This window comes from Aulonocara stuartgranti, assembly GCF_965226115.1.
Source record: "Aulonocara stuartgranti genome assembly, chromosome: 3".
Lineage (NCBI taxonomy): Eukaryota > Metazoa > Chordata > Actinopteri > Cichliformes > Cichlidae > Aulonocara > Aulonocara stuartgranti.
This window is the reverse complement of record NC_138941.1, coordinates 78,511,176-78,583,264: the sequence shown is the minus strand read 5'-3', so window position 1 is coordinate 78,583,264 and position 72,089 is coordinate 78,511,176. Positions and strand designations below refer to the sequence as shown.

General features: G+C 43.3%; 2 protein-coding genes across 4 annotated transcripts; both read right to left on the bottom strand.

Moving 5' to 3' along the window:
* Window positions 1-14,171: 14,171 nt before the first annotated feature.
* Window positions 14,172-33,898, bottom strand: LOC309703592 (uncharacterized protein). Of its 2 annotated transcripts, none has more exons than XM_082528509.1 (10): window positions 33,722-33,898; window positions 30,611-30,652; window positions 30,240-30,506; window positions 29,929-30,165; window positions 29,611-29,835; window positions 28,607-28,684; window positions 28,395-28,451; window positions 18,063-18,162; window positions 14,494-14,538; window positions 14,172-14,407 (listed from the first exon to the last, which is right to left on the bottom strand). In XM_082528509.1, coding segments are annotated over exons 1-9 (1,062 nt in total). In that variant the 5' UTR covers window positions 33,777-33,898; the 3' UTR covers window positions 14,172-14,407; window positions 14,494-14,537. The 2 variants fall into 2 exon arrangements, with proteins under 2 accessions (XP_082384635.1, XP_082384634.1); XM_082528508.1 differs by having other exon boundaries at window positions 18,097-18,162.
* Window positions 33,899-40,990: 7,092 nt separating this feature from the next.
* LOC309703580 (uncharacterized protein) lies at window positions 40,991-71,091 on the bottom strand. 2 transcript variants are annotated; one of them, XM_082528494.1, is made up of 9 exons: window positions 70,948-70,999; window positions 58,606-58,647; window positions 58,177-58,452; window positions 57,869-58,102; window positions 57,533-57,775; window positions 54,514-54,654; window positions 50,190-50,219; window positions 50,062-50,103; window positions 40,991-41,225 (listed from the first exon to the last, which is right to left on the bottom strand). In XM_082528494.1, the coding sequence occupies exons 1-9, from the start codon at window positions 70,982-70,984 to the stop codon at window positions 40,996-40,998; spliced, it is 1,275 nt and encodes a 424-aa protein (XP_082384620.1). In that variant the 5' UTR covers window positions 70,985-70,999; the 3' UTR covers window positions 40,991-40,995. The 2 variants fall into 2 exon arrangements, with proteins under 2 accessions (XP_082384620.1, XP_082384621.1); XM_082528495.1 differs by having other exon boundaries at window positions 41,064-41,225; window positions 50,051-50,103; window positions 70,948-71,091.
* Window positions 71,092-72,089: the final 998 nt, after the last annotated feature.

Below are 72,089 nucleotides of genomic sequence, written 5' to 3'. Positions count from 1 at the left end.
CACAGGAATGACATTATGGACATACGAGCGACCGTACATGCGTCAACAAAGCTAAACCGGGGGCAAGCTAACAACATAAGTTAGCATATGAAATGAGGGTGAACTCAGGCGTTGCATGCGTGTCCTACCACTCCAACTATGGACTACATTAGCTCCAAAATGGTAACATACTACAGTACTGACACAACAAAGGCAAAATACGACACAGGTCACTACTTACTTGTCATTTACGCACACCTAACATGCCCCAGGAATCAGTGCACCCCCTCCGGACCAACACTGCCCAGCCGCCATTAAACTGCCCACCTTACTAACCGGATGATGTCACTAGAAGGTGGGCTGGCCCAAACTGACAGAAGATGGAACATTACATGAACTTATATAAACTTATAAACACCAGTAAAACTATTATATGAACTTTGGGGCCTTTTATACATCGTGTGTGCATCGTTTAGTATACATTGGGTAACGAAAAGCAGTTAACACCTCACGACCAGCTCCCAATCATCAATCGTATGGTTGCATGATAATCAAATCTGTTTGAAATCCTGTCGCCCCTCAACGCAGCCTCTCACACTGCGCACGCACAAACACAGAAATGAAAGAGAAAAGGTGGAGCAGCACGGCAGTGCAGCGTGTGATCTGGACACAAGAGATGGAGGCACAACTTGTAGGATGAGGCAAGCTCATCCGAGTACGTAAGCGTAGAGCTGCCACTAGGGCTGCCACGATTAGTCGACTAGTCACGATTACGTCGACTATTAAAATCACCGACGACTGATTTAATAGTTGACGCGTCGTTTGAAGCTTTCTAAGATCCAAAAGACGCAGGAATAAGTAGCAGGATTTAAGAGTGTAATAACGGACTGAAACAGAAGATGGCAGCACTGCATGTACAAGGATGCCAGCTGCCGTTAAACCCCGAAGAAGAAGCAGCAGCTCTCTTCTGCTCTCCCAGAATTCATAGCGCGGCCCTGCTCAGTTTCCAACAATGGCGGCAGCTGGTTAGTTTTAATATTACTCTTATTATTCTTTCTGGGTCACAAAATAAACGTTTAACATATTTTCAGGCGAGAATGTAGCTGTGTAAACCTCAAATATCTGCTCAGTTTATCAGGACACCACATATTTTCAAAAGCGCTCCGACGTTTTCGGAGACGTCTGTTACCCACTAGCTCGATAGCTAGGCGGGGGCTAGGCTCACTAGAGCCGTGAGAACACCGGACTCCCCGCAAATCGTTTTCAAACCCACCGCCGTCTTTCGCTACTCAGGTTAAACATGATATATAAGTCACTTAGATAACTTAAAATGTTATTGTTTGGCTTTTTTCAGTATTTTATTTGTTCCTGAGTAAATCGGTTTGGCTGAGATTAAAGTTATAGTTTTTGCACAGCTGAATAAATGTCAAGCTGATTATCAGAAGTGTGAGATGCTGAGAATTTACTCCGGTGTCCTGTTATATTTTAGATAGCAAGGAGTTTATTAAACTTCACCGAAACAATCTGCAAATGTCATTAAAATTTAATAAACTATCATCTTGTCTTTATTTGTAGTTAGCACCTTAAACACTTACAGCTGTAAGCTAATGATAGTTATATAAGAGCAGATACTGCTTGTGCAATAAGCTGTAGTTTTACGTCCAATGGATGATGATCTGATTAGTCGACTAATCGCAAAAATAATCGGTGACTAGTCGACTATCAAAATAATCGTTTGTGGCAGCCCTAGCTGCCACCCAGGCAAAAGAAAAATAGAGCTATATCACGTTATAACGTTATAAAGTTTATTGTTCTAACAATAAACTTTTCATTTTCGTGCAATATACCTTTCAATATACCTTTCGTTATTACAATATACATAATTATCACGTTCGTACAAACGTGATAATTATGTATATTGTAATAACGTGATATTATATTGTTCAAACATGAAAAGTATATTGTTAGAACAATATATATTGTTAGAACAATATACTTTTCACTTTTCTATTTTTCTTTTGCCTGGGTGGCAGCGCTACGCTTCCGTATCCGAGGCTTTTCTATGTGGCCTCACAAAATTATCACGACTACAACAACCATGAAAAGAGTTGGATGGACATTGCTGCTCAATCACAGCTGCCTGGTCAATGTTTTTCATTAGTAATTTAGCAAAGTTGATGGTGTGTGTGTGTGTTTGTGTGAGTAAAAGACAGAGAGGGAGAGCCAGAGACAGATTTTGTATGATAAGCTTCATGTTACGGACGCACAGTTTGAGCACTCAGGTCGCATCAGAGCATCAGGCCGTATAGTGTGAGACCTGCATCGTGACCTATGAACTTCTAACCTCTGCGATTTAATTGTACAGTTTGAGCAGGAGCTGAATAACGTGACTGAAAAAAATCGCACAGTGTTTGCCCAGCTTAATGTAGACTGTTTAAACTAAACAAGCTGCTGTTTCACATAATAAACCCTGTCAGCCGCAGTATTGCTTCTGTTTTAACAGTTAAAGCAGTAGAGACGAGCTGTTTGCATGTGCGTGGAACTCTAGCGTCATTAACCAGGCTAGCTGTTAGCTTATAGCTCACGCTAGCTAACCAGTTAAAAGGACAGGTGCACAAAACACCCACAAACGTATCTCACTACAACGTAGCGCCGAAAATATGACTCGTAGCTCGAGCTCGACACAGCTGCCGTAACATCAGACTGACATCCAGCAAACCACAGCTAAAAGATATTTAGAGAAAACTTACCGTTTCCTCAGGTTACACAGCTGAGTTGTTTCACGCTGAAAAGTTGTTGTTATGGCTCTCACTGAAGACACCGACGCTGAAGACATAGCTGTTCTTTTGTACTGCTTTTAAGAGAAACATTCTTAGTATCTGAGGAAAATGCTGTTAATCCTCTTCAGCTCTAGCGTAGACTCTGCCATGTTTTACTGGTGTCAAGCCAGCCTCCAATTCGAGACTTGCAGTCAAGCCAGCCTCCAGTTTGTTTTACGTTCCCTGTGTATTCAAAGTATTACGGGAATGGATGTGGAAACCGGATTTCAAAATAAAAGCCAACTTCGAGTGAATTAACAGATATGTTAAGAACATAATAACATATAATTTAGGCTTTTTTTTTTTTTACAAACTCTAATGTTAGATCTATATGACACAGCCTTGTACCCTAATTGTGCCCTGTCACTATCAAGGCCATCTTATTTTGGATTTCAAAGTAAAAGCCCTGTGAATCTTCATTTTTGAACTACTCTTTCAATGACTTCATAATGCTCTTAAAAGCAAAAGTCGTATTTCCAAATACTATTTGAACTTTATATCAACACTTTCCAACCGCAGTCTTTTTCACAGTGATACCATATCAATATCAAGTCAGTCTGATTTTGCTTTTCATAGTAATGGCCCTTTGAAATTGCCGATATTTGACTTAATCTCCTAACGATTCAAAATGCTCTAAAATGGAAAATTCCTGTTTCCACAGGGTAATTCCACCTTAGATCAACAGTATACAACCCCAGTGATACCATATCAATATCAAGTCATTCTGATTATGCCTTCCAAAATAAAAGACTTTTCAAATTGTCCATAGTTGACCTACCTTTCAGTGATTTCAAAATGCTCTAAAATGGAAAATTCCTGTTTCCACAGGGTAATTCCACTTTAGATCAACAGTATACAGACCCACAGTGATACCATATCAATATCAAGTCATTCTGATTTTGCTTTCAAAAATAAAAGCCCTTTCAAATTGTCCATAATTGACCTAACTTTCAGTGATTTCAAAATGCTCTAAAATGAAAAATTCTTGTTTCCACAGGGTAATTCCACCTTAGATCAACAGTATACAGCCCCACAGTGACACCATATCAATATCAAGTCATTCTGATTTTATTTTCAAAAATAAAAGCCCTTTCAAATTGTCCACAATTGACCTAACTTTCAGTGATTTCAAAATGCTCTAAAATGGAAAATTCCTGTTTCCACAGGGTAATTCCACTTCATTCTAGGCGTAACTGAAAATTCTCTAATTTTAAATTTAAAAAATTCCCATCTACACGTGTAATTGCCAATTGTTTCATCATTATAAATTTTGTGGAAGAGCTCTTTAACTATTTTATTTACTTATTTCACAATTTTAACATACCCATCATCCATTAACAGATCTGCATTGAATTTCCAATAATGTTTTCTAAATTGCACTTTATTTTCAGGGTTAAGTTGAAGAGTAATAATACTGTGATCTGTCAACGGGGCTGCTGAGATGGAAACGTGTGAAACATATCTATATTTAAAAAGTCGAGCCCAGCCATAGATTTAGTCCATGGTTACCATTTGGTTTTATCCAAGAGAATTGCGTAACTGCAGGGTTTTTCTCTTTCCAAATATCACTTAAATTGTTTGAATCAATGAACTCTGTCAGAATTGGATTCCACTGATTAAAACTGTATCTGGGAGGATTTCTATCCTGCCATTCATTTGGAACAAGATTAAAGTCGCCACCTAGTAATACATGGTCTGTGTGATATAAATGTTTATACTCAGAAAGAACATCTGTTATTTTTTCCAGCATGAGCTTATTTTGAGTTACAGAAGCATACCCATAAACAATTACTAAAATCACGAATGATTCATCAATATCTAATACAACTGCCAGCCAGTGTCCTGAATTATCAGCCTGAAAAGTCATGACCTTCCCTGGACATCGGTAGAAACAGAGAGCTACTCCAGCATTGTGGTTGTATTCGTAGCTAAAGAGGATTCCCCTCCCCCCCACTGGTTTGGCCAGAAGGTGGCATCAGCGTCACCTGAGTGAGTTTCTTGTAATAAAGTGCAATTAGCTTTTAGTCCTTTGATGAACAGAAACATTGCTTTTCTTTTAACATTATCCCTGACACCTCTAACATTCAACGATATAAAGAATAAGCATGAGCATAACATTCATAATAAACAAAAATTTCCGTCTCACAAATCTGAGCATTTTTGGACTTATTCCATATTCCGTCTCAGTGTAGGCGCTTTGTGAACTGAATTATGACCAATTTCTGCCCTTCCGATCCGATGCTCAGTGTCCACAATGTCCTCCATGTTATCCGACCATTCTGGGCCAATCTTGGCAAGAATTTTAATCACCTCTTTTCTAATATCTTTGCCCATGCCTTCTTTCATTCCTTTGATCCTTAGGTTCCACCTTCGTGAATTCCGGTTTGCTCTCTTGCTTTTTCTTTGAATTCATCAACTTTTTTCCATAAGGTTGAGACTTCCTTCTCCAAACTGGCAATTTTACTTTTGCAGTCACAAATTTCAGCTGCATTGAATTCAATGGAATTAACAAGATTGGCAATCAACAAGGCATTCTCCGATAATTTGTTGTTAATGTCCGCCATTTTGTCATCTTGTTTATCAAATAACACATGGAGAGCTTGAATAGCTGGCAATATGTCACTCACTGTGGGACTGGGTTTAGCAAGTTTTTTCAGGTGGTCACCTTTAGACGGAGTTGAGAAAGGCGAGTCATTCATTTCCTCAAGATTTCTTTTTTCCCCCTGGCCACTTCCATGCTCCATGTCTGAGAGGTAGTAGTCATGGTCATCCGCAGGTGAAGGTTGTGTTTTTTCGTTGTGGGAAGACTTGTGTAAATGACCACGGCAGACCCGGGTGCACGTTCATGCTTTACAGCATACTTTATTAATATGCTGTAACAGTCGGAGGTTCTGAAATGGGACTTTACTGGATTATTAAATACTGTGAACTCTCTGAATGCAGCTGTATTCATCAGTGGACCTGTACCGCCGGTCAGAGGAGGAGACGAGAGATTCAGTTTTATTCCATACGTCATCCATCTGTGCTTGGTGCCAAGGCTGAGATAAACGAGGAGTTATCTCATAAAGAGGAACAAACAGTACTCCAAGAACAGACAAAGCCCAGCAGAAACCTTGAGGAGGAGCTCCATCTGCCCCCACCTGGGAAGAGCCTCAGAAAGGAGAGACATCTGAGGCAAGAAGAGGGGTCCCTATTTGCCTCCAACTCTCTCAACAACACCAACGACCAGGACCAGGGACCACGACCTTCCCCAGTCCCCAAAACCCCTGACAGGCCATCACCCTCCTCCCCCTCCCTTTCTCCCTCCTCCCCACACACCTGAAATTCACTGAGGAGATGATGGAGCGGGTCAATGCTGGGCTCAGATCTACCCCCCAGCCCAATCCCTTTTTGTCCCCCATAAACCCCCCCACCAGAGCAGCCAAAGGTTCGCCATCGAGCCCCACCCTCAACAGAGCAATCGAAGTCACACTGCCCAGCCTCGCCCCCCTTAGTTCCTCCTTACCACCTTCATGCCCTGTCTCCGCAGTCTGATGTGTGATGTGTGGAGGGTCCGAGCTGCGAGGATTATGGCAGTGGTGACTTTTCCCAGGAGAAGCTGGGACCCTGTTTACTAGAAGGTTTTAAAATCTCTGTACTTTTAGGTGACAGAAGGAGACATGTGGCCTGGTCAAAACACAGAGAGCTGCACTCTAAAAGATCTTTAAACATAGTAAACATACCTTGTGTGCCACAGACTGCTCCCAAACACGAGGGGACAAGTAATGCCTCTAAAACACTTAAGTTGGCTTTATTAAACGTTAGATCTCTAGCTGGGAAAACATTTTTAATTAATGATTTAATCACCGAGCACAGCCTTGATTTTATGTTTCTAACTGAAACTTGGTTGGACCAAAGTAACAGTGGAGCTGTTCTCATCGAGACGACCCCTCCTAACTACAGTTTTATCAGTGAGGTCAGGGCGAGCAGGAGAGGAGGAGGGGTTGCTGTCTTATTTAATGAATCATTTCAATGTAAGCAGCTATCTCCTGGAAGTTTTCAGTCTTTTGAATATGTGGCTTTACAGCTGAAGGCCCCATCCAAAGTTGTGTTTCTTAATGTAAAAAAGAGAGTGTAGGAAAGCTGAGCGCAGATGGAGAAAAACAAACCTCCAGGTTCATTATGACATCTATAAAGAGAAACTTCACAATTATAATTTACAACTGAGGAGTGCAAGGAGGTCCTACTTCTCTGACATCATCACTAAAAACAGCCATAATGCTCGGGTCTTATTTTCTACAGTTGACAGGCTAACAAACCCTCCTGTGCCAGTGGCAGCTGAACTTCATTCGACCATGGCCTGCAATGACTTTGCCAAATTCTTCACTGAAAAAATCCAAAAGATTAGACAAGCAATTGGTACATCAACAGCAGATCCAGGATATGTACTATGTCCACCAAAAAACCGTTTAAACACCATGAAACAGTTTCACCCTATTAACAGCAAAGACCTGGAGGACATCTTAGGTCAACTGAACTCCTCCTCCTGCTGTTTAGATGTCCTGCCAACAAGTTTTTTCAAAAAGGTCTCAAAGACTTTAGAGTCAGACCTGTTACAGATCGTCAACTTTTCTTTATTATCAGGTGTGTTTCCAGAATCACTAAAAGCTGCTGTAATCAAACCTATACTGAAAAAGGACAATCTTGACAAGACACAAATGAACAACTACAGGCCGATCTCAAATCTCCCATTTTTAAGTAAGATCATTGAAAAAGCAGTTTCTCAACAGCTCAGTTACTTCTTAAAACAGAATAATTGCTACGATGCCTTCCAGTCAGGTTTTAGACAGAACCACAGCACTGAAACCGCTCTGACCAAAGTGTTTAATGACATATGTCTGAATACAGACAGTGGAAAAATGTCAGTCTTAGTTTTACTGGATCTCAGTGCAGCATTTGATACAGTTGACCACAACATATTACTCAAACGACTGGAGAACTGGGCAGGTCTTTCAGGAACTGTACTAAACTGGTTCAAAACATACGTAGAAAACAGGAAATACTTTGTATCAATAGGTAACTTCACATCTGAGCAGACAAGTATCACATGTGGAGTTCCCCAAGGTTCCATCTTGGGACCCCCTCTGTTTAACATTTACATGCTCCCACTGGCACAGATTATAAAGAACAACAAAATAAACTATCATAGCTATGCAGATGACACACAAATATATATCACAATGTCACCAGGAGACCGAGGCCCTGTACAGGCTCTTGGTAAATGCATTGAGGAAATTAATGACTGGTTGTGCCACAATTTTCTCCAGCTAAACAAAAACAAAACTGAGGTAATAGTCTTTGGTGCCAAAGAAAAACGATTACAGGTCACCAGAGAACTTCAATCTATACATCTAAAAACCACAAACCAGGCGAGAAATTTGGGTGTAGTGATGGATGCAGACCTAAACTTAGAAAAACACATTAAGACAATAACAAAGTCAGCTTACTATCACCTCAAGAATATATCAAGGATAAAAGATCTGATGTCTCAACAGGACCTGGAAAAACTAGTCCATGCATTCATCTTTAGTAGGCTTGATTACTGTAACAGCATCTTTACAGGTCTACCTAAAAAATCAGTCAGACAACTACAGCTCATTCAGAACTCTGCTGCTCGAGTCCTCACTAAGACCAAAAAAGTGGACCACATCAGTCCAGCTCTGAGGTCTTTACACTGGCTGCCTGTCCGTCAGAGGATAGACTTTAAAGTTCTGATGCTGGTCTATAAAGCTCTGAATGGTTAAGGATCAAAATACATCAATGACCTCCTGACCCAGTATGAACCTTCCAGATCCCTCAGGTCATCTGGATCCGGTCTTTTATCAGTTCCCAGAGTCAGAACCAGGCCAAAATCTACTCCCCCCTCCTGTGCTCTCTGCATGCTGACCTCCCGCTCGGGCTGAGCAGGTGGGTGAGCTGGTGGTGGTGGACCCAGTGGTTGCTCTGTGGCCCTCCTCCGGGGAGCAGGAACAGGCACATGCCCCGGACCTGTACAAGCCGCCCCCACCCGCGGACTGGGGATGGGTGCGGTGGCAGGCTGGGTCCCGGCTGGTCGCAACCTGGGGGCCGGCACGGGCACCTGAACAGACCGGATCTCCTCCACCCCAGCGCCATTGGGGAGCGCCGGTGGGGGTGGCGGCGGTGTCGGGCAGGACTGGATCAGCGCCACCAGATACTGACACCATCCTCTGCAGGTGGCGTTCAATCTGGTCCTGCAGCTCTTCCCGCCGGCGGCGCCACACCGCCGCCTGCTCCTGCTGCGTGGCCGCCAGCTCGGCCACTATTTGCACCAGCTCCTCCCTCTGGTGGCCCACTCCTGGGTCTGCGTGCCTCTCGTACTGGGTTTCGGCACCACTGTGAAAGACCACGGCAGACCCGGGTGCACGTTCATGCTTTGCAGCATACTTTATTAATACTGTTACGGTTGCTGTACATCCGCACCCAGAACTGCAGCTCTCCCGCTGCCAGCTCAACATAACAACAACCCCAACCACAGGACCCAGTATAATATTTAAGTCGATGTGGCGTGATTGCAGATGCCGTGCACGTGCGTCCGCCCTCCTTGCACGGCACCGCAGGCCATGCCCCGCCACAACTTGCTTTCCCTCTATCCTTTTTCTGTTATTTTGGCATCTTTATGAACTCAGCTTAAACTTTACGAGGGAAAAAACCAACAGAAAAAGAGGAATAAAAGGTACCTCGTGACAGAGCTACGTTCAAGACAACCGCTTAGTCTGCCATCTTTTCTAGATCAACAAACAATAATGTTTTTTCTTTCTAGCCTTTGTTCTACTTCCGCTTTTTCCCGCTCGCTAGCTACCCAGAAATGTCGCTGTTTTTTTGGACATTTTTGATTCTCGCAGATCTAGAAAAAGTTTATCGTCGTCGCTGGCATATTTTGTAACTTAGGCTCATCAGAGACAATCATTTCCAGGTAAAATCATTTTATGTAATCTACATGCATTTAGGAATTACTTAGTTACTTAGCCAGTTTCATGGATACTTTCAGTGACTGAGTGATTCCTACAAATTTACTGTATTATATAAAATATGCAGTGCAATATGCAATTACTTAAACTAAGTTTAAGAATATAATCCACCAATTGTTATCATCTTCAACGCCCTGTACCAACATAGAGCATAGCAGCTACCTGATCGCTACGCCAACAGAGTTCAGTTATCTTGTTCTTGATGCATGCTCAATCATCCAGTTAAGTAAATCTCCAGAAGTTGATTCTGTTCATGTGGATATAGCTACACTACGCTATGTCCAGATGAACAGAATCAACAGATGAACAGAATCCACTTTTGGAGGTCAATTATCTTGTTAATAATTTTACCTTCTCACTATGCATGATTCTGGATACTGTAGCTCCTGTGAAAAATAGAGCCTCAAATTAGAAGTACTTGACTCCGTGGTGTAATTCTCAAACACATATCCTAAAGGAGATAACTCGTAAGCTGGAGAGAAAATGGTGTGTCACAAATTTAGAACCAGCAGTCTTAGCTAATTATAGGCTAACCTTCCTCCAACCTTTCTTTCATTAAAAATCCTTGAAAGAGAAGTGGCTTATTTGAAGAGTTTCAGTCAGGTTTCAGAGCTCATCACAGCACAGAAACAGCTTTAGTGAAGGTTACAAATGATCTTCTTATGGCCTCTGACAGTGGACTCATCTCTGTGCTTGTCCTGCTAGACCTCAGTGCAGCGTTCGATACTGTCGACCATAATATCCTATTAGAGCGATTAGAACATGCTGTAGGTATTACAGGTACTGCACTGCAGTGGTTTGTATCATATCTATCTAATAGACTCCAGTTTGTGCATGTAAATGGAGAGTCCTCTTCACACACTGAGGTTAATTATGGAGTTCCACAGGGTTCAGTGCTAGGACCAATTCTGTTTACATTATACATGCTTCCCTTAGGCAGCATCATTAGAAGACATAGCATACAAAACCAGAAAGACTGTCATGAGAAAATATGTTCACTCCTCACTGACAAAAAATACTTATGAGCCCCTGAAACAAGACCTAGGAAGTGGTTACAGTAAGAGGGTGATAGTCTGTCTGAAGCAGTTAGAACAAGACAATGCTATTGACCGGACCTCATACTTAACTTCTCAGCACTGTGCTCTCTCGCACTTTTCTTGTTTTTACTTATTTTCTGCGCTTTTGGTCACTCAGACTACATCACTTTCTCCAGAGATCAATTGCTAAACGTCAGGCAGTCATCTCAAAATAGTTCATATCCATTTTTCATAAACTCAGAAAGTTTTTCAGAGACTTTAGTCGGCTCTCTGTGGCTCCCAGAGGAGACGCAGACGGGGGACTCACGCTGGTGCGCTGGTGAAACTACGTCTGCGAGGATTCCACACAACACTCCCCTCTATTCACCTAGCCAATCTCTGGTCTCTTCCAAACAAAGTTGAGGAATTACTGCTTTTAAAGTGGACTAACAAGGTCTTTGCACGCTCTGCTGCCCTCTGCTTCACTGAAACCTGTCTCAGTCAGACGCTGTGTTTAATCTGCAGGGCTTCCAACTTCACTGGGGGGACCGCGAAACGGAGCTTTCAGGGAAAACAAAGGGTGGTGGAGTCTGCTTCTACATTAACGAAGGTTGGTGTACTGATGTCACAGTGTTACAGAAGTACTGCAGCCCAAACCTGGAAACTTTTTGTCATGGTCCTGAGTCTGAGGATTCGGTGTTTTGTGTTTCTTTATATTATTCTATGTTCTTGTTTATTCTGTTTTGTCTTTTGTTTAGGTTTGCTATGTGTTAGTGTTTTTGTTTCATGCCTGCCTGTGTTACTCCGTGTCAGTCTTCACTACTCTGTGTAACCCGGTGTTCATTCTGCGTCTCTCTGCCATCCTTCTCTGTGCATTTTTCTCCTCCTCCCGTGAGTGTTTGGTTTCTGGTTAGGTCTTTAGTTTTCCCCAGTTTAGGTTTGTTAACTCCCCGCTCTGCTCGTCCGGTTTTTGTCACTTCTGTAAATAAACACTCACTCGCACCCTAGCCAGTGCCTGCATTTTGGATCCTTTTCTCAATACACCACACGACTGCTCCTCAGCTGTGACACTTTTTTCATCAACTGCAAACCATTTTATTCACGGCGGGAGTTTTCTTCCTTCATGCTGGTCGGTGTTTACATCCCTCCTCAGGCCAATGCAAACAACGCACTGTGCGAGCTGGCTGACCAGATTACCACCCTCGAAAGGGGCTCTCCAACTGGTGGGGGAGGCTGTTACATCTTCAGGAACTCACTCTGCAGAAGGGGGAGATACAGGAGAGGTGGAGGAAGATCTCAGCCTGGGTGTTTATTGTCTTGTGTAGTCTGGAAGATGAGTGGATGATGGGGTGGGTGCAGTTTTCTCTGTGGTGGGGTTGGGTGGACTGTCCCGGGCTCTGTGGGGCTGGGTGGTGCTTCTGAACTGGGCCCCGGTCCGGATGGGCCTGGGCCCCCTTTCCCTGGTGGGTTGCAGAGTGTGGGGGTGCCTACTGGGGTCAGCGGGGGAGCTGGCCCCAGGGAGGGGTCACTTGCCCCTCCCTTCCTTCCCTCCCCATCTCCAGCTGCCTCCCTCTTCCTGCTCCACCACAATCACCCACACATGCAGAGCCTTGGGGTAAAGGTGTGTCACCAGGGTGCAGAGGAGGCTACCCCCCCCCTCTGTCCCCTTCTGTCCCCTTCTGGCTGCCTCTGCCTCAATTTTATCCCACAACTTAGACATTCACATTACTCACACTCTCCTTACACATACATATAGGATCTTGGGGGTGGGCACGCTACACGGAATCCAGGTTACCATCAGGGTGTACACCTCACCCCTGGCGTCGTTGCCCACCTCTCAATTTTAAATACACGTAGACATTGAGGGCTAGCAGGAGGGACTATGCGCTTACCTGCTGCTCTCTGGCAGGTAGCTCCATGCCCTCCTGGGTTTTAAATGCACCTTAGAACACACATGCATCAACACTACAGGGAGTGCAGAATTATTAGGCAAATGAGTATTTTGTATTTTGTCCACATCATCCTCTTCATGCAGTCCAGGATGAGACAAGAAACATCCACGAATACATCACGAAGATGGCCCCAACTGACCGAGTGCTCAGTGAATACCTCAGGCAGCAGAAACCCAAGAAAGTGGAGTAAGGCGAGGAACCATCATGGAAGGACAGGCCCCTGCACGGTATGTACCACCGGCAGATAGCGGAGGTGGCTGATACCCAGAAATCCTACCAGTGGCTGGACAAAGCTGGACTGAAAGACAGCACGGAGGCACTAATCATGGCAAAACAGGAACACAGCTGGGGTCTATCACACCAGGCAAGACCCCAGGTGCAGGCTGTGTAAAGATGCCCCAGAGACAATCCAGCACATAACAGCAGGGTGCAAGATGCTAGCAGGCAAGGCATACATGGAACGCCATAACCAAGTGGCCGGCATAGTGTACAGGAACATCTGTGCCGAGTATAACCTGGAAGTCCCGAGGTCAAAATGGGAGATGCCCCCAAGGGTGGTGGAGAATGACCGAGCTAAGATCCTGTGGGACTTCCAGATACAGACGGACAAGATGGTGGTGGCTAACCAACCGGACATAGTGGTGGTAGACAAACAGAAGAAGACGGGCGTAGTGATCGATGTAGCGGTTCCGAATGACAGCAATATCAGGAAGAAGGAACACAAGAAGCTGGAGAAATACCAAGGGCTCAGAGAAGAGCTCGAGAGGATGTGGAGGGTGAAGGTAACGGTGGTCCCCGTGGTAATCGGAGCACTAGGTGCGGTAACTCCCAAGCTAGGCGAGTGGCTCCAGTAGATCCCGGGAATAACATCGGAGATCTCTGTCCAGAAGAGCGCAGTCCTGGGAACAGCTAAGATACTGCGCAGGACCCTCAAGCTCCCAGGCCTCTGGTAGAGGACCCGAGCTTGAAGGATAAACCGCCCGCAGGGGCGTGCTGGATGTTTTTATATATATATGTGTGTGTGTGTGTATATATATATATATATATATATATATATATATATATATGAGAGAGAGAGAGATATGGAGCTGTCAGTCTGAAATTATTCACAGTATGAAGGTAAAGCCATGCATACCTCCATTAAACATAATAAAGTTACACTGGGAAAAGCATCAGCTACCGATTGTGAGTGGGTCAGGAAGTCACTAACTGTCCATTTACTAACTCTGATGTGTTTAGGACAGCAAAGTACCAAACAGCGTGCTCGATTATCAAATTACTCAGGACTACAGGACTCAGCTCTGTCTGAGACACATCAGGACCTCACAGGGACTGACTGACACTGGCTGTTAGATGTAACAAATACAAACACCAGTCTGGGATGTTGGAATCAAACTTTTATTAAACACAGGTCCTTTCTTTATTACATGTATATGGATCCTTTAAAGTCATTCACATGTTTGTAGAAGAATGAAAACAGCAAAACTAATGATCCATGATCAACACTGACTAATTTAGATTCAGGAATAACTGATGATGTCTCAGTAGGCTCTGAAAAAGGAGCAGAGTGAAGGATGAAGGTCGTCCATCAGACTGAGTGTGTCCTCAGCTTCCTGTTCAGAGACAAACACCACTGATGTCAGCTCTCAGCTGTTCACCTCTGACCTTTATTTAAATAAAACCTGCGTGTAAATGTTACCTGCTCTGACTGATGAGTACACAGCACATGGATCAGCTGACTGCTCTGTAACACACACACACACACACACACACACACACACACACACACACACACACACACACACACACACACACACACACACACAGGGTTAGAGTATCACACACCTGTACAGTGGGGCAAAAAAGTATTTAGTCAGCCACCGATTGTGCAAGTTCCCCCACCTAAAATGATGACAGAGGTCAGTAATTTGCACCAGAGGTACACTTCAACTGTGAGAGACAGAATGTGAAAAAAAAAAATCCATGAATCCACATGGTAGGATTTGTAAAGAATTTATTCGTAAATCAGGGTGGAAAATAAGTATTTGGTCACCTCAAACAAGGAAAATCTCTGGCTCTCACAGACCTGTAACGTCTTCTGTAAGAAGCTTTTCTGTCCCCCACTCGTTACCTGTATGAATGGCACCTGTTTGAACTCATCATCTGTATAAAAGACACCTGTCCACAGCCTCAAACAGTCAGACTCCAAACTCCGCCATGGCCAAGACCAAAGAGCTTTCGAAGGACACCAGGAAAAGTATTGTAGACCTGCACCAGACTGGGAAGAGTGAATCTACAATAGGCAAGCAGCTTGGTGTGAAAAAATCAACTGTGGGAGCAATCATCAGAAAATGGAAGACATACAACACCACTGATAATCTCCCTCGATCTGGGGCTCCACGCAAGATCTCATCCCGTGGGGTCAAAATGATCATGAGAACGGTGAGCAAAGATCCCAGAACCACACGGGGGGACCTGGTGAATGACCTGCAGAGAGCTGGGACCAAAGTAACAAAGGTCACCATCAGTAACACACTACAACGGCAGGGAATCAAATCCCGCAGTGCCAGACGTGTTCCGCTGCTGAAGCCAGTGCATGTCCAGGCCCGTCTGAAGTTTGGCAGAGAGCACATGGATGATACAGCAGAGGATTGGGAGAATGTCATGTGGTCAGATGAAACCAAAGTAGAACTTTTTGGTATAAACTCAACTCGTCGTGTTTGGAGGACGAAGAATACTGAGTTGCATCCCAAGAACACCATACCTACTGTGAAGCATGGGGGTGGAAACATCATGCTATGGGGCTGTTTTTCTGCCAAGGGGACAGGACGACTGATCCGTGTTAAGGACAGAATGAATGGGGCCATGTATCGTGAGATTTTGAGCCAAAACCTCCTTCCATCAGTGAGAACTTTGAAGATGAAACGAGGCTGGGTCTTCCAACATGACAATGATCCAAAACACACCGCCCGGGCAACAAAGGAGTGGCTCCGTAAGAAGCATTTGAAAGTCCTGGAGTGGCCTAGCCAGTCTCCAGACCTCGACCCCATAGAAAATCTGTGGCGGGAGTTGGAAGTTCGTGTTGCTCGGCGACAGCCCCAAAACATCACTGCTCTCGAGAAGATCTGCATGGAGGAATGGGCCAAAATACCAGCTACTGTGTGTGCAAACCTGGTAAAGACCTATAGTAAACGTTTGACCTCTGTTATTGCCAACAAAGGTTATGTTACAAAGTATTGAGTTGTATTTTTGTTATTGACCAAATACTTATTTTCCACCCTGATTTACGAATAAATTCTTTACAAATCCTACCATGTGGATTCATGGATTTTTTTTCACATTCTGTCTCTCACAGTTGAAGTGTACCTCTGGTGCAAATTACTGACCTCTGTCATCATTTTAGGTGGGGGAACTTGCACAATCGGTGGCTGACTAAATACTTTTTTGCCCCACTGTATGTGTGTTTCACATGTTTCCCACATAGCAAGCAGGTCTGGCCCAGATCTGGTATCAAGCCGGCACTGCTGGCTGACTTCTGGCATGATAAGACGTATGTCATCCATATATGGGCCAGGCCTGGCATACATGGCACTGTCTAGGTGATGGCATGCCATATCTGGTTCGATTGTGGTTTGGTTTATGTCGCCCAGGCTCATAGAAAACAGGCCTGGCCGGGATCCGGCATCAAGCTGGCACTTCTCACTGACTGGTGTCATGGCAGAGTGTATGTCAACCACATGCGGGCCAGGTCTGGCAATGATGCACTATTTATGTTCCTATTTTCCTATTTTAGTTAGAAGACCCAAATGCCATGTTGCAATACTATACTGCTATGGTAGCCAATGTTTCAAATGCAGGTTTGTGAGTGTATACTTTATCAAAAACCTAGTGAGGGTTTGCTCATCTTTGCCATTGGGTGGCTTTAGCTCAGGCGGTAGAGCAGGTCACCTATTGATCGGAAGGTTAGTGGTTCGATCCCTGTTCTCCTGTGTGTGTGTGTGTGTGTTGTTGTATAGAGCACTTATAGTAATCTGGGAGAGTTGAAAAATGCTATATAAGGTTCACTGTCCGAACAGAGTTTTGTCATGTTACTTTTGCACTATTATGCACATGTTGTTATTACATGGCTTAATTAAGGTACACATTAGGCTGACATCAGGGGCCAGAGCTGAAACTGTTCTGGGCCAGAACAGGGCCAGCAGTGTGTCTGCAACTGGCCTTGTGCTGGCCCATGTGTGGGTCACCTTTGACAAACCAGAGGGCCACCAAAGGGCCATCATTCTTTGCGGTATGTGGGCCATGTGTAAGCACATTGTGTGGACCATAGCTGGACCATACCAATTTTGCTATGTGGGTTATATTCCACAATTCCTCAGTGGTGCTCCTCACTCCCCCTACAGGCCATTCATGTATAGTCTACTTCTGTTACACACACCTCTGAGTCAGTGCAGATTTTTATGTATGCCAAAGAAAATCAGCTGGTGTTCTAAACACACACAGCCTGGAAGTAATGCATTTATTACTTCCAGGCTGGACTACTGTAATTCATTATTATCAGGAAGTCCTAAAATCTCGCTGAAAAGCCTTCAGCTAATCCAAAACGCTGCAGCAAGAGTACTGACAAGGACTAGAAAGAGAGAGCATATTTCTCCTGTTTTGGCTTCCCTTCATTGGCTTCCTGTTAAATCCAGAATTCAAAATCCTGCTCCTCACATACAAGGTCTTAAATAATCAGGCCCCATCTTATCTTAATGACCTTGTAGTACCATATCACCCTATTAGAGCACTTCGCTCTCACTCTGCAGGCCTACTTGTTGTTCCTAGAGTATTTAAAAGTAGAATGGGAGGGAGAGCCTTCAGTTTTCAGGCTTTTTCAGGCTCTCTTCCACAGCATGTCTTTATCCTGTTTTTCTTCTCTCACCACAAATGGCCCCGCCCCTCCCTGAGCCTGATTCTGCTGGAAGTTTCTTCCTGTTAAAAGGGAGTTTTTCCTTCCCACTGTCGCCAAAGTGCTTGCTCACAGGGGGTCATATGATTGTTGGGTTTTCTCTGTATCTATTATTGTTGGGTTGACCTTACAATATAAAGCACCTTGAGGCGACTGTTGTTATGATTTATATAAATAAAATTGAATTGAACTGAAATTGAGCGGTGTCCTGTGGGGGCTGCTCTAGGTGTCTTTCCCATTGCTACGAGCCATTCAATCCCAATATATAAATAAATCAATATCAATATATAAATAAAATTGAATTGACTTATGGTAAGTACCATGCTTTGTCGTTATGGTGGTTACTATGGTTACCTTTCCTCTTGCCAGCTTTTTTCTTGCTTTTGATGACCACCTGACCATAAGCGACGTCCTCAGGACCTGAAGACAGAGAGATAGATTGAGTGACTCGAGACAGAGTCTGGTCACAGCCGATATCTACAGGCAAGCTGCTCTGTGAGGATTTTCAGTCCTGAAGGTAATGTTTTTTATTATTATTATTTTAAGATTTGCAGTTTTCTTTTTTTTAAATAGTTGAATTTTTTGATTGGGACAAATTTAATCAGTTGTTCATAAAGTTTGTTTCCATATTCTTGAAGCAGGTTGTAGCTGTCACATTGAAATGTAATTATTATGTGATTGCAATGTTCAAAATTAGGTGTTTAATCTGGTTCCGATGTTGTGTTGTTGCCACCTACTGGTAGACTTGAGTATGGCGCTTAGTGGTGCGAGTGTTTAATTAAGCGCACATGTCGGCATTGACTGAGAACTCCAGCAAGAAAGAGCAGGCTGGCTTATGTGCGGTGAACATATGGACAATATGGACTGCAATTGTTAATGAATGTTCAGTAGAAAGGTGCACACGGTATGTTTGTGCATTTAATTTGTTTGCACGTTTTTATTTGAGTTGTAATTTTATTTTGCTGATATAATATCTGTGTTTTCATTTCTTATTTAAACATAGTTTTTCCAAGGTGTTTGCTGGTGAAAAGAAGATTACTGGTTAAACATCAGTTGGACCATGGTCCTTTATTCTACTCGAAACATGAAAAACTCTCAGGAGCAGTTATATAGATTGACCTTTAATTAGACTGTCTTTGTCTTCAGAGAGATAGATACAGAGATGAAGAGATAGCGATAGAGATATATATTATATATCTCTCTCTCTATATATATATGTATACACAGAGGATGCAAAACTAACAACTCAGGAACTTCAGCAACACTTAACCCTGATGCACCCGCCAGGGGGAGAGCGGCGGGGTCGGGGGATGCGGGTCCCCCACGGAGGGAGGGAGGGATGGAGGGAGGAGGTCGGGGTCACGAGATCCCCCCGAGGGGATGGGACGGGATGGGAAGGGAGGGCGGGGCCGGGGGATGCGGATCCCCCGCCGAGGGAGGGAGGGAGGTCGGGAGGGAGGTCGGGAGGGAGGTCGGAGGTCGGGGTCGCGAGATCCCCCCGAGGTGATGGGACGGGATGAGAGAGAGAGAGAGAGAGAGAGAGAGCGAGAGACATGAGTTTGACAGAGAGCACACGTGCAAGCACGGACGATAAAGTTTTGTAAAAGGTGGCCGAGAAACACCCCGGCGAAAGCACAGCGCGTCGCGCGGAGAGATGATAAGAGCTCGGATGGCGGGTACTAAGCGCGTCTGGGTTACAGGTTACAGAGGCGGTGTCCGGGCGCGTGCTGTACAACAACAACAACAACAACAACAACAACAACGGCAACAAGGTGCCAACGAGAAAGAAGAAGACGAAGAAGACAATGTCACGCACTAGACCGTGGGAGCCAAAGAGCACTAAGGTCGGTACAGGCGGATCGCAATCGCCGGCGGTGTCATCGTTCTCCTCCTCCTCCTCCCGCTCACCATCACCGTCACCGTCGCCATCGCCAGCGCATTTGGCGTACGCTGCGTGGTCGGCTCCGGTCGCTCCATTGTTGCGACCGGCCACGTTTCGCTATCGAGGGCTAGGGGTCGAGGAAGACCAAGAGCAGCGGCGGCAGCAGCAGCAGCAGCGGCGGAAGCAGCAGCAGCAGCTACAGGAGAACTTGGAGGAGGACGAGAGCGAGGAGGAAGAGGAGCAAGAGGCCGAGGGGGACGACAACAACGACTCGACGGCCCGAACGCTCGCAGACGACGAGGAGGAGCGCTACTCGGAGGATCAGGAGGACGAAAACGATGGGGTGGATAGGTATTTCGGGGAAGAGGATCGCGGTTACGAAATGGCGTCGCAACTCTGCCAGGACGGCGGCTCGCAAGGCGAGTCGAACCGCCGAGAGGGAGAGGAAGAAGCAGGCGCCGACCCGGGGCGGGGGACTCGGGAGATTTGGCGAGAGGACGACGCCGGCCGCGCTGCAGGTGGCGTTCATGATCCTGGGCGCGATCGCGGCCGCGGCACTGTCGGTGAAACTCGCGACGCGGATGTAGCCGACGATTACGACTACGACGATGACGAAGAAGACAAAGACTATGAAGAAGAAGAAGAAGAAGAAGAAGACGTCCTCGCCGATGATGATGATGATGAAGAAGAAGAAGAAAAAGAAGAAGATGTCCTCGCCGATGATTATAACGATGACAATGAAGAAGACAAAGACTATGAAGAAGAAGAATTAGAAGAAGAAGAAGAAGAAGAAGAAGACGAAGACGTCCTCGCCGATGATGATGATGATGAAGAAGAAGAAGAAAAAGAAGAAGATGTCCTCGCTGATGATTATAACGATGACGATGAAGAAGAAGACAAAGACTATGAAGAAGAAGAAGAAGAATTAGAAGAAGAAGACAACGACGACCTCGACCCGCCAGGACGAGGCCCCACCGAAGAGGCCGTGGCGGCGGCGCGAGACGAGGCCTCCGCGTTCATGGCCTACTTCCCGCCGGAGATAGAGGACTCGGTGATCGCCATGACCAACCTGGAAGCGGACAGGCGCAGGCCCGCCATCGACGGATGGAAGCCCATGGGCCGCGTCGAGTTCCGAGCCTACGTGGGGCTGCTTGTGCTCGCCGGCGTGTACAGGTCCCGGGGAGAGGCCTGCGAGAGCCTGTGGCACGCCGAGAGCGGCAGGTCCATGTTCAGAGCCGCGATGCCGCTCAAGACCTTTCGAGCCTACTCCAGCGCGCTGCGCTTCGACGACAGAGAGACCAGACGGGCCAGGCGAGGCGACGGCGGCGGCGAGGGCGATAGCTACGACAAACTGGCCCCCATCAGAGCCGTGTGGGACGAGTGGTGCGCGAGGTTGCCCGCCATGTACCGCCCGGGACCGGAGGTCACCGTCGACGAGAGACTGGTGCCGTTCAGAGGTACGTACTACGTGGTGTGTGTGTGTGTGTGTGTGTGTGTGTGTGTGTGTGTGTGTGTGTGACTGGGGGAAGAGAGGAGGAATAGGAGCGGGAATGGCGAAAACAGGCTAGCTCGCTTTGTTGTATACTCGTATTGGGTTCCGCGTTTGTGCTTTCGCATGACTCTTTATGTCTTCCACGCTTGCAAGCAAGCAAGCGCGTTCTCTGTCAAACTCACGTCTCTTCTCCTTGCGTTTCTGCCCCAATCTCCCCCACACTTTCCCACATCTCTCTCTCTCTCTATCTCTCTCCATCCATCCATCCATCCATCTCCATCTCTCTCTCTCTCTCTCTCTCTCCATCTCCATCTCTCTCTCTCTCTCTCTCTCTCTCTCTCCATCTCCATCTCTCTCTCTCTCTCTCCATCTCTCTCTCTCTCTCTCTCTCTCTCCATCTCTCTCTCTCTCTCTCTCTCTCTCTCTCTCTCTCCATCTCCATCTCTCTCTCTCTCTCTCTCAATCTCCATCTCCATCTCTCTCTCTCTCTCTCTCTCCATCTCTCTCTCTCTCTCTCTCTCTCTCTCCATCTCCATCTCTCTCTCTCTCTCTCTCAATCTCCATCTCCATCTCTCTCTCTCTCTCTCTCTCCATCTCTCTCTCTCTCTCTCTCTCTCTCCATCTCCATCTCCATCTCTCTCTCTCTCTCTCTCAATCTCCATCTCCATCTCTCTCTCTCTCTCTCTCAATCTCCATCTCCATCTCTCTCTCTCCATCTCCATCTCTCTCTCCATCTCTCTCTCTCTCTCCATTTCCATCTCTCTCTCTCTCTCTCTCTCTCTCCATCTCTCTCTCTCTCTCTCTCTCTCTCTCCATCTCCATCTCTCTCTCTCTCTCTCCATCTCCATCTCTCTCTCTCTCTCTCTCTCTCTCTCCATCTCTCTCTCTCTCTCTCTCTCTCTCCATCTCCATCTCTCTCTCTCTCTCTCTCAATCTCCATCTCCATCTCTCTCTCTCTCTCTCTCTCCATCTCTCTCTCTCTCTCTCTCTCTCTCTCCATCTCCATCTCTCTCTCTCTCTCTCTCAATCTCCATCTCCATCTCTCTCTCTCTCTCCATCTCTCTCTCTCTCTCTCTCTCCATCTCTCTCTCTCTCTCTCTCTCTCTCCATCTCCATCTCTCTCTCTCTCTCTCTCAATCTCCATCTCCATCTCTCTCTCTCTCTCTCTCAATCTCCATCTCCATCTCTCTCTCTCCATCTCCATCTCTCTCTCCATCTCTCTCTCTCTCTCCATTTCCATCTCTCTCTCTCTCTCTCTCTCTCTCCATCTCTCTCTCTCTCTCTCTCTTTCTCTCTCTCTCTCTCCATCAGGACGGTGTCCGTTCAGACAGTACATGCCCAGCAAGCCGGCCAGGTACGGGATCAAGATATGGGTGGCGTGCGACGCGCGTTCCAGCTACGCGTGGAAGATGCAAGTCTACACCGGCAAGCCCGACAAGCGCGGCCCTCCCGAAAAGCACCTGGCCACTCGAGTGGTCGTGGACCTCACCGAGGGACTGACTCCGGGACGCAACGTCACGTGCGACAACTTTTTCACCTCGCGCGAGCTCGCCGACAGGCTCTATCGCGAGAGAGGCCACACCGTGCTGGGCACTCTGCGATCGAACAGACCCGAGATCCCCAGAGAGCTGCGCTGCGTCAAGGGCAGGGCCGTGGGCTCCGTCGAATCCGTGGTACTCGGCGGCTCCGCGGGACGAGGAGGAGGAGGAGGAGGAGGACGAGGGCCCGACACGATCATCCTCTCCTACGTGGCCAAGAAGAACAAGAACGTGCTGCTCCTCACCACAGCTCCTCGTTACCACCATCGCTCCGGCCCCGAGCCCCGGCCTAGCCGCTGCCGCAGCAGCAGCAGCAGCAGCGGCGGCGGCGGCAACAGAAGCAGCGGCGGCAACAGAAGCAGCGACAGAAGCGGCGCAAAACCGCCCTTGGTGCTGCATTACAACCGCACCAAGGGAGGCGTCGACAACCTGGACAAGGTCGTGAGCACGTACAGCTGCAGGAGAAAGACCCGCAGGTGGCCCGTGGCCCTTTTCCACAACATGGTCGACGTGGCGGCCTACAACGCGTTCATGCTGTGGAGGGAAATTCACCCTGACTGGATGCCGGGCAAGCTCAACAGTCGACGGCTCTTCCTCGAGCGACTGGGCAAAGCGCTGATACAGTGGGATGCAAACGTTTGGGCAACCTTGTTAATAGACATCATTTTCCTGTATAAATCGTTGGTTGTTACAATAAAAAATGTCAGTTAAATATCATACAGGAGACACACACAGTGATATTTGAGAAGTGAAAAGAAGTTTACTGGATTTACAGAAAGTGTGCAATAATTGTTTAAACAAAATCAAGCAGGTGCATCAATTTGGGCACCACAAAAAAGAAATGAAATGAATATTTAGTGTATATCAATGTGTGTGTCTCCTATATGATATATGGGGTGCCTTTGTCTGGACGTGCTTCCCATCCAGAGCTGCACAGCACAGAGGGAAGTTCCAGCGCTCCTGGAATCCCTCTGTGATGGACCGCCAGTCTCCAGGTGAAGGCACAGCCATGAAGTCGTCCACTAGACAGTCCCAGATGGCCGTCGCTGCCTGGGGGGTGATCTGGCTCACCGTGGACACACCGACTCTGAAACTGAACGCTTGGTGCTGAAGGAGTCCGCGGTGACAAGGAACCTGGACAAAATTGTTCAAAATCAGTATTATGTGTACTGCAGTTACAAAATACATTATTCAAATTCCAAAATACTTTTGTGATGTCAGATTTAAATCACAAAACTTAAATCTTACATAAAACCTTTTGTAATTATAAGGATAATTACAAAATGTATATTAGATAATATCTAAAACAGTTGTGTTTTATTTTAACTTTAACATATCATAATTTGATTGGTAGCAACTTTCACAACTACAGTGAGCCAATCACTCACAATTCCTAAACATGTCAATCAGGTAGGAATGAAGTAAGACATTAATAGAAATAAAGAGTTGTGTGTTGACATGTAGCCCTTTCCTTGCTTAAATCATTAATATTTTTGAAAAATTAATCTGTGATAAGACAGCTTATCAAGATAGAACCATGTAACTAGAGATGAACCAAACTGTTCACAGTTTTATCTAACTCTGTTTTAATAAAGGCTGTGACCCCTGCTATAGAGTCTGACAGCTGCAGGGATTATATACAAATATTCAACTATCCCAGAATTAAACCAGGTCTAAATAAAAAGGAGTGAGTATCACTACAAAGGTTAACTCAGTGGTCCTAATGCTACAGTTTGATATCAGCAAACACCGAGCGCATACATTGATGTGACACCACAGCCATGCTATCATTCAAACACTGATAACAGCATAAATCAAATTAAATCAGGACTTGATGAGAGCTTCTGAGTATCACTAGAAATATTATAAATAGTCGTCTCTATACCACAGTTTGCTTTCAGTAAACACCGACAGCATTCACTGTTAGCATAGCACATCCATGTTAGCAGTGTATAACTGGATGGATTAGCATATTAGCACAGATATCAATAAAGGACTACCGTATTAAATAGTTTTACTAACCTCAGGCAGACGGACAGGCGCTCTGCAGGTGGGATTGAGCGTCTGTAGTTGGTGTCTAGGCGGGCGATGCTGGGACCGACGCGGGACAGCAGGTCCTCAAACTGGCCGACGGTGATAGCGCTGGAATCGACTGTCATCCAGGCGCAGCTCCTGGAGCAAGTGGTGAAACTCACCAAACTGCTCACACCTCTGGAGGACCTGATGGACCCAGGTACGGCGAGGACGTCCTTAACGCCGCTACTCTGCTCTCCACAGTAAATAGAGAAGGGAGACTCTCTCTTCAAGCGCTAGCTCGACAGCTGCCATCTTGCAAAGATACCAGTCTGGCACAACTTCCTCCCACATCCCTCCCACATTTCCGGTTCACGCGCGTTAAAATATGATATTTTGGGGCGCGATGGATTTTTCTTGGACACGCGTAGAGGTGCGAATGTGCAGGCGTCAAGTTAGGGGCGTTTGGGGCTTTTTTCTCGCGCCCATCGCGTTCGGTGTGAACACACCGTTAAAGACTAAGAGCGCACTCTGGGGAAAGAATAACATTGGACAGGTTAAGGGAAAAAATACTAAAATCTATCCCCCGGGGGTTTATTGTATGTTTTGTATATGTGTGTTTTCATGAAGGTAAAAAGGGTTGTATGTGAATTTCCTGCAATTGTTTAATACATTTTCTAACCCTGAGATCCTGTGCTGGGTTTATTGCATGGTGTCTTATCATTTGAGTATTCAGATGTATTGGCCTTAATCGGTTAAGTGTATTTCCTTAGCCTCCGCTTGTCTGTGTAGACACGAGAATCATATTGTAGCGACCGTGGGTTAGTGGAGCTAAACTGGCTAAACTGCTCACTAGCTAAAACGGCTAGCGGGGCGCTAGCAGCTATCGCTAAACTTCACAACGGATGGAGAGCGCTCGTGCCTCATACACCGCACGACCCCGAGCGTCTCAGCAGCAGACTGATAATCCCCAAATGATCCAGCAGGAGGCAGTAGTGGTTCACACCAGTCATTTATTTACAATCTTTTTCTACTACAACGTAACGCTGCTGACACCGAACCCCTATCACGCTACCACCACATAGAGTCGCAGTGTCAGCCAACCATGCCAATTCAACCCACTCCACAGAACACACATCAACTTCACTGTGGCTTACATTAACATAACACTAACACAACATGCGAATCAAACACATAGGAACTAGCAGAACGATAGAAAACACAGACAACACAATACCCAGAATGCACCTGGCTAACAACCCCAGCCAGGTCATTACAATATGAACCCTAGACTGATATTTATTTTTGAGATGTATCTTTTATCACAGAATGTTTAAGTAGAGTCAAGACTGCACCCGAGGGCATAAGGGGGGTCTTATCAGCCGGTGGTAAAAGTGTTACACAAATATAAATTTATTTTACCAAAAACGCCAGAATCTCAGGTTTAACCTCACAAAATGTCGACAACAACCAAAAAGCTAAAACAATAAATGAGAGCAGATACACGGATTCAGAATCAGTGAGATGTCAGCTTTCTCACCCAATGGCACATACACGGACACGCTGTCTGGGCTGAAAGCCGACAGCTCACAGATCCTGATGCTTCAGCGGGTCTGTGCTCTGTTTTTCATCCTTTCTGCGCTAGATTGTGAAACTGCAGGTTTCATCTCTCTCCAACCAAAATTGACTGAACGGGCAGCCAAAGAATATCCAAACTATACTTCACATAAACATTGCCATGAATTCCTTCTTACTTTTGCTGTTTTGCTTCTACCACAATAAAATCACACTTCATGCACAGCTCTCTCTCTCAGTGTACTTCAAGAACAGTTTCTCATCTAAAAAGCTGTGTTATCTGTATTATTTGCTTGCCTATTACACACCAGTCTACCGTTATGTACAGCGCTTGTCATGGTCCTGGGTCATTAGATCCAGTGTTTTGTGTGTTATGTTTTGGGTTAATTCTTGTTTTCTTATTCTTAGGGGTTTTGTGTTTACTGTTTTGTATACCTTCTTGTGTTCTCCCCCAGTGCTCTGTTTATGTCCCTGAGTTTGTGTTTGTGAATTTCCTATTTTACTTTTACAGTTTAGTTTATGCAGTCCTCATTTCCTGTTTGCCACTTTGCCACTCAGTCAATAAAGCTCACTTGCAGCACAGCTTTTGCCAGCATTTGGGTCTTTTCTTCACAACACCACACAACTGCCGCAGCGGCCGTGTGCCGTTTTTTTTTTTTTTTTTTTAAATTTAACTGACTCCTGACAAGAAAGTCTTATTTCTCCTGTTTAATATTGAAGAAATTTAACCTTTTTAAAATTATGCGAAGTTGCAAAACGGTTAGCTGTGTCTGTAATCAAACCTCTGTAACTTTGCTCTCCTTCACTTCAGCAGCATCAGGTAATGTTTATATGTTGATTCATGGTTTTCTTCAGTTTTCGTTCTACTGCAGAATATTTTTAAGGTTTTCTGCTATAAAAAGTCAGGCCAGGAAAATCTGCTTCATGTTTTTCTGTTTTATCCTCAGTTACTTTGACACATCTGCTGTGATGCTCACACCTCTGATGAAGTCTCACAGTGTCAGCTTAGTATTTATAGATACAAAAATATGGATATGTACTGATTAGTGATCAGAATTATAATATTTCTGACTGAGGCAAAATTTCCCCGATTCAAATCAAATAGATCGAATCCATTCAGGACCTTGTGAATCACAATCAAACTGATTCTAGAAATCAGTGATGACACCCAGCCCTAAATATTATACAACAATCTTATAACATGTTGTGAGTATACTTGTGCTGTCAGGTCCCTGCCTCCACATGATTATGTAATTAACCACAGGTACGTTTATATATAATATACTATATTATCAACAGGGATCAACAGGGGGTCCATGACCCTCTTGGGGGCACTCCCAAAGGACCTAAAGTAAGTTACTCTTAGAACAGAAGAAGCTTTTTGGATGAAACGTCTTCAAGAAACATAAAGTTCAGATGCTTTTCTTTCCAAGCTCCTTAGACTGAATCAGTTACTGAAGCAGTGACGTGCTGACTAAAGATTTGGATGTGATTGGTCACGTGACTCTGTTCAAACCAAACCTCGGCACAGTGTTTCTGAAACAGTGTGTTGAATTTTTTTTCTACACATGCGCTTCAGCTTCAAATGGGTCATCACTACTAGTCGTGAGTTTGTGGGTGTTACAGTCTTAGTTTCTAGTTTGTCTTTTGTTTGTTTCTTTTAATGTTTCTTTGTAACTGACTTTGACTTTAGTAAATCAGTAATAAAGCTGGTACTTTATTTCTGCTGCCTCCGAGTCCTGTGTTTGGGTCCTACCCATGCCTGCCACACAGCCAACCGTAACATCTACAGAAACGTCTGATTTGAGCTTGGTGTCTTAAAATCTATTTCTTTTTCTAATATTTCTAACAGAACACAACCTTGTACAGCTAAGTACGAAATTACTGAATAAAGTTACCTGAGAAGGTAACTTGGATTGCCTGCATGTTCCTGTGTTTAAGGCTCACAGTTTGTACATGTCCCTTATGAACATACTGATGACACAAAGCTAACTGTGGAAACAGACATGCCAAAGGGGAAAACTAAGAGTAACAATAACAGAATATTAGAATAGTAAGAATGATAATAACAATCATAATAGAACAACAGAACAAACATGTAAGAGAAAATAATCGCCATCATCATCACCACCTGTTTTATGTTCATTTGTACCTGAAGTGTGAGTCCTCACATCAGAGTAGACGGCTCGTGGATCAGCAGCATGTTTGTCTGGAACACACAGATTTACAGACATTCATAGAGGCAGTAGTTTTCAGCCTTCAGTAGTACAAGCAGCCCTTTTAACACAGATTTAAAGAGTACAGTATGTGGCTAGATAACATGCTTGTCTTATTTTGATGACAGCACACATGGTGACAGCCTACCTCTCCTGTTGGCTCTCTGCTTGATCGTGACATCAGCATAGGTCACATCCACAGGAGGAGGAGACGGGTTTTTACTTCCTGAGAAGAGAGGAGGGGGAAACACATGAACATGATTGTGGTGACCCTCAGTATGTGTGAAATCTGTGTTTAGGACTGATCTTTGTGGTCCTTGTTGTGTTAGCCAATGTTGGGAGACATTATGTTCAAAAGTAACTTATTACTTTACAACATAATTAAACATTTATGCTAAGTGTTACTTACTGAGAAGATTAGCTAGTTAGAGTTTTTGCTTTTCCAAGACAATCATTTATCTTGTTGACACTAACATGTTATTACAGACTGAAGTACTCTGTGATGGATATGATGGACTCTATGAAGAAACGTTTTTAATAAAATATACTTATTCTAGGAATCAGCTGGAGCACTTCTGCCTTGCTCTACAATAAATCCTAAGATAAGATAAGATAACCTTTATTAGTCCCACACGTGGGAAATTTGTTTCGTCACAGCAGGAAGTGGACAGTGCAAAAGTTATGAAGCAAAAATTAGAATACAATAAGAATAAATACAGTACACAGCTGTACAGAATAGAATAGAATAAAATACTATATACAGTAGAATAAAATAGAATAAAATATACAATAAGATAAAAATAGAATACAAACGCTTTATACAACTGAGTAAAAATACAACGATAAAGAACTGAAAGGTGATGAAACGTAATGTCACCAATGTATTCTTTTTACACTACATAGTGACATCTTCCTCACTAAAAGAATAAACTGAGACATAGTATAGCTTTATGTGTCAGGGGCGGCCCAAATACACATTTTATTTTGAAAGGTCACAGAGGAAATTGCCCGCCATAATTGCATGTTTGGATGAGTAAAACCCACTGATCTGGATAGAGGTGACCCAGTCAGTTAATTTTTATGTAGGTTCAGAGGGTCAGTACAGTAATCAGATTACACCTGTTCATATCAGGTGAGTGAGAGCTTTCATACCTTTAAGTTTACTGCAGAGGAACAGAAACAAAACCAGAACCAGAACCAGGAGAAGCCCAGAGACCAGACCTGCTACAACCGGGACCAGGAGAGAGGGAGGAGGAGAGGGAGGACACGTAAGAGCAGTTTCTACAGGACGATGAACGTTTGTGGAGGTGCTTGGAGGAGGACAGTGAGGAGGAGGAGGACAGTGAGGGGGAGGAGGATGGATGATTTTGGGAGGATCTGGAGGAGAGATGATGAAGATGGTTCAGTCAGTTTATTATCAGGTCACAATGTTATCAGCTTTTAAACAGAAAGTGATGTCAGTGTTCTGACCTCTGACCCTCAGAGAGCTCTGAGGAGACTTTGCACCCTGATCAGTAGAACACCAGTAGAGACCTTCATCAGCCTGCGTGATGTTAGTGATGATGTGCTCTGGTTTATGACCAACAGAACTTCCTTTGATGAAGAAATAAGCTGCGACTGTGGCACCAGTCCTCTGTCTGCAGCGCAGAATGACATCACTTCCTGTCCTCACAGGAAGTGCAGGGATCTCCAGGATGACAGCTTTATCTGACCATCAGAGACAAACAGAGTTAATGAGAGCAGAGTCACACAGAGACAGAGACACAGCTGGAACATCTCACCTTTAGTGTCTGATTGGACACTGAGGGAGACGTTGTCACTCTGCTGTCCAGAGGAGTCCTCACACCAGAAGGTTTCACTGGGAGCAGAAATATTCACAACACAGTAGGAACCAAGAAGCCTCCCAAAGCCTCCACAGTCCTCAGTGAGTCCTCCTCTGGTCCTCTTCACTGTCCATCCATCAGCTGTCTGTCCATCATCAACACAACTCAGAGACACTGAAGATCCTCTGAAGACCTGCTGAAGGTTTGGACTGACAGACAGAGACACTGGAGGACACACACACACACACACACACACACACACACACACACAGTAAGTGTATTTGTGTTCTTGTTGGAGTCTCACTGATTGTTTCACTCCATCTCCTCACCTGCAGAAACAGTCGGTGCAGACAGCAGCAGCACACACACACCTGCAACAGGAGGTCAGAGGTCACTAAAGGTTAAGGTCAGAGGCTCCACCACCACCATGTGTACCTGCACAGGTGAGGAGCTTTTTCCTCTCTGTGAACAGGACCAAACAGATAAGCAGACGTCTGTGACAGTCACACTGATGGGCCTGCAGTCATTACAAAATCACATTAAAGTTAGAACAGTTAGGAGGGAGCTGAGTGTGAGCAGAGAGGTGGCATTAGACACCAGAGTCTTGGAGGAAAAAGTGAATGTTAGCTCAGAATTGAACATGTTTTAACACTCAGATTAGACCCAAAAAATTGACGAACACCTAAACACTGCATAATCATTCCCAACACTCTGGAGGACAGCAGGGAGAATTTAGATGCTCTCCAACATTAGATTAGATAAAACTTTATTAATCCCTCTTAATCGATCCTGCATAATCCATCATACAAAATGTAATCAAATGGAAAAGTCTCTTTTTAAAACTTGTTTTATTAGTTTTAATCTTTTAACTTTATGCATCAAGCAAAAATTTAATTATCTGCAACATTCTCTGACTGGAAGAAATTAGTTTAACATTTAAACCTATTTTCTGCACATTCCACCACATAAAATAAAATATTTTTTGTGTTTACACTCAGTCTTTCAAATAGATGCAAGTAAAACACAGCAGAAAATAAATAAAGTCAAAGACTCAGCAGCCCTGTTGCTCTATTTTCACCTGTAAAGCAGGAGTGGGGTAGGCGGAGGTTTACCCTGGTGCAGGTGTGCCGCGGTCAGTGGAAGAATCCGCGAGTTTCTCTGTGAGTTTCCCATTACGTCGTAGCTACTCGGTGCTTGTTGGAAGTTTAGGGGTTTTTTCGCTGTAAAAAGAAGTTTTCTTCCCACGCACAGCGGACACTAATGTTTTTGTCACTTTTTATGGAATCAAACTCAAAGTAAGGTCAGTACTTCCACGCTTTAAACGCTGCACGCTCATACTCTCTCTGCACTCGATATATGATCCATTGTTGATCTGCACACAGCTGTTGTCACGAACGTCGCACTCGCTTACGTCACTGTCGTGAGACGTTCTCGCAAAAAAATCACGGTTTTAGTAACGCAGTAACTCAGCGTTCCTACGGGAAAGTAAAGGTAATCTAATTACCGTTTTTGCAATAGTAATCCCTTACTTTACTCGTTACTTGAAAAAAGTAATCGGATTACAGTAACACGTTACGTGTTACTGCCCATCTCTGGTGCTAGGTTTTGGCCCACATCAGTGTAAAATTGTATGTAACCATGAATAACATGCTGCTGTGTGTCCACCAGGAGAGACTGGACAGTATAGATGTAAAACAAATATGCCAGCAGTTTATTTCAGCTAACGAGAGGAGCAGGCATGTGTTTGGCTCCTTCACATAGTGGACATTGAGTTGTTGTGTGGGACATGTAGTCCATGTCTGTTGCTGTAACAGTAGTTCATGTTTAGAATAAGAAATCCCAGCTCACTGAGTTGATCGGGGCAATAGTGCCTAAAATGTTGCATAATTTTGCTGAGAGATCTTTTACTCTGTGTTAATCTTAGATGAGTAGTTTTATGTAGAAAAGCCACCAGGTCATTCAGTGTTCCCTTAGTGCTGATGTATCAGAGATGTTGGTGTAACTGAACTTAACTTAAAGTCATATTCTGTTATTGTCATGACTGTATTTGAAGCTATTTTTATGTTTGTATGATACCTGATTCATATGGAATATGGTTGAAGTAAACTAAAGCCTAAAATACTTCAGTCAGTCATTTGTTTAATAGTAATTTAACATTATATAATTCACATATAAAACTATGAATTATCATTTTGAATGGTTTAAAAGCATGTAGAATAGGATATGTAGGCAAGTATATTTCTCCTTTTTTATTAAGAAGCAAAGACAAAAAGGAAAAAAATAAGAAACAGGGCGGGTTCGGTGGTTGAATCATCCGTCCCCACCAACGCCAAAACCAAATCTACGCCCTTGGTTGAAACATTTTATGATCCTCTTTAACAACATGGATCATCCAGTTGTCTTTATGTCTGCCGCAGTACATGCACCACATGTGCTCACTATCAGAAAGAGCCAAACAGCCCTCGTGCAGTGAGGAGCTGTAAAGAGAAGCAGATGCTCTGTTTCTAAAAATGTTTTAAGCTTGTTTCAAAGATTCTGTACAGCAGCTTTAGATGTTTTCCAAAAGCACACACACACTTATCAGTGTTTCTCACACTTTTTACAGTGTGGACCACCTGAGAAAATGTCAAGCTCTCCCAATCACCACTATAACAGCATGAAACTCATAAATCTTACAACACAAAATTAGTCTTATTAAATTAGTAAAATTAATATCTGCAGTAAAGAGTTTTTTTCATACATTGCATACATTGTACCATAGGCAAAGTTGCCTCCATTTTTTTTTTATAATTTTTTAAAATATTTTGTACATTTTAAGGGCTCTTCTGTTTTTGGAGTGCATTTCTTTATATTATACATATACATTAAAAGTGAATCTCTGTCCAAAAAATGCACTCAGTTTACTTTTGACTCACTATGAGCATCACTCATTATTCTCTCCCAGTAATTAAGGTTAATATAATGTATTTTTGTATTCTATGTATTCATTTATATAACCATTATCTGATTTGATGGTTTTGTTACAGCCTTTTTATTAAAAAAAAGTGTTTTTCTTTTCTTTCACAAAGGTGGGGATTAAAATGTGTTAAAATGTACAAAACAGTGATGTCATGTTTTGTGACGAGGACCCAGGCACAGAGAGACTTGTTGAATTTAAGAATCTTATGATTTAAATAATCAGGCCCCATCTTATCTTAATGACCTTGTAGTACCATATCACCCTATTAGAGCACTTCGCTCTCGCTCTGCAGGCCTACTTGTTGTTCCTAGAGTATTCAAAAGTAGAACAGCTCGATCCAGTTTAATGACAGTTTAGATCAAATTTCATCTCCAGCTTTGTGAGTCAGAAAGAGCTTCCTGTTATTTCTTAGTTCAGTGCAGTGAATCTCTATTAAATGGATAATAAATAAATGAGCGCAGCAGCTCTGAGTTTGACTCACCGAGGAGCAGAGAGACACACGGAGTCTTCATTATGTCTGGATGACGACTGAACATCAGTCTGAGAAGCACAGAGACGCCTGCAGCTTCATCACTTCCCCTTTAACACGTGCAGTCTCACTAAATGTCGCCACACTGAGGGGTTGGTGAGGGCGGGGCTTGCTTTAATGAGCCGCAGCCTGTAGTTTTCATTTACAAAGATTAAAATCATCATGTTACCATATGATCTGTCCCACCACCTGATACAGGTGCTCAGGACGTTTCCATTCATCCCTTTTCTCAAACATTTATCCAGTTCACCGTTGTAGAGTGGGCTGAAGCCTGTCCTGTCATACGATGAGAGATGGGGTGGTAGAGGCTGGCAGTCCACCTTTACAAACAAAGCTTCATTCTTGTGTTTCTTCAGGTAAAATTTCCCTTCACCAAAGTCCTTATATCACAAATTTAAAGTTTGTGGTTGGCTCAGGTTGAACATCAAACACTATTTCCTTGCCAACAGTGAAGATAAATCCTGAACTCTCAGTCACACATTATAAAGTGTGTGATCAGCAGTAGTGATGGGATTTCCGGCTCTTTTTAGAGAACCGGCTCTTTCGGCTCCGAACCGGCTCTTCAGGTTGTTTTGTTGCTTTAATTAATTTATTATTAACAACAATATAAAATTATGCACAAAAGGAATTACTAACGTAAAAAAAAGTGGTTTTATTTATATATGTTTATATATAAATATATGCGGTGGCCCCTAGAGACAAAACACGTACAAACTCCAAAACACATTTCTAGCATGAACTGAACTTCCAAAGCAGAGCTACTAGATCACTTAAATTACACAACTGAAAGCATGTGTGTGTTGTTTGTGTATTTATACACAGGCACTCGTATATATTCAAATAATTTTAAAAAAAGTTCATTTACCTGTTACTACCACACACCAAATACAGTCGTTGGTACTTGCTGGCTTGTGTAGCCACAAGATAACAAAAGCTCAACACTGCGCCCAGCATCCTGGAGCACTTCTGTTGTCTTTTGTACGTGTTTTGAGTTTTTATATGCTTCTGAGTTTTTACGTGCTTCGGAGTTCGTACGTGATTTGAAGTTTGTATGTGCTTTGTCTGTAGGGGCCACTGTAAATATACTTTTATTTTTTCACGCCACATAAAATGTAATAAATAAATCATATAATACAAAAATCAACTATTCACATTTCAACTTTTAACTATTTAAATTTTCAGCTGTTTCCTTTTACAAATTTAAAGTGAAACAACACAAAACACTGCAAAACACAACACAATTAAATATAAATTATAATATGAAAACACAAAGAAGATGCATATTCTCTGTCATATGGACCTGCATGAATAAACTTTCTGAATCTTTTATCATCTGCAACCGAAAATAGTTGTGGATGATTACTATACCTTTCTAATGTGACGTTGTTGTCCCTGCCTCTCTTTCTCTCTCCCTCCTGCTCTGTTCCTGTGCTACTGAGTGTAACTACCGCCCCTCCCCCCTCTGCCCAGCGTAAAGCACAAGGCTCACGTGCAGAGTGAAGCGGGAAAAAAGTGCGAGAGAGAGAGAGAGAGGCTGAGAGAAAGAAAGAAAAAAAAAACCCACGTGACGGCTCGCGATAAGGAGCCGGCTCTCGTCGTTCACGTCAAAGAGTCGGCTCTAAGAGCCATTTCGTTCGCGAACGACCCATCACTAGTATGAGGTGTAATTTTAGACTACCGTATTTTCACAACCATAAGGCGCACTTAAAAGTCTTAGATTTTCTTCAAAAAGTACGGCGCGCCCTATAGCGCAGTGCGCCCTGTGTGTTGTAAGGAGGACGTAGTAGAGAACACCATGAGAACGCTAAAGGGTGAAGTGTGTGCGTTGACTTTATCGCACATACCTGTATAAAAGAACAGGTATGTGCATTATGCAGGACATCGTTGTTTTAACAACCCTGAAAATGGCAAAGAGACACGCTTACGAAGCACAGTTTAAACTGAAGGCCATCAGCTACGCGGAGAAACATGGAAATCGAGCAGCGGCGAGAGAATTTAAGATTAACGAATCGATGGTTCGCAAATGGAGGAAGCTAGAAAACAAGCTCCGACAGGTCAAGAATACGCAGCTGAGTTTCCGCGGACATAAGGCGATCATCGAGCAAAGAGCGAGCGGGAGAAGCGTTTCGACGGTCACCATTTGGCTAAAAGCAGTTTCACTTTCACTTTTTATGAAACGGTGCCATTTTCCATCCGGACCAGGACTACGGTAGCGCAGCAACTTCCAGCGGATTATAAGGAAAAGCTGGCCATCTTCCGCTCCTACTGCAGCAAACACATCGGCGACAAACACATCCAGCGATGGATGACCGATGGAGACCACAGTTTCACCAAGAGTGGAAGGCAGCGCCGGGCGAGTTACGCCACAATTTGCCAATGGATTGTAGATGCTTGGGCTAACATGTCTGCTGGCACTGTTGTTCGAGCTTTCGCAAAAGCCGGCATCATTTCCGAGGAGCCGCACGGCACGGAAAGTGACTCTGACGGTGAAGAAAGTGAACCTGGCATGTTTGATGGAGATTTAGCGCAGCTGTTCAATTCAGACACAGAGGATGAGGACTTCGATGGGTTTGATTGATGATAAAAATGTGAGTACCAAACTTTGTTTTGCTCCTGCTTTATTTTTAAATACGCACACTTGTATGCTTGTGTGTTGTTGATGATGACGATTACTGGTAATAAAAATGTGAGTAAGGTACCGAACTCAGGTTTGCTCCCACTTTATTTTTAAATACGCATACGGTACTTGTATGCGCCCTATGGTCCAGTGCGCCTTATGTGTGTGTTAAATACAGTAAGGGCACACATAACTGAGACTGCGCCTTTTAGTACAGTGCGTCTTATGGTCGTGAAAATACGGTAATAACATACTTTGTTCAACTCATATTTCATATTCAGATAAATATATTTGTTTGTGACTAATGGCACTTCTCCATCTTTGTCTTCATCCATTAAATGCAAAAAGAAAAGAGCAGCTGCTGAAAAGCTCCAACATCACAAATTCACCACCTGACATGTAACTTTGTTTTGAAATATTGAGTATCAAATGACACAGAAAGACATCTGGAACATGTAAATCACCCTGCTTTGTGACTGAAATCCGTGTTTTATCTGAGTGCGTCTGAACTGAAAAGGAGGCTTACAAGCATCACATGACAAATTGATTAAAAGTGGTAAGAACATGAAAACAGGAACCAAAGAGAAAAGGAGGAAGCAGCACAACAGAAATAGACAGAAGTTACTGAGAAAGGAAACAACACAGAGCTGAATGATGGTGTTAGATACATTCTTCTTCTTTTGTTTTTGCCTGTCCTCCCCAGCACTTTAGCATCAGAATTATTGTTTGAAGGCCAAGAAAAATACCCAACATTTTGACCCTTTACTACGCTGGTCCACTTGATTTTTGTAGTTTATTAGATTTCTACTAGGATTTTTTTATTATTTTGAATTATTTTTTATTTTCCGTTACTACAATCAGAACGGACAGGACCAGAGAATGGGAAAGAGAAAGACAGAAACAATGCATGGACATCCCAACAAAGATAGTTTGTGCCTGTGAACACCTGTGTGTGTGAGCGCGCTTATACTCAAAGGTTTCTCCATGTTACTGTTTAATAGTAGGTGTGGGGAGTCATAGCCTTCCAGGTTAGGAAGCAGGTACGGAGGAGAACCAGGCCCCGGACATCTAGAGGCCCCAAAGCACTTGTAAGCGCCCAAGGAGGACCACTGGAGGGACAGTTGCACCACCCACCTAGAAAAGAGCTGCCGGGCTATCCTCGGATGGCTACTCCAGAGCAGACCGAGCCCCAGACCAAAGAGCTGAGATCCAAGGGAAGGCTGCCGTTTAAAGTTTTAAATGCTTCAAAAAAACCATTCTAACTAAAGTTCAACGTACAGCACTCCGTGGTTAGTCAAAGAGCCGAAATTGTCTAAACATTTAAATATTTTATCGACTCACTCAAAAACAGAGTGTACTTTATGTAAACAAGGTCTGGTGGCCTTATATTGCAAAATGAAGGGTGATTTTGTGGTAATGTGTTAATCTTAAGTAAAACTAAGGTGTAACGCTGAATTGATTGACAATTTATACTTTGTACTTTAAAAACCACTCAAAAGAAGTGAGGATATTTTTGACTCCTGAGGACCACAGGTGAATGGCAAATGGGAAGACATTATGAGGGTTAAGAACAACCCTCCTGCTGATGGAGAGAACAGTGTTTGAGTCTGTCCACAGTGAAAAACACCGGCTGACCTCTGATGTTGGACAGAAGCACAGGAGTACAGGAGAAATCCTCACAGACACTATGTTTATGGTGTTTACACTGCACGTTTGTGAAGCTCTGTCAAATATTAACTATAGATTCCTGATAACCTTTTGTTTATAAATGAAGGAGCTTCAGTGTGTTTAAGTTTAGCTCTCTGTGGCTCCAACCACTCAGCGTTCCTTCTTTCTTAAAGCCCTCTCACACACTTAGACTGGTCCTGCTTACACATCAGTATTCTGCAAACATTAAAGGAGTCATGTTTGCTTCTGCTGTGAGTTGTTGTGTGAAGCAGGCAGGACTGGACCCAAACGCAGACTCATGGATGCAAAAATAAGCTCAAAACTCAACGAACGGAGAATACAAAACTAGACTGGGGAACACAGGAAGCTAAACCAACAAACACAGCACACAGCCAGGTATGAGGGAGATACCTGGACAGAGGGAAACACAGGACTTACACAAGGAATAGCAAGGGTAGAGAAACAACAGGGAAACACAGCTAATCAGACACAATGAGACAGAGGAAGCAAAACCGAACATAACACACATTACAGAGTAAGAGAGGAAGTGACAGGTACACACAGACATGAAAACATATGACTGACATGAGACTGGATGAGACGGAAGACAGGGAGACAAACACAACACCAGGTAAGAGAGACACACAGAGACACACCTGAGAGGGCGAGGGAGAGGGGGGAGGGGCATGAAACATAGAAACAGAAAAGGGACACAAGACACAAGGACAGCTCGGATCTCAGCTGACCCTTCTCACCCTGGACACAGTCTGTTTGACCTGCTCCCCTCAGGCAGGAGGCTCCGGTCCATTCGCACCAGAACCTCTCGCCATAAGAACAGTTTCTTCCCCTCTGCTGTCGGACACATGAACAATAACCGTATGACTGTTCCCACCACTAACACATGACCCTACGCTGTGTTCACTGCATCATTCCATGTTTGGCACTGATCACCACCTGCACTCATGTATATATCTTTCTACGTAGCACTCTTAATTCTTATTCTCATGTATATATCTCATGTATATCTCATGCACATATCTTTCTACGTAGCACTTTTAATTATTATTCCTACTTTTATTTTTTCATGTCTATTTAAGTGCTATTTATGACACTATGTTTGCACTGAAGCACCGCAGCAATTTCCTAATGTTGTAAACCTGTTCAACATTTGGCAATAAAACCCTTTCTGATTCTGATTCTGATTCTGACAGACACACAACTGGAACCTAAATGAAGAAGGAACTAAAACATAGGAGACTAGTATATTAACCTTAAATAATAATACATAACAGACACCAAAATACAAGAAAACACAAGAAAACGCTGTGTCAAATGATCAGAACCATGACATCTAATATCTCTATGTTGTGTCTTACTTTCTGTCTGTTTTCTGCTTCTCTTGTAGCTGAGACTTGTTTGAGTCTCCAAGGCCTGCTGACCTTCAGTTTCATTAATAAATACTGTTAGGTACAGATGAATGAATGCTGCAGTTTAAATACTGAACGATTAATTGAATTTATCATGAGTTGCAATATGACAGTTGTATTTATAAAACCTTTATTAACACACAAAGCTCAATTTATGATCCATATATGTATAAACGTTCATGTAAATACTTTATTAATCACTCACACAGACTTTATAAATGACTCCATATATCATTAAGTTTCTAAATAAGCAGATTGTGTTTGATTGTTAATCAGCTAAACATTTATATCCAACATTGACAATGTGAAAGTATATAAAGCCACAAGAGGAGGGAGTCCAAAACCCTCACAAGTGTATGATCCACAAACAGATTTAAACATGCGTGAAATCATTTGTGAACAAATTTAAAAACATATGAAACTATTTTATAAACACACACGCATCACAACCTGAGTAAATATGAGTCATTTATGAGCTTTAACTTTTTTTGACTTTAACATCAGCGGTCCCCAACCTTTTTTGCACCATGAACTGGTTTATGTCCACCAATATTTTCACAGACCGGCCTTTAAGGTATCGTGGATAAATATAATAAAATAAAACCAGTACTGATACAAAAAAAGTGAGGAAAAGATAATTTATTCATAACACACAGGAAAATACCCAGGGAATCTGAGTTAAGGATGAAAATCCTGAAAACCATAAATTTCACACCTGAGCCTCAACTCTGGCGGCCCGGTACCAAACGACTCACGGCCCGGTACTGGTCCATGGCCCGGGGTTTGGGGACCACTGTTTAACATTCAAAAACTTTCGGGTAATTTTAAGTTTCTTTAGGTTTGAGTTCTTTTCATTCAATAAAGCATGAGTTTTGAGACTCTTTAATGCTCTCGGCTCTGCAGAACTCAAGTTTAAGATGTACAATCTGAATATTAGTTCAGGTTTTGATGTGTGCTCTAATTTAATTTAAATATCTCTGCAGATGCAACAGTCACAGGCAGAGTGCAGACTGTACGGCTCCCCAAAGATAAGGGTTAGGGAGCCTAGCTGTTTCTTTTATTAACACAGCCAAAAATGATCTTGATTAAATGATCCATGGAAGGAAAGAAATGTACCAAAACTTTTATCCAGATTATAATTTTGAAGAAATGGACCCAGATCACAGGAAAGGATGAATATGAATGGGTGGAGAGGGTGGAGAGGAGCTGCAGGCTGAAAATCAGACATCACCACCAAAGTTCGTCATCAGCCAAGAAACACACGAAGCAGGAAAAGAGACAAAAACTGATTCAGGATCAGAAGGTAGAAACATGCAGGCTACAAATCCAGACTGAGGAGAATCCTCTGCTCTATGACTAGGTAAAAGCATCAGAAAGACCTCTGAGACATTTCATTGGTCCCACAGCCAACAGAGGGTGGAGTCATTACAGGTGCTCCACCCTTAGCAGCTGAACACTCTCAGGCACGTCAAAGCAAACACAGCTTCAAAGCTTCAACACAAACACTCTACAGCTCAGAAGGCATGCTCAGTGGTGACATCGGCAGTGACATCATCACCATCTTTATCCAGTCCCTGGCCTCCTCTATCACGCTGGCTCATCTCTATGGAGACGGCTGGTTTGTTCGTTGTCTTCCTGCTCCAGCAGATGGACAGCAGCAGACCAGTGGAGATGAAGTATGGACAGAAGATCACTAGATGGCAGACGAGTCTGAGCACAGACTCACAGGGAAGAGGAGGAGGACCTAAAAGAGGGCACAGAGGAGTTAGGCAGTGTTCTTGTACTCCAAGTACTGCATACAGTACACATATAGCTAACCTGTCTTTAACCACACTGACCCTGTTATCTGGATGTAACAGAGTTAGAAAATAGCTTAATGAATTTCCTCAAAATTGATGTGTTTTGTGAATAGTTGGAGCCACCTGGTGGACAAACACAGCAACTGCAACTGTTAAGGTTCCAAATTGCTGCACAGCGCATGCCTCAGCAAAGGACAAAAACTCCCAAGCTGGTGGTAGGTGCTTGTGAGCGATACTGTTGTCAATTTGTATGTGTATTAATGAAAACATTCTTATAGTGGTAATTGTCAACATGTATTTTGATTATAAGCAGTACTAGCATGTATCCTGAAAGTTACAGGCATTTTGATGCATGGGTAGTAACTTTATTCACGAGTAGCATTTTAGTTAGCATGCTAAGCTGATACTCGTTAGCTAGTCGGGTGCTTTTTGACTTGCACTCAGCTCTAATGCTTCTCTATGAGATTGTAATTGTTCTAATTCTTTTTAACAGAACTGAATGTTGCAGTTGCTTTGCACACTGTTAATGAAGACTGTGTGCTGTTTTCTTTGTACCAGGTAGGCGCTGTTAAGTATAAGTTTTAATAGAGATTGACAGACCACGTGACTTTCGCGCATTGCATGCCGTGAACTCGTGGCAAAACAATCCAAGTACCGCATCAAATGCAAGTATTTGCAGCACCGCAAAACGTTCATTCTTCAGTTCCAATAAATTCTTGCTTTTTCTTTGCCCCCCAAAAAGGTATGTACAAAACGAAGGAGAACAATGCCGGTCCGTACAAAGACAGACTTGATGAAAAGTCAAAGAAAAGATACGAGGAAAAAAATCAAACCAGTGAAAGGGTCAGACCCATACGAGCACACAGAGGGACAAAATACATGCTGCCCAACTTTCACCACGCTCATATTTATAATTATACGGTTCTTGGAGTGAGTGCATGCACTCATGAAGTTTAGTAACTTCAGGTCACTGCAACAAGCCCAGGTACAGTTTACCGACGGATGGGTGCAGGACCTTGAAATGCACCGTGTAGAAAGTAAAGACCATCGTACGTATCATAAGTTTACCAGTCTCACAAATCGTCGTCATAAATACACATTCGTTAACCGTTTATTAATATAACCTTTGAGCTCAACGGTAATTAATTAGTAGTGGAAATAATTTCTGGTAGCGTCACAGAAATGTAGCAGTGACAACAATACTGTATGCTGTAATCGTACTGGACAATTAGTGATACAAAACAACTGTTTTATCCTGTGAATAAAAGTATATGTTTTTGTCAATGTACCATAATAACAGAAGCGAAACGCAATATTGTGTCAGGACAATTCACTATTTATACACAATAAACAAAGGAGCATAGCGCGACAATTTCTGTTCAGCGCCAGACTTGCTTGTAACCTATATCACCAATTATGTTGTGAAAATGACGTATTAACTACAACAGCAGACTGACCTTTGTGTAAATGCTTGGAGCAGAGTAACCTGTGAGCTGGAGGGTTCTGGGACGTTATATTTTGTCTTTGAATGGCTGCAATCCAGTCGCCTCTTTGTTACTTCGGAAACATGGCTCGAACAATTTCTCTTCAACGACGTAATCCGATAACAACCGATCTCTTTACCCGTCGGCTTTCCGTGGCTGTCATGCGACCGGCTATTGCAGTTAAGAATACAACAGCTTCTTGCCATTTTTTGTGTTTCTTTTTATCGCTGTGTAACTGATTTTAATTGAAAGCCTGCGTGCGCTAGTACCTCTTGCCACGAGTTCCCAGAATTCTTTGAGGTTTTACCCCTGAGTGACGTCACATTTTCAATCTCTATTGATGCTGTTGTATAGAGAAAACAGGTTTTTTGTATCACTAATTTTCCAGTGCGATTACAGCATACAATATTATTGTCACTGCTACATTTCTGTGATGCTACCAGAGATTATTTCCACTACTAATTAATTACCGTTGAGCTCAAAGGTTATATTAATAAACGTTTAACGAATGTGTATTTATGACGACGATTTGTGAGACTGGTAAACTTATGATACGTACGATGGTCTTTCGATCTGCATGGTGCATTTCAAGGTCCTGCACCCATCCGTCGGTAAACTGTACCTGGGCTTGTTGCAGTGACCTGAAGTTACTAAACTTCACGAGTGTATGCACTCACTCAAAGAACCGTATGAGCGTGGTGAAAGTTGGGCAGCACGCTAATGTATTTTGTCCCTCTGTGTGCTCGTAAGGGTCTGACCCTTTCACTGGTTTGATTTTTTTCCTTGTATCTTTTCTTTGACTTTTCATTAAGTCTGTCTTTGTACGGACCGGCATTATTCTCCTTCGTTTTGTACATACCTTTTTGGGGGGCAAAGAAAAAGCAAGAATTTATTGGAACCGAAGAATGAACGTTTTGCGGTGCTGCAAATGCTTGCATTTGATGCAGGTACTTGGATTGTTTTGCCACGAGTTCACGGCATGCAATGCGCGAAAGTCACGTGGTCTGTCAATCTCTATAGGAAAACAATGATGAACAATGATGATTGTTTTATAATAGAAAAGCTGTTTTTATATGTTATTGTTTTTGTTGGTTAGGAAAAAGGAGAAAAATAAATAAATAATACTGCTACTATACGATCACAGGTTTGGTTTCAGCTAGAACTTTTAAAGGAAAGACTGTTGATGTTCTGTTGTATGTGTTATATTTGCAAAAGGACAAAAACTCCCAAGCTGGTGAACTGAATGTTGTAGTTGCTTTGCACACTGTTAATGAAGACTGTGTGCTGTTTTCTTTGTACCAGTTGCCAGAATAAAGAGGGAGGCCAGAGTAAGGGCAAGTCCAGCGTTGCAGTGCCGTCCTTTCTACATGGGCATATCACACCACTTGCACAATAGACTCACAGAACAGCAACAGCTACTGTAGTATCCTGACTGGTTTTATGCTCAGAAACTGGACTATGAATCACAACTTAAACTGCAACTGTGAGACTCACCAGGATATTCTTCAAAGAAAACATTAATTCCGTAGCGCAACAGGTTACAGGACTGAATCTCCACACAGCTTTGCGCATCTAGCTCCATGCAGGCGGATGCAGTGGGGGAACTTGCACAATCGGTGGCTGACTAAATACTTTTTTGCCCCACTGTATGTCACTCAGCTTGATTTAGCCTTTGGAGTTGTTGAGGACGGTGAAGAGCTTTACACTGCCTTTCTTGGCTCGAATCAAAACAGCGGAAAAAACCCATCTGCCTTCTTGAACCGTCTTCACAGCCTTCTCACATGAGTCATTTCTAGAGGGGGAGCCCCTCCTGCAAATGTAAATGAACTGCTTCTTAAGCAATTATTAGAGGTTGCTGGGACCAAAGCTTGATAATAAGTCTCCAGCTTGAAGCAAAAAAGAGCTTTCCACCCTCATTTTCAGAGCTTCTCCTCATGTTAAGGACTGAGGAAGAGCGTCATTTCGCCAAGTTGGACCGCATGAAGAAACATTTGGGTGCAACAAAGGCTGCTGCACATGCACACTCAGTTTTTAGTATGCCTGCCTTTGGCCAAGCGCCACTTGCGACTCCTACTCCAACCGACAGTGAAGCTGCGAAATTCGAACAAAAAGTTAATGCGCTCACAAAGCAAGTTGAACAGTTAACTTTAACTCAAAGGCCAAGGAGCACCACCCCAAGTACTGAACCTCTTGTAAGTACTAAATCCAAATCTGTGAACCCAAAACCGAATGAAACTGCCAAGCTTGAAAGTCAAATAGCCGAGTTGACGAAACAAGTCCAAATGCTTGTCCAAAGCCAAAGACATTCAACCAAACCTGAGAAATATGAGCCCAAAATTCTCTAGCTGTCAACACCAGAAGCTCACAGGCATTTGCTAAAGTTCCTGGCACACCTAGGGCATGGTTTTGCTTTACGTGTGGGGAAGACAATCACATCGCAGTAAGCTGTACAAATGACGCTAATCCCACACTTGTCCGAGAAAAGCATGCAGAGTTGAGAAAGAAACAGGCTGATTTTGCTGCACGACAGGCCACAGCCCCGTTTGCTTTAAACTAGTGGCAGCTCCTGTCGTGGGACACCCAGGAGCTGAAACCCTTGATTCCCCCAGTCCCAAGACATTAGCTTGTGGTCCTGAAGTGCAAATCACAGAACCCATTCATCCCATAGACAGCCTAGAGCCTAACTTCCTCTTCCCTCAAGGTCTCATAGGCCCACACTGTGCAGCCTCAGTACTTGTTGACGGGGTACCCTGTGAATCCATAATGGACTCAGGCTCACAGGTTACGACCATTTCTGAGTCTTTTCACAAGATGCACCTTTCCCACCTTCCCATCCAGCCAATACATGCTCTTCTTGAAATTGAAGGAGCAGGAGGGCAAAACGTGCCATACTTGGGTTATGTTCAGACTTGCATTAAATTTCCCGAAAACATTGCAGGCAAAGAACAACAATTAGCTGTCTTGGCCCTTGTTGTTCCTGAGTGTCACTTTAACAGTAGAATTCCACTGTTGATAGGGACAAATGTGCTTTTACGGGTTTATGGACAGTTAGTGCATCAAGATGGTCCCAAGTTCATTCGTAAGCTACACTCTAAGCAGTTTGCAGCGATCCTTCAACATGTTGCCCAAGTACAAAGAAATTATACTCATTCCTGCCCTGTCATGTTGCATAGCAAGGGGGCAGTGAAAATCCCTGCAAGACACAAACAATGCCTAATGGGAAATGTGAGGTTAAGAAAGAACAACCGGAACACAAGTTTTGTTCTTGAGCCGCATGAGCAGTACAAGTTACCAGGTGGATTGCTTCTTGAATCGGCTTTAGTAGACATTCCTTTTAATTCCAGCAGTAAAGTACCTGTCATTGTACACAATGTTAGTGAACATGCTGTTACGTTGCAGTCAAATAGCATTGTCGCTCAAGCTTGTGCAGCCCAACACGTTTCCCCACTAGCATCGAGTCAAACTCGGAATCCTCCAAGTCAAAATGAACCAGACAGTGACAACCTCACATTCAACCTTGATGATTCTCCCATCCCAGAGCAATGGAAAGAGCGAATTCTGGGAAAACTGAGATCCATCCCTGAAGTTTTTGCTCTCGATGACATGTCCCATGGCCACACCACAGCTGTGAAGCACCAAATCAAATTGAACAATGAAACACCTTTCAAAGAGCAGCCAAGGCCCATACACCCAAGTGACAGGGAAGCTGTCAAACAACATCTAAGAGAATTACTGGATGCAGGCATCATTCGAGAGTCACAAAGTCCTTTCGCCTCACCAATTGTATTGGTAAGGAAAAAGAATGGCTCGATAAGGCTATGCATAGATTACCGTAAACTAAATCTAAGAGCTATTCGAGATGCATATGCCCTGCCAAATATTGAGGAGACATTCACAGCTCTGAGTGGAGCTAAATGGTTTTCGGTCATGGAACTTAAGTCCGGTTACTATCAGGTGGAGGTAGCCGAGGAGGACAAGCCTAAGACAGCCTTTGTGTGTCCTCTTGGCTTCTGTGAATTTAATAGGATGCCACAGGGTGTTAAAAATGCCCCAAGTACCTTCCATCGCCTGATGGAGAAGTGTGTGGGTGATCTCCACCTCACCGAAGTGCTTGTCTTTTTAGACGACCTGATTGAATCCAGGCTAATGAAAGTTCTTACTCGCTTGAGAGACTACGGTCTTAAATTATCCCCAGAAAAATGCCACTTCTTCAAAACATCTGTGAAGTATTTAGGGCATGTTGTGGATGCTCACGGAGTCCACACCAATCCCGAAAAGATCTCTGCTCTGAAATGTTGGTTCTTTATTTGTCACATGCATAGTTATACCAGTATAACACACAGTGAAATGTAGCCTGACACGCTCCTCGACATGTGCAAATATTTGGGGGGGGGGGGGGGGGGGGTGTAGAGGAAGAACACACATATATATATATATATATATATATATATATAGATATATATATATATATATATATATTAGGGGTGCAACGATACACAAAATTCACGGTTCGGTTCGGTTCGGTACTTTGGTGTCACGGTTCGATATTTTTTCGATACAAAAAATGTTCATGCCTTTCTAATTTGTCATTTATTAAAATTATAAATATATATTTTAACTCAAAAGTACAGTTTTTAAATTTAACCCTAACCCTTGTGCGTGTTTTTAATTTTGACAGCGAATGCGCACCTGTGGACCACTTATGTGCAGCCCTGGTTATTTCGCTTGTCATATCGCAGCCACAGAAATTCTTTTGTCCATGAAACCATAAAGCTGCACTTTCTTTTTGCCTTATAGTCTGATTTGTCATAACTTCTCCATTTTGTGGTAAGCTTTTCTTTGGCTGTCACTTCTTCACCCTGACCTGTCTTATTTGGCTCAGCAGAACTAAAATATATATCTGTCTGTGAAGGTTCTCAGTCATCCAGGTCATCGTAGTCAAATATAAATCCTGCTGCTTTTACACACACACACTCACTCAGCGATTCTCTGCGCGATCAACCTCTCACATGTTTAAGCTGCGGGAGATTTCACTTGTCATGTTTGCATAGTAAGCTAACAATTAATAAGACGATGTCAGAGGAATTGGTGCACAAATTATCATCACTCACAGATCAGTGCTGTCGCTCTCTATACACAGTTCGCACGATTGCAAAGTGAAAGCAAAAAAACAAGCGCAAATTCAAACGCGATTTCAATATGTCACATATTGACAGTGGCTCACCCAATGACATAATTACCCAGCTACATTTATGAAAGAATGCAAAAGCATTGACATATATTTTTCCTTCCTACAATAGCCCGACAGGCAGGGCAGAGATAGCCCCGGGACGTCGGGCTAGCGATATTGCGAGCCCTGTATCTGATTGAGGAATCACTCATCTTTGGAAAAGAGAGTTTATTACAGAGAAATGTCTCTTTCCAAAATAAAAGCTATACTATCCGCTTCTTCTGGGCTATATTCTCAGGAGCATATTAAACATATCAGGTCTCCATAAGGAGAATCCTGTGCTAACAGCTGTCTAAATGACTCGGCTAAAGTTTGTAGCATGCATGCTTGTTGTTTTTGTCTTTGCACTAGGATGATGTCGGCGTAAATGTGCAGTCATATTCGTTGTGTTCCCACTAGTGCTTTCAGGTTAATCTCGTTGAAGTAACCTTAACGCCACAACACGGCAAATCTCCGTTAACGAGCTACCGCCGATCGCCCCGTGCATGGGGCTAGACGGCCAACACGTTAACGAGCTAACTGCGCTAACACACTAGCTCCCACCCATGTAATTGAGCATTGCATGGCACATCCAACATACTGTTTTACTTTAGTCCATGACTCGCTTACCTTCAGGGTCATACGTCACATGAAAACCAAAATAATTCCAAACGCCAGATCTGAATGAGGGTGGGGGAGGTCCACTTCTGTCTCGCTAGCTTGCCCTGCGCTCTTCCTTCTGACGATGCTGTCTGTGTTGAGTGCTCAGTGAATCTGCGTTCGACTACTCCACCTAGGCTGCACTCTCGAGCCTAGGCGGAGTAGTCGAACGCAGATTCACTGAGCGCTCAACACAGACAGCATCGTCAGAAGGAAAGTTGATAAAATAAATTACAAATTTTGTATTGTTCGATACATATGCGTACCGAACCGAAAGCACTGTATCGAACGGTTCAATATCGATACGAATATCGTTGCACCCCTAATATATACATATATAGTATATACACTGGGTGAATGTGCAGTAGTAGCAGCAAGCAGGTGAATTCTGTACATTAATATGAATAGACATCTGACTATTTTACAGGATAGACAATATAAACATATTTAAAATTAAAGGAATTTGGAATGTACATTGTGCCTTGGTTTAGAGTGTCTGGAAGAGAGTCCTGTCTCAGTCAAATTATAGATGATGTGAGAGGGCGGGTGTGTGTGTTTAGGGCACGGATGGCTTGGGGATAGAAGCGTTTTGAGCGTGCCTTACATCTCACTCGGGCAAGGTTCTACTGGCCACGAATGGCTCAGTCCATTGAAGAGAAGTGTAAGAAATGCTCACGTTGTCTCATGAGGAAGGCCCTTCCCCAAAAGGCTGCTCCACTACAGAATATCCAGGCAACTTACCCTCTTAAGCTAGCGTGCATTGATTACTTGTGTATTGAGCCCGATAGTCGAGACAGCAGAAATATGTTAGTATTGACGGACCATTTCACAAAATTTGCAGTCGCGGTCCCGACAAAAGATCAAAAGGCTAAGACAATAGCCAGGGCTCTTTGGGATCACCTTATCATCCCCTATGGTATCCCTAGCCATCTGCTTAGTGACCAAGGCAGAGATTTTGAATCTAAGCTTGTGAAAGAGCTCTGCATATTGATTGGGACAAGCAAAATTCACACAACGCCCTATCATCCACGAGGAAACCCGGTGGAAAGGTACAATAGGACTCTCTTAGACATGTTAGGCACACTGGAGGACAAATACAAGTACCACTGGAAAGACTTTGTTAGGCCATTAACACATGCCTACAACTGTACACAAAATGACACAACGGGGTACTGTCCATACGAACTTATGTTTGGCAGACAGCCGAGGTTGCCTATTGATCTTGTCCTGGGTACTCACCCGGGCAAAACCAGTCCAAAGTCTTACTCTGACTATGTTAAAGGTCTTCGCCAAAACCTCCAAGAGAGTTACACCCTTGCCAGCGAACACTCACAAAAGATGGGTGAGAAGAATAAAATGAGGTTTGATAAAAAGATCAAAGCTGCAGAACTGTTTCCAGGTGACAGAGTTTTAGTACCTTTAACTCACCTGCAGAAACAGTCAGAGCAGACAGCAGCAGCACACACGCACCTGTAACAGGAGGACAGAGGTCACTGAGGGTCACTAAAGGTCAGAGGTCATCATGAGGACAGACAGGTGTAATAACATCAGCTCACCTGCAGCAGTCAGCAGAAACAGGCCTGAAACTAAAGAACACACTGATCAGAGATCAAATGGTCACATGACCAAAGAGAAGCATTCAGACTGCAGTGATTGGCTGCTGTTCCCACAATAATTCATAGCACCATCCAGTGGTGGAAACACAGATAATATCTTGACGCATGCTCAATCATCCAGGTAAGTAAATGCCAAAAAGTTGATTCTTTTCATCCTGACGTTTTCAGTGGGAGAAACGTTTCGTCACTCATCCAAGTGACTCCTTCAGTCTCAACTAACTGCAGGTTTCCCTCATAATCAGTACATCTACATAATAACTGAAATTGCACCACTAAAGGAACAATGGGCTGGAAGTTCAGTTTATCATCATTAATATGCAAATTATCATCACCATTGTGTAACAACGACTGACCAAAGACCACTGATCAAAAATCATTGAATGTTGATCATTTGTCAAAGCTGCAAATGCACCTAAAGAAAGCTCCAGTGATCCAGGAGAGAAGTGTAATAATAGTTGCTAGTGAGGAAGCTACCCACAGGGGGGCACTTAGAAATCAATAACACAAAGAAGGAGTGAGTGAGTGCAAGAGAAAATAAACAGCTAGCTAAAGCTAGCACAATGTGCCATTCATGATGTTTTATTCAGAGGAATAAGAACATTACAAGAAGGGCAACCACTGCCTAAGCAAAAACCCGTAACAATCCTATATGTGTCACTAGTAGTACTTTGTAGTAAAACATGAGTATGAACTTATACAAAATTCAATTCAATTCAATTCAATTTTATTTATATAGCGCCAAATCACAACAAACCTCGCCTCAAGGCGCTTCATAGGTACAGAGAAAAACCCAACAATCATATGACCCCCTATGAGCAGCACTTTGGCGACAGTGGGAAGGAAAAACTCCCTTTTAACAGGAAGAAACCTCCAGCAGAACCAGGCTCAGGGAGGGGCGGGGCCATCTGCTGCAACCGGTTGGAGTGAGAGAAGGAAGACAGGATAAAGACATGCTGTGGAAGAGAGACAGAGGTTAATAACAGATATGATTCAATGCAGAGAGGTCTGTTAATACATACTGAGTGAGAAAGGTGGCTGGAAAGGAAAAACTCAATGCATCGTGGGAATCCCCGGCAGCCTACGTCTATTGCAGCATAACTAAGGGAGGATTCAGGGTCACCTGGTCCAGGCCTAATTATATGCTTTAGCAAAAAGCAAAGTTTTAAGCTTAATCTTGAAAGTAGAGATAGTGTCTGTCTCCTGAATCCAAACTGGAAGCTGGTTCCACAGAAGAGGGGCCTGAAAACTGAAGGCTCTGCCTCCCATTCTACTTTTAAATACTCTAGGAACAACAAGTAGGCCTATTAGAGCGAAGTGCTCTAATAGGGTGATATGGTACTACAAGGTCATTAAGATAAGATGGGGCCTGATTATTTAAGACCTTGTATGTGAGGAGCAGGATTTTGAATTCAATTCTGGATTTAACAGGAAGCCAATGAAGGGAAGCCAAAACCGGAGAAATCTGCTCTCTCTTTAGAGCTTAGTCCCTGTCAGGACTCTTGCTGCAGCATTTTGGATTAACTGAAGGCTTTTCAGGGAGTTTTTGGGACATCCTGATAATAATGAATTACAGTCGTCCAGCCTGGAAGTAATAAATGCATCAGAATCAGAATCAGAAAGGGGTTTATTGCCAAATGTTGAGCAGGTTTACAACATTAGGAAATTGCTGCGGTGCTTCAGAACTAGTTTTTTAGCGTCACTCTGAGACAGGATATTTCTAATTTTAGAGATGTTGCGCAAATGGAAGAAAGCGGTCTTACATATTTGTTTAATATGTGTGTTGAAGGACATGTCCTGGTCAAAAATGACTGGAGGGTTCCTCACAGCGTTACTAATAACTAATCGGTGTGTGTTACCCGGCTTCATGGATAGATAGAGCTGTGTGTCATCTGCATAGCAATGAAAATTTATGCTATGTCTTCTAATGATGCTGCCTAAGGGAAGCATGTATAATGTAAACAGAATTGGTCCTAGCACCGAACCCTGTGGAACTCCATAATTAACCTCAGTGTGTGAAATGAAGTTTTATTGATTATAAGATACACTATATATCGGTTTCATATCGGTATCGGCAGATATCCAAATTTATGATATTGTATCTGACAAAAAAAGTGGTATCGTGCCATCTCTAGTATTTAGTAGCCAAAAACTGATCCACCCAAAGGATCGGGTCCCCCGACACAAACAGAGTAATATAGTGTACACTGTTAAGTGCCAGGAGGAATGCCAGTATTTATACATTGTCTTTATCCTGTCTTCTTTCTCTCACCCCAACCGGTCGCAGCAGATGGCCCCGCCCCTCCCTGAGCCTGGTTCTGCCGGAGGTTTCAACCTGTTAAAAGGGAGTTTTTCCTTCCCACTTTTGCCAAAGTGCTTGCCCATAAGGGGTCATAGGATTGTTGGGTTTTTCTCTGTATCAATAGCTAGGTTTCATTTGACGTAGACGTGACGTCGACGTAAAGCGCGAAATTTGACTGGCGGTCGGAAGTGAAAAAGATAAGCGCAAAATCACAGACAGACAGTACGCAAAATGCCTATGTCCTGTTGTGTTTACGGATGCTCCAGTAGGTCGACCAGAGAAACTGATAAACGGTATTTTAGGGTACCAAAAATAGCCCAACGAAGAGGAGAAAAATGGAAAATTCTAACCGAAAAACGTAGGAAAAAAATGGATTTTAAATTTACGTTTACAGTCGGGAGGAGCAGAGTCTGCCAATGCCCGTGTCTGCAGCGACCACTTCGTCAGAGGTAATGTTATGTTTGCAAACGAACTTATTAGCATTAGGTAGTCGTTAAATTCTCGTTTACTTAGTGCTTTTAAGTTAGTAGTCTAATATTGACTTGATTGGGACTATAGGCTGCCCAAGTGCTTTGGATGACGAAGAGTCGGAGGACTGGGCTCCGACGGTCAATCTCGGCTACGAACGAAAACCCAGATCGGAATCAGTTCTCAAACGAGAGAAAAGAATGAAGCTTAAGGCAGAACAGCATCGATGTGCAGAGGCGATTTTGGATATGCAACAGACGGCTGAGAGCCCGGATTTGAGCCTAGTGACAGTGGAGAACAGGCTACTAACCCTGCCATACAATTGCAATGAGCTGCAATCACTTCTCCATCCTCCTTTGCAATTACCCAAGTCTTCAGAGGTGTCTCGTTAGACCGCTGAGAATGGTTTACCTTGAAACAAACAACTGTCACTCTAACGAAGTCCTAAGGATGTGGCATGTTTGTTGACGTTAAAGCCGCTACCGCTAACTGTTAGCGTGTTTAAGATAAAGCAATATAAGAACAAACACTCACCCTTGCAAACACCAAACTGTATCCATCACGGAGACGTTTTGTTCCAAGGTTGTGGACCCACCCGCTGACAAAAAAATTGTACGCCTCCAGACTCTTGAAAGCTTTCATTTGCTGCCTAGTGTAGTAAGAAGTCTGGAGGACCAAGTAGTTGGTGATATCCACAGCCTCGATAGTAGGCAAATCCTTTACTTCTGTGGTGTATTCGGACATTTTCAAAGAATACGGATCACGTCCGATATATTTTTTAACTATCTGTTTATATCTCTCCCGAGAAACGGGGTCTAAAGTTGCACAATAGCTGCTCTCCTGACTCTCCACAGTGTCCTCCATGTTTACTTCCGCCCTCCACTCAAAAATCGCGCTGCCTCCGCACGTCATCAGAACCACGTGACCGCAACCCAACTATTATTGTAGGGTCTACCTTACAATATAAAGTGCCTTGAGGCGACTGTTGTTGTGATTAGGTGCTATATAAATAAAATTGAATTGAATTGAATACATTGCAGAAACCAAACAACCTCTGAATAAGCGGATGGCACAACACAGAAGAGCCACCTCGTCAGGCCAGGACTCTGCAGTCTGTTTACACCTACAGGCCAGTGGACACTGTTTCAAAGATGAGGATGTACACATCCTGGACAGGGAGGAACGCTGGTTTGAGTGTGGAGTCAAGGAGGCCATTTACATGAAAAGGGAAAGACCATCTCTGAATCGAGGAGGGGCCTAAGGGTACATCTTTCGCCATCTTACAATGCTGTGATTGCAGCCATTCCCCAACTCTCTGTGAATGGTATTCATGGTTATTGATCAACGGGCTTTGATCAGAGACCATGACTGATGAAACATTTCTCCCCCTGAAAACGCTACATCCAGATGAACAGAATCAACCTTTTGGGATACAGAGGTAATAATTTTGGAGAAATGTTTAAAGAGAAGATTGGAAGTAATATGAAGGAGACTCACAGCAGAGGCAGATGATTGATCTCAGACACTTCTTTGCAGGTTCTTCACAGTTGTGACCTCCATAACACCACAGTCCGCTCGTCTCACCCTGGCTAGGTATCGAGCTGGTGGGTAACAGGCGTCTTTGAAAACGTCGGAGCACTATTGCAAATATGTGATATCTTAATAAACTGAGCAGATATTTGAAGTTTACACAGCTACATTCTCACCTGAAAATATCTTAAAAGTTTATTTTGTGACGCAGAAAGACTAATAAAAGTTATATTAAAATGAAGTAGCTGCCGCTATTGTTGGAAACTGGAATTTCCTGGCCGCGCTATGAATTATGGGATATTGTGGGGCACGAAGGATACACCCAACCAATCCTTCAAATCTGGGGAAAAGGAGGACACATTTGTTGGGCACATTTGGAGCAGCCTTCAAATTTGGACAGCTTTCGTCACATTGCTGTAACGTAATTGACTAAAAATGCGTTATCTTAAGGATGCTACCCCTAAATTTGGGCATAGCTACAGATTCTTAGGATCCAGTTTAAAGTTTTACAGGTTCAGTGTGAAGCTGTTCATTAGAAACAAACAGCAGCAGTACTGAGCTCAGACATTCACTGCTGTTCAGCTCTTTATTTCGCAGCTCTGTCACACATCACCAGTTTAACCAGTTTCTGCACCTTTGATCTCAGTTGACTTTATAAGAATGTGACATTTTTCTGGTTAATATTATTATGTTCTTTACATACAGCACTTCACACCTCCAGACTCACTAACAGCTTCTCACCCTGGGCAGATCAGACTGTTATCCTCCTGCCCACCCACCTATCTGAGCCGTGGTCTGACTAACCCTCATCACTCAGGCCACTCATGTATGGACCCTATTCAGACCAAGTCCTTTTAAACTGTCTCAAAGAAACAGTCCTCCATTGTGTGCGTTTCTTTGTTTTTGTATATATCACTCTAGTATTTATTTCTTTTGTTTATTTTTTCTATTTTTACAATGACAATTAAATGCTACTCTATTCTATTCTATATTTTTGATCACTATCTGATAATTTCTCTGTTATAAGTGACCCCTATAGGGATCATTTTATTTAGAAGAACAATAATCTGATCCATGAAATGCCCCTTTTTGATTGATCGGATTCTCAAGCCCCGCCCCTTTCCTGTGAATTTGTAGGTTAAACCCCAAGCTAACTTAGCGAGCTGATAACCAGCTTTGTGTGACTGCTTATTATGATCAGCAATGTTGGGATAAGTGATTCCAGATAATACACTCAACAAAAATATAAACGCAACACCTTTGTTACTGCTCCCATTCCCCATGGGATGGACGTAGAGACCTAAAATTCATTCCAGATACACAATATAACCATCCCTCCCAAACAGTGGTCACAAATCAGTCCAAATGTGTGGTAGTGGGCACATCTGCCATATTGAGATAATCCATCCCACCTCACAGGTGTGCCACATCAGGATGCTGATCTGACATCATGAGTAGTGCACAGGTGTACCTCAGACTGCCCACAACAAAAGGCCACCCTGGAATGTGCAGTTTTTTGCGCTATTGGGGGTCTGGGGACCCAGAACCGGTCAGTATCTGGTGTGACCACCATTTGCCTCATGCAGTGCAACACATCGTCGCATGGAGTCTATCAGATTGTCAATTGTGGCCTGTGGAATGTTGGTCCACTCCACTTCAATGGCTGTGCGAGGTTGTTGGATATTCGTGGGAACTGGTACACGCTGTCGTATACGCCGGTCAAGCACATCCCGAACATGCTCAATGGGTGACATGTCCGGTGAGTATGCTGGCCATGCAAGAACTGGGACATTCTCAGCTGCCATCTGCCCTGAACAATGTGAACCATGATTCATCCGTGAAGCGCACACCTCTCCAACATGCCAGACGCCATCGAATGTGAGCATTTGCCCACACAAGTCTGTTACGGCGACGAGCTGGAGTCAGGTCAAGACCCCGATGAGGACGACGGGCATGCAGTTGAGCGTCCCTGAGACGGTTTCTGACAGTTTGTGCAGAAATTGTTTGGTTGTGCAAACCAATTGTTCCAGCAGCTGTCTGGGTGGCTGGTCTCAGACGATCTTGGAGGTGAACCTGCTGGATGTGGAGGTCCTGGGCTGGTGTGGTTACACGAGGTCTGCGGTTGTGAGGCCGGTTGGATGTGCTGCCATATTCTCTGAAACGCCTGTGGAGACGGCTTATGGTTGAGAAATGAACATTCAATGCACGGGCGACAGATCTGGTTGACATTCCTGCTGTCAGCATGCCAATTGCACGCTCCCTCATTGCTTGTGGCATCTGTGGCATTTTGCTGTGAGACAAAACTGCACATTCCAGGGTGGCCTTTTGTTGTGGGCAGTCTGAGGTACACCTGTGCACTACTCATGATGTCAGATCAGCATCCTGATGTGGCACACCTGTGAGGTGGGATGGATTATCTCAATATAGCAGATGTGCCCACTACCACACATTTGGACTGATTTGTGACCACTGTTTGGGAGGGATGGTTATATTGTGTATCTGGAATGAATTTTAGGTCTCTACGTCCATCCCATGGGGAATGGGAGCAGTAACAAAGGTGTTGCGTTTATATTTTTGTTGAGTGTAGAAAGATACCTTTGGTATGTTTAACTTGTTTCTTTTTAGAGGAACAGAACTCCTGTTTAATTGTTCCTCTTTCTCCTCATCATTTTGCATCATGTAAGAAAAATTTATTTTATTTTCTATGAACAATGTTATTTACAAAGGTATTAAAAACAGATCAGACAAACTGACATGATTAAAATAAAACAACACAAAACACAGAAAATTAAACAAATGTCTGTCTGACCAGATCTGTTTTCAGCTGAACATATAAGTGCTCGTATGAAATGAAGTAAAATTAATTATTTATTTCAGAAGGTCCAATGGGAAACTTAATTCATGGGTGAGTCTAAACACCCTATGGCTAATAACTGTAGTGATCAGATTACACCTGTTCATATCAGGTGACTGAAATCTTTCATACCTTTAAGTTTACTGCAGAGGAACAGAAACAAAACCAGAACCAGAACCAGGAGAAGCCCAGAGACCAGACCTGCTACAACTGGGACCAGGAGAGAGGGAGGAGGAGGAGGAGACGGAGAATGACAGGGAGGACACGTAAGAGCAGTTTCTACAGGACGATGAACGTTTGTGGAGGTGCTTGGAGGAGGACAGTGAGGAGGAGGAGGACAGTGAGGGGGAGGAGGATGGATGATTTTGGGAGGATCTGGAGGAGAGATGATGAAGATGGTTCAGTCAGTTTATTATCAGGTCACAATGTTATCAGCTTTTAAACAGGAAGTGATGTCAGTGTTCTGACCTCTGACCCTCAGAGAGCTCTGAGGAGACTTTGCACCCTGATTAGTAGAACAGTAGAGACCTTCATCAGCCTGCGTGATGTTAGTGATGATGTGCTCTGGTTTATGACCAACAGAACTTCCTTTGATGAAGAAATAAGCTGCGACTGTGGCACCAGTCCTCTGTCTGCAGCGCAGAATGACATCACTTCCTGTCCTCACAGGAAGTGCAGGGATCTCCAGGATGACATCTTTACCTGACCATCAGAGACAAACAGAGTTAATGAGAGCAGAGTCACACAGAGACAGAGACACAGCTGGAACATCTCACCTGCAGTGTCTGATTGGACACTGAGGGAGACGTTGTCACTCTGCTGTCCAGAGGAGTCCTCACACCAGAAGGTTTCACTGGGAGGACAAACAGCCACAACAGAGTAGGAACCAAGAAGCCTCCCAAAGCCTGCAGCTGCTCCACAGTCCTCAGTGAGTCCTCCTCTGCTCCTCTTCACTGTCCATCCATCAGCTGTCTGTCCATCATCAACACAACTCAGATACACTGAAGATCCTCTGAAGACCTGCTGAAGGTTTGGACTGACAGACAGAGACACTGGAGGACACACACACACACACACACACACACACACACACACACACACACACACACACACACACACACACACACACACACACACACACACACAGTAAGTGTATTTGTGTTCTTGTTGGAGTCTCACTGATTGTTTTCACTCCATCAACTCACCTGCAGAAACAGTCGGTGCAGACAGCAGCAGCACACACACACCTGCAACAGGAGGTCAGAGGTCACTAAAGGTCAGAGGCTCCACCACCACCATGTGTACCTGCACAGGTGAGGAGCTTTTTCCTCTCTGTGAACAGGACCAAACAGATAAGCAGATGTCTGTGACAGTCACACTGATGGGCCTGCAGTCATTACAAAATCACATGAAAGTTAGAACAGTTATGAGGGAGCTGAGTGTGAGCAGAGAGGTGGCATTAGACACCAGAGTCTTGGAGGAAAAAGGGAATGTTAGCTCAGAATTGAACATGTTTTGACACTCAGATTAGACCACAAAACCTGATAGGCACCTAAATACATCTGCATAATCCTTCCCAACACCCTGGAGGACAGCAGGGAGAATTTAGATGCTCTCCAACATTAGATTAGATAAAACCATGACAAGCGCCGTTCCTTCGCTTGACCCCAGTTGCTCTTGTCTGCTTCCTCGTAACACTGCTCTTTATTGAGGTTACATGAATATGCATAGGTTCATTAACATAGGATATCTTATATAGATATACATGTGAACAAAGAGTACTGTCTGTGTATGTGTGTGTGCGTGTGCGTGTGCGTGTGTGTGTGGGGTGAAGCTGTGACCCCATAAATGACTTCCCAAAATCTGCTGGCCTGGAAGTCGAGCAGTTCATCTAAACAAAAGGCACTTAGAGTAAAACAGACATAGACACGTTTATCCTACCATAAAACAACAAAAGAAGGTACGACCTCTCCCCTGCTCCCAGGATGTGGGTGTGAATGATAGAGCACTCTGGAATGCAAACAAAGTCGTTGCAGACTCCTAAGGATCACACATCCTATCACTACACAATTGATTATACACCTCTAAGCATATATGGATAAATATTTCCCAATACAAATGACAATAATAAAATATAAATCCAACAATAGGAATAATCAGGGAATTGCACATTTCAACTATTTTGAGTCTATTGCACCGCTGAATATAGAATAAAAATTGCACAGTGAAAAGTGCACTACAGCTTAGTTGTTCCCCCTCCTTTGTCCTCCTGTTTCCCCTCCAGAGAGGAGTTAAACAGTCTGATGGCGTGTGGGACAAAGGACTTTTTAAGTCTGCTGGTCCTTGACTTTGGGAGAAGCAACCTGTCACTGAACAGACTCTTCTGGTGTTTTATGGCCGTGTGCAGAGGATGCCCAGCATTGTTCATAATGTCCATCAGTTTCTTTAGGACAAAAAAAGACCCTGTGATAGCCCATTAGACTGGATGTAGACAATATACACAGAATAATAGTAGCTTTATTATTCTGTGTATATTTATGTGATTTTAATGCTGATCTCACAGACACCAGTTCTCAGTTTGCTAACCACTTAGCCCACTTTTGTGAAGATAATAATCTTATCCTGTCTACCAAAGTGTTGCTGCCTGCAGACAGCTATACATACATAAGTGAAGCCTGGCATAGTACATCATGGTTGGACCACTGTATCTGTACAGCTGAGGGACATGCAGCTTTAGCAAACATGACTATTAGGTATGAGGTAACTGTGTCAGATCATATACCTTTTGGTTTTACTGTGAATGTGGAACAAATGCCAGCAACTACTGGAAACAATATTGCTAATATTGCTACCAGTGTAAAATTAGACTGGTCAGCATTTAGTGAAGGGGACGTCTTAGCTTATCATAGTAACACCTATATACACCTGAACAACATTTCTTTGCCCAAAGAAGCTGGACAAGGATGTCAACTGTAAGAATGCTGTGCATAAACATGAACTCTGCTCCATGTATGATGATATAGTGACTGCTCTGTATGAATGTGGTACACTGTTTGATAAACAATATAAGCTTAAGAAACCTAACATTAGACCTGGAAAGAACATGTAGCCATGTACCTTGATGAAGCTTGTGTAGCTTATAAATGTTGGGCCATGGCTGGAAGACCTAAACAAGGCCCAGAATTTGAACAGAAAAAATGTGTGAATGTCAGATATAAATGTGCTGTTCGCTTCATAACTCAAAATGAGCTGAGAGCAGATTCTTTGGCTACTCGTTGCTGGAACGTTGAGCCACCAGCGTCAGTTATTCTGTGATCAGCAAGCCTGAGACTATTAGTCTTCGTGCGACCTTGTACTAAATAGATTTTTCTGTGTTTGTAGATCTTCCCTGGACCCGTCCCTGTATCGTTGAGTGAGCGAGTGAGCGAGAGGAGCATTGGAGGAAAAGGAAGGGGATCGTTGCTGAGAGAGTGGAGTGTGTTTTCGGACCCTTCCCCTCCCCCTCGGACCCTGGAGCCATGGACCCCTCTCCCAAACACTTTGTATATATTATCACCTGGTGAAATCACTGTAAATAAACGCACTGTCAGCTTTTTCAAAGGTCTCCTGGTCTGCGCCTGAGTCCGCCTACAAAACCCTGTCAGGAGAGCATTACAGCGCGTTGTTTTACTGTATAAAAAGTGAATCATATGAGGACAATTCTGACATGAGTAATGACACAATAAGTGTAAGGACACATGAAGTATATTGTCATGGTGCTGGGCCGTTGACCCAGCGTTTTGTGTTTTATGATTATTTTCCTCTGTTCTAGTTATTCTGATTTTGGTATTCTGTGTCCTCCCCTTGTGCCCTGTTCGTGTTCTGGGTTTCCTGTTTTATTCTGAAGGTCTCCGTCTGTTGTCATTGTGTTCAGCTTGTATCCTCAGGTCGTCTTGTGTATTAGAATCAGCTGTGCTCCCACCTGTATGTCATTACCTGGTCTCCTTGTTTGTGTGTGTATATATAGTGGGTGTCGGTCTGTGCTTGTTGTCGGCTCGTCTGTGTTCCAAGGTGTTTCGTTCCTCTCTCTGCCCTCACCCTATGTCGTATGTTCTCAGGTTTGTTATTTAGTTTTCCCAGTTTAGGTTTCTTTAGTCATTTGTCATTCCTCACTGCCTGTTCTGTAACTCCATCACTTGGAAATAAACGTCACTTGCATCATCAATCTACTGCCTGCATTTTGGGTCCTCTTTCCCTCCAACACCACACGGCTCGCCTCGGCAGCCGTGACATATATGAATTCATTCATAGTTATCTGATAATAAAGCTTCTGGGTTGGATCACATTTAAAACAGTTTAAGTTTAAGGCTAGTTCCTCTTCTAGCACTCTGCTTCACAGGGTTTATGATTCATGGAAGACTACCAGACTCAATGCTGTGTATTTTACTGGTACCAGTTATGAAGGACAAAGCTGCAAAAGTGAGCTGTCCGGATAATAAGAAGAAACAGAAAAGAAAGGAATTAAAAGGGAATAAAAAAAACTCTCATGGCAGCCCAAGGTGTATGTGATGCTCGTTCTGAGTATACTGTTGGAGCCCACTGCACTGTATTTGGGGAGTAGGGGTAACAATGTGAACTTCATCCTGGCTGATATGGCTGAGGGCACTGAAGTTATCTTGGGGCACCCTTTCCTGCCCCAATCGTGTGCCTGCTTAGATTATGGCCAAGTGATAACCCTGTTTGATGAAAAGATACCGTGCTTTGGCTTGTGCCCTCAACCCGAGGTGCTTGTTGCTATGTGGTCCCTCGGGTTTTCCAGCTTCCACTGATAGGCCCCACGAAGCCCCATGAAGGGTTTTGTGGAGAAGCACCAAGTGCTGGTGGCTCACGTAGTTGTGCAGCCTTGCAAACCCTCTAGCATCCCAATCAGACTCTTTAACCCTGGGGCTGCAGCTGTTACCTAAAAGTGGGTTGCCGTGGCTGGGGTTCTTCAGCCTGTGCAAGTCCTGGAGGGGTTGGCGAATTACCCACCAAGGGTCTTGGCAGCCCTCAAGCTTGATAGCACTGCCCCTGCTTTTGTGCCAACCCATTTGCAGGCCCTGTATGCTGAGAGCAGCCCCGGTTTGACACACGTTGCCCGTTGGGGACTAGCAGGCCTGCTGGGGTCCTATGGTGATGTCTTCTCACTGGCCCAAATGACCTTGGTTGCACCAGTGTCGTCCAGCATGACATCTTGGCCATGTCAGTGCCACCAGTTAAGCACCCGCCATGCAGGATGGCAGGAGACAAACAAATAGCGGCTGACCAGCATGTACAGCAGAGCCTGCGACTGGGCTAACTCAGCCTAGCAATAGCTAGCTGCTCCAATTGTTATGGTGAAAAAGAAAGATCAGAGTCTCAGACTGTATGTGGACTATAGACCACTAAATGAGCGCACTCTTAAAGACGCTTATCCCCTGCCATGCATCCAGGATACCCTTGACACGCTTTCCACTGCCAACTACTTCAGTACACTAGACCTGACATCAGGATACTGGCAGGTAGAAAGCACCTGCATTTTGTACCTGTAAGCAGAGATGGGCAGTAACGCGTTACTTGTAACGCGTTACTGTAATCTGATTACTTTTTTCAAGTAACGAGTAAAGTAAGGGATTACTATTGCAAAATCGGTAATTAGATTACCGTTACTTTCCCGTAGGAACGCTGCGTTACTGCGTTACTAAAACCGTGATTTTTTTTGCGCGAATGTCTCATGACAGTGACGTAAGCAAGTGCGACGTTGGTGACAGCAGCTGTGTGCAGATCAACAATGGATAATATATCGAGTGCGGGAGAGAGTATGAGCGTGCAGCGTTTAAAGTGTGGAAGTACTGACCTTACTTTGAGTTTGATTCCATAAAAAGTGACAAAAACATTAGCGTCCATCGTGCGTGGGAAGAAAACTTCTTTTTACAGCGAAAAAAACCCCTAAACTTCCGAGCAAGCACCGAGTAGCTACGACGTGATGGGAAACTCACAGAGACACTCGCGCGGATTCTTCAACTGACCGCAGCACACCTACACCAGGGTAACCCTCCGCCTACCCTGCTCCTGCTTTACAGGTGAAAATAGAGCAAAAGGACCGCTGAGTCTGTGACTTTATTTATTTTCTGCTGTGTTTTACTTGCATCTGTTTGAAAGAGTGAGTGAAAACACAAAAAATATTTTATTTTATGTGCTGGAATGTGTAGAAAATAGGTTTAAATGTTAAACTAATTTATTCAAGTCAGAGAATGTTGCATATAATTAAATGTTTTGCTTGATGCATAAAGTTAAAAGATTAAAACTAATAAAACAAGTTTTAAAAAGAGACTTTTCCATTTGATTACATTTTGTATGATGGATTATGTAGAAAAAGTAGAATTGGGCTGAAAGATCTATCACTTTATCACCTCTTCAGGTTGTAAATCGTGTTTTTAAAAAGTAACTAAGTAACTAAGTAACTAAGTAATTAATTACTTTTGAAAATAAGTAATCAGTAAAGTAACGGGATTACTTTTTGGGGGGAGTAATCAGTAATTAATTACTGATTACTTTTTTCAAGTAACTTGACCAACACTGCCTGTAAGGGATTGTTCGAGTGGAATGTGATGCTTTTTGGACTATGCAATGCACCAGCCAGATTCCAAAGGGCTGCTGTGGGAGACCTGCTTAGTGTACCTTAATGACATCATTGTCCTGGGTCAGGATGGCACCCAGATGCTGGAGCAGCTCGAGCAAGTGTTCATCAGATTGTGTGGAGCCAACCTAAAACTGAAGCCATCAAAATGCTGCTTGTTCCTGGAGCAGGTTGCCAATCTGGGCCAGATCATCTCTGCTGGAGGTATTTCCACAGATCCCCTGATAGTTCAACAAGTGGCGGAATGGCATACACCGCGGACCATCACAGAAGTGCATCAGTTTGTTCGCTTAGCTTCATACTATTACTACATACTACTACATTGTGGAGATATAATAGCCATTCCCCTACACATATATGAAATATTATATATTTTTAATATTTATATATCGCTCGATTACAAATATCTAGAATATTACAGAGGTGGCATATATGAGTGAAATTTTAGTCTAAACTGTGAAACATTGTTATTTATTATTTTACTGTACAAAAGATGTAACTATTGCATTTCTTGTTAAATGCTCAATAATCAAGGTAAGTAAATCCCCAAAAGTTGATTCTGTTCATCTGGATGTAACGTTTTCAGTGGGAGAAACAGTTCGTCAGTAATCCAGGTGACTTCTTCAGTCTCAGCTGACTGCAGGTTTCCCCAATCTTATAAACAGGACATTTGCATAATGACTGAAACCAGCACCACTGAAAGAACGAATGGGCTGGGAGGTCAGTACCTTAATCATTGGTACGCATATTGTCATGACCATTGATCAACAACAACTGATCAAAAACCATGAGTACCATTCACAGAGAGTTGGGGAATGGCTGCGAGTGGTGCAGTGGTGCTAGTTTCAGTCATTATCCAAATGTACTGTTTATAAGATTATAAACAGTACATTATGCAAATGTACTGTTAGGGTTAGGACCCTAACAGTACATTTGCATAATGTACTGTTATGCAAATGTACTGCATAACATTCTTCACTTCATCCATGTAGGCCGCCTCATCGTTGTTGGAGATGGCACCCAACACCACTGTGTCGTCAGCAAACTTCACAATGGTGTTGGAGCCATGGGTGGCCACACAGTCTGAAGTGTAGAGGGAGTAGAGCAGTGGCGAGAGGACACATCCCTGAGGTGCTCCTGTGTTGATGGTGATGCTGTTAGAGACGCATCTACCCACCCTCACCACCTGAGTTCTGCCAGTGAGGAAGTCCAACACCCATGCACACAGACACATTTTGCTTTTCCAGGAAGGTCATTAATTGGCTGTGAACTAACTTTTCAAGAATTTTGGAAAGAAAAGGTGGTTTGGAGATAGGCCTGTAATTTGCAAGAACCGTAGGATCAAGAGCAGTTTTTTTAATCAGGGGATTGACTACTGCATGTTTAAAATCTTTAGAGACTACACCTGACATCAAACTGTGGTTTACCAGCTCGAGAACCAAAGGTCCGACTGTAGGTAACACCTCTTTTAAAAGTCAAGGAGGAACAGCATGGTTTGGAGACCCAGCAGGCTTAAAACGACCCGGGCTCAAGCCTTTTAAAGACAGCAGCGCAGGAAGCAGAGACTGATGGGTCATGAGCAGAAGGGGAGAGATTTGATTCTCAATAAAAATGTGTAATAAACTTTCACAGGCTTCAGATGAGGGCTCGATACAGTCAATATGTGGTGCACTAAGAACAGAGTTAATAGTTTTAAATAAAACATAAGGATTGTGACAGTTTGACAGAATAATGTCAGATAAGTGTTTTCTTTTGGCATCTTTTACAGTTCTTTGATATTGTCCCCAAAAGTCCTTCAGCATCTGAAATGACACTTGTAGTTTGTCCGTTTTCGACTTGTGCTCAGCTCGACGACACTCACGTCTGACAGCTCGGATCATGTCGTTCAGCCAGGGCTCAGATTTAGTTTTAGGTAGTCTGGTTTTTAATGGCGCCACAGTGTCCAAGGCAGTCTGACAAGTGGAATAAAACCATGAGCTCAGTTCCCCAGTCTGGCTGCATAAAAACTTTTACAGTTCTGGTTAAAAACAGCTGGAAACTGGTCAGCAGTGGAGGAGTTAAAAACGCAACAGCACCGAGCAGCAGCTGTGAGCAGGGTTGCATCACCGGCTGTTAACAACAATGGCAAGCCCCCCTCCTTTCTGCGGATCAGGCTTTCAAATGAATTAAAAGTCTGTCTGGGGCTTTCGTTGACTGATAGACTGGTGTGGATGATTGCTGCCACACCACCTTCTTGGCCTGTACTTCGTACTGTGTATTGCGGCTCCTCCACCCAACGGGCACGGCAGGCCAAACATGAGAACGCTGATGATGCTCAGCAATAAACACATTAATGCACTTATGTACTATTTGTTCCTTTTATTCCACATGGTACTGTCCACTATACAAAATCAGCACATAGGATCAACTTTTAAACAAACGCGCAGATTTCACAAACACAAGAACTGCAACTCACAAAGTCTTACTGTCACGATCCAGGGTCTTTCGACCCAGCGTTTTAAGTTTTAGTTTATTTTCTATGTTTATGTTATGTTATTAAGTTCATTAGGTTATATAAGATCATTTGTTTATTAGATTCCCCTTGTGTATCCAACCCCTGTTAAGTCTCCCTTGTCCTTCATGTGTTTCATGTCTGTGTTTCTTATGTTGTCAAGTTCATGTAGTCATGTTTGCGTTTCATTACATTTCATATTTTATTTTGAAAGAGGTCCTGTGTTCCTGCATTTTGTTTTACTCTTCCCCTGTGGCGTCGTTATGTTCATGTTGTGTCTACTGTGCCTTTCTGTCCCATGTTTCAGGTCTCCTCAGTCTGTTAAGTTTACCTGTCTTGAGTTCAGTCAGTGTGTTTCCTGTTTTACTTTCATGGTCTATATCCTATGTGAATGTTTCTAGTTTTGCTTCCCTTGTCTCGTCCTGCCTTTTTGAGTTTACTTTTCGTCTCTGCGAGTTTGTGTTTGGGTCCTACTCTTGCTTGCACACAGCCGTATTGTGACACTTACACCAATTATATGTCACGCTACAACATTGGCCTATGGCATCAATTAGTGCACTAAACTAAACTCAAGTTGCATACAAAAATGCATCAAAATGACTCAAGCTGCACTCAAGCTACGGTCAACAGAAAGCTTCTCCTCATGCTCACCCTACCTTTCTGCTCATCAACATCAGGTGCGGTGAACAGGTGACTGCAACCACATTTATCACCTAATACACCCATGAGTCACGCCCAACACTCGTGCACCAATACAGAGTGTGCATTTAAAACCAACCCTCTTAATCCAAAAAAGGAACAACTCATTTGGCTCCTACACTGTGTGTTTATCTTCATGGAAACTTGGCTGAATGACATGATCTCCCACGTGGACATTCAGCTAATGGGGCAACACAATATCCAGGAATGCCGGTACATCTGGAAAAGGACACGGCGGCGGTGGCCTGTATGTTTAAATCAACACAGGTATAATCAACAAGCAGTGCTCTGCTGAAGGAATTTATGGCAGAGATGTGAAGGCCCTATTATTTGCCAAGGGAGTTCAGTATCATTGTTATTGTGGCAGTGTACATTCCCCCTGAAGCTAAGGAAGCTCTACGCAAGCTGTATGAGGCTGTCAGTGACCTGCAATCTGACCAACCTGAAAGATTTTTAATTTTCACTGGGCACTTCTGTCAAATGCAGACACCACAAGGATGCTCGGAGGTACAGTGAAAAGAAACAATTTATTTTGGCACTAAAAAGTGGCACACATTGAAAGTGGTGAACGAAAATGAAACACTACACATGAACTAAGGACGAGAGGGAAAACAATTGGCCTCTGGACCCTTTAATTTACTAAACTAACGCAAAACTTCCTATTAGAGCACTAAGAACTAAATACTGGCAAGAACTACGAGACAAAACTACTACTAGGAATGCTGAGAAAGAAGACAAAGCTATGAAGCACTAGGATTGGCTAGGACACAATGATAATTAAGCATGAAAACAAGATTCACACCACATGTGCAGCGGCAGAGTCCAAAGGAAAAAGTCTCTTTGGTTGGCTGGGGAAAAACAGCCTGAGCACGGCTCCAGGAAATTTTCCGGAGCGGGCACACAAGGTACTATTCAATTCAATTCAATTTTATTTATATACCACCAAATCACAACAACAGTTGCTTCAAGGCGCTTTATATTGTACAGTAGATTGTACAATAATAGATAGAGAGGAAAAACCCAACAACCATATGACCCCCTATGAGCAGCACTTTGGCGACAGTGGGAAGGAAAAACTCCCTTTTAACAGGAAGAAACCTCCAGCAGAACCAGGCTCAGGGGGGGGGGGGGGGCATCTCAAATCAAATCAAATCAAATCACTTTTATTGTCACATCACATGTGCAGGTACATTGGTACAGCACATGTGAGTGAAATTCTTGTGTGCGAGCTTCACAAGCAACAGAGTTGTGCAAAATACAATAATGTAAACAAGCAAAATACAAGAATGGCTACATCTGAAACTAATAAATATATGTACAATATATAATAGTATATGCATTTCTGGATGTGTATACTAAATGTTTTCCAATGTGTGTGTATACACATATTTTACAAATTAAATAGAGCAAACAATAAAATAAAATATATAAAAATATACAGAGTTGAGACATGTGCAAAACAGTGGCATTACTGTACAGTATGGAGTGCTGTGATTGGTTGGGGTGAGAGAAGGAAAACAGGATGAAAGACATGCATCATGGGAATCCCCAGCAGCCTACATCTATTGCAGCATAACTAAGGGAGGATTCAGGGTCACCTGGTCCAGCCCTAACTATATGCTTTAGCAAAAAGGAAAGTTTGAAGCCTAATCTTGAAAGTAGAGATAGTGTCTGTCTCCTGAATCCAAACTGGAAGCTGGTTCCACAGAAGAGGGGCCTGAAAACTGAAGGCTCTGCCTCCCATTCTATTTTTAAATACTCTAGGAACAACAAGTAGGCCTGCAGAGCGAGAGCGAAGTGCTCTAATAGGGTGATATGGTACTACAAGGTCATTAAGATAAGATGGGGCCTGATTATTTAAGACCTTGTATGTGAGGAGCAGGATTTTGAATTCTGGATTTAACAGGAAGCCAAAACAGGAGAAATCTGCTCTCTCTTTCTAGTCCCTGTCAGGACTCTTGCTGCAGCATTTTGGATTAGCTGAAGGCTTTTCAGTGAGTTTTTTGGACTTCCTGATAATAATGAATTACAGTCGTCCAGCCTGGAAGTAATAAATGCATGAACTAGTTTTTCAGCGTCACTCTGAGACAGGATATTTCTAACTTTAGAGATGTTGCACAAATGGAAGAAAGCAGTCTTACATATTTGTTTAATATGTGCGTTGAAGGACATGTCCTGGTCAAAAATGACTCCAAGGTTCCTCACCGCGTTACTGGAGGCCAAGGTAATGCCATCCAGAGTAAGAATCTGCTTAGATACCATATTTCTAGGCTTTTCAGGGCCGAGTACAATAACCTCAGTTTGATCTGAATGAAGAAGCAGAAAGTTAGCGGCCATCCAGGTCTTTATGTCTTTAAGACATTCCTGCAGTTTAACTCATTGGTGTGTGTTATCTGGCTTCATCGGCGTCATCTGCATGGCATCATCCACAACTATTTTCTGTTGTGACTATTTGCTGTTGGATGATAAAGGATTCAGAAAGTTTATTCATGCAGTGAATCCAATGCAATTGTATACAATTCCAAGCAGGAAAATTTGCACGTGCTTCAGAGTTTGTACGTGCTTTGTCTCTAGGGGGCCACCGTAAAGATAAGATAAGATAAGATAAGATAACCTTTATTAGTCCCACACGTGGGAAATTTGTTTTGTCACAGCAGGAAGTGGACAGTGCAAAAGTTATGAGGCAAAAATATACTTTTATTCATTCACTCTACATAAAATGCAATAAATATATTATAAAATACAGAAATCAACAATTTACATTTCAACTTTTAACTATTTAAAAGCCTTCACATCAAACATTATGTTAACAGTCATGTTTCTTGGTTTGACATTAATGTATATGGGGTCAAATTGACCTTATTGGCCCCTAACAAACTGAGGGTGACCCATTCAAACTCAGTGTTCTCAGCCTCATTTGAAATACTGATGTGGTTCTGCTAGAGTTGAAGATGTCATGGGATGCGGCCTTTGCTAGGCATTCCCAGCACACCCTCACTATCTGTTTAGGTGAACCAGGCCTGCTCAGCATCCTCCCCCACCATCTGATCCAACTCACCACCAAGTGGTTATCAGTTGACAGCTCAGCTCTTGTCTTTACAAGACATACAGCTGCTCATCTGGTGACACCATTACAAAATTATGGCTGTGCATTTGTGACCTGGGGTGTCTTGGTGTCATGTGCACTTATGGACATGGTGTTCATTATAGACAAACTGTGATTCTGTGCACAAAAGTCCAATAACAGACTATCACTCAGGTTCAGATCAGGCCAGCCATGTAACTCAGTTACTTTTAAAAATGAGTTGACACATCACTGTAAAAAACAAAACAAATATACTGTTTATGCACTTGGTATTTAAAATCGATGTATTGTTTGTTTTAACAGCACAAACTGTCTCAAGTTGTAGAAACTCCTAATTAGTGGAGTTTATACCTGATACTTGGGAGTGCAGCCTTTTCTAAAGTCATACAAATATCCAGTAATTAATTCATTCTTATTAAAAAGCTGTCATGATAGCCATTATTTCTGACCCTGTAAACAGCCATAAACCTGTCACCATGACTGTAATGAAGATGGATGATAAGATGTAGCCAGTTTTGTCTAATAATAGATTAATTACCATGTTGACATATTATATATGTTATATTATGTTATAATATACAGACTGTGAGCTGCTGTCAGAGTCTCTGCTGGAAATAAATGAGTGAGGGACTCACCGAGGAGGAGGAGCAGAGGGGTGGCTGCTGGCTTCATGGTGTCTGGATGTAGACTGAGCACGTGGGCTCTGAGCTACGGAGAGATGCCCGCTTTCATCACTTCCTGTTCTCACGTCAGCGTGCTGCTGTGTGTCCGGCTCACAAAGGTCCTTCATGAAGTGTCCCAGCTGTCCTTCTCAGTCCATCACAGCTCAGTGTGTGAAAGCAGCAGCTCAGAGAGCACAGGCTGACTATGACTCTGCTCATTAAAGACCCTACCAGAGCAAACCCAACAATCATATGACCCTCTATGAGCAGTCGTTCAGCGATAGTAGGATGTTTGATGAATTTAGTTATTGGAGTGAGCCCATGAGGAAGAGGCAGAAAGACAAGAGGCCATCCTGAAAATCAGATTTCTCTGGAGAGTAATGATGCTCGTGTCCTCACTGCTCTGCAGCTCAGTAACATTAATGATGTTACACAGCAGGAATATAAAACAACAGCATGATGCTTTGGTCACAAATACACGATGTAGTGAGTAATCATCATCTTTGCTTCTGTTGCTGTTTGAACTGTTAAAGGTGTTTGTTGTCCTGAATTTAAAGAGAGCAGACTGCAGCAGTTTCAGATCCTCTCTCTGATCACCAGGAGAATAAAAACGAGGAGACGACTTCAACATGATTCATCTGCAGCTTTGAACAACTTCCTCATAATAAAACAATTAACTCATTCACTGCCATTGACGTCTATAGACGTCAATTGAAAAACTCTTCAAAAAAAGCTCTTCAAAAATGAGTAAAAATGCTCAAAAACCTTGGCAGTGGGGAGTTACCTGATTTGAAAATGGCTGGCAGTGAATGAGTTAATATATAATTCTTTATTTATCCAGGTAAAAAATCTCATTGAGATTAAAAATCTCATTTCCAAGAGAGACCTGGCATCATAGCAACAAAAGTCACATACCACATAGGTATATAACATTTAAAACAAATACAATATCCCATACAAACATGTGTAAAATATACAATAACAGACCAAATTAAGAGTACATTAAAAACAATCACACTGAGTAAAAGAGCTGTTCTCTCGTTCCTTTAAAACAGACTTAAACTCTCCCAAGGTAACCAATTCTGATCATTTCAGTTCCTTCTGCAGATTATTCC

Excerpts from the sequence above, each read along its gene's own strand:
- LOC309703592 (XM_082528508.1), bottom strand. The coding sequence starts at position 33,776 with ATGTTCAGTCGTCATCCAGACATAATGAAGACTCCGTGTGTCTCTCTG. Across the intron at positions 30,653-33,721 it reads GTGTGTCTCTCTGCTCCTCG|GTGTGTGTGTGCTGCTGCTG; the intron begins GTGAGTCAAACT and ends CTCCTGTTGCAG. Across the intron at positions 30,166-30,239 it reads TGTCCAATCAGACACTAAAG|ATAAAGCTGTCATCCTGGAG; the intron begins GTGAGATGTTCC and ends TCTGATGGTCAG.
- LOC309703580 (XM_082528494.1), bottom strand. The coding sequence starts at position 70,984 with ATGAAGCCAGCAGCCACCCCTCTGCTCCTCCTCCTCG. Across the intron at positions 58,648-70,947 it reads CCCTCTGCTCCTCCTCCTCG|GTGTGTGTGTGCTGCTGCTG; the intron begins GTGAGTCCCTCA and ends CTCCTGTTGCAG. Across the intron at positions 58,453-58,605 it reads TGCACCGACTGTTTCTGCAG|TGTCTCTGTCTGTCAGTCCA; the intron begins GTGAGTTGATGG and ends TGTGTCCTCCAG.